Source organism: Carcharhinus amblyrhynchos, chromosome 18 (assembly GCF_965287045.1).
Source record: "Carcharhinus amblyrhynchos chromosome 18, sCarAmb.v2.hapA, whole genome shotgun sequence".
NCBI lineage: Eukaryota > Metazoa > Chordata > Chondrichthyes > Carcharhiniformes > Carcharhinidae > Carcharhinus > Carcharhinus amblyrhynchos.
The window spans coordinates 7900485-7972573 of record NC_137341.1 but is presented as its reverse complement, the minus strand read 5'-3'; the positions used below and the strand labels follow the sequence as shown (position 1 = coordinate 7972573).

Below are 72089 nucleotides of genomic sequence, written 5' to 3'. Positions count from 1 at the left end.
CAGGGTGGTGGAATTGTAATTACAGATGGGCAATTCGCGTAAGTGAAACAAATCTGACCCTTTATCCACGCTACAGCAACTGAGCATTGGAACATTGCACAGCTTTAGATATAGAATCCCTATGGTGCAGAAGAAGGCCATTTGGCCCATCGAGTCTGCACCGACCACAATCCCACCCAGGCCTTTTTCCCTTAACCCCACATATTTACTCCATTAATCCCTCTAATCTACGCATCCTGGGACACCCCGGGGCAATTTAGCACGACCAATGCACCTAACCTGCACATCTTTGGACTGTGGGAGGAAACTGGAGCACCCGGAGGAAACCCACACAGACGTGGGAGAACATGCAGACTCCGCACAGTGGCCCAAGCCGGGAATCGAACCCAGGTCCCTGGAGCTGCGAGACAGCAGTGGTCATTTGATATGGGCTGGGAATGAACATAAGACCTTCCTCATTGCAATGTCCCAGATAGTCACTGCATAAACTCACTGAGCTAATTAGCAACAATGCTTCATCTGCGAGTTCCTTCCTCAACCCATTATCCTTCAGTTGGGAATACATGGGACACTCATGCAGAGTACTACGAGCTATTGCCAAATTTTTGATTTGATTTGATTTGACATGTCAGCTATGACTCGCACCAACTTTTACAGATGCACCACAAAAAGCATTCTTTCTGGCTGTATCACAGCTTGGTATGACTCCTACTCTGCCTAAGACCGCAAAAAACTACAAAGGATTGTGACGAAGCCCAGCCCATCGCGCAAACCAGAAGGACATAAGAACTAGGAGGAGGAGTAGGTCATCTGGCCCCTCGAGCCTGCCCCGCCATTCGATAAGATCATGGCTGATCTTTTCACGGACTCAGCTCCACTTACTCACCAGCTCACCATAACCCTTAATTCCTTTACTGTTCAAAAATTTATCTATCCTTGCCTTAAAAACATTCAATGAGGCAGCCTCAACTGCTTTACTGGGCAGGGAATTCCACAGATTCACAACTCTTTGGGTGAAGAAGTTCCTCCTCAACTCAGTCCTAAACTTGCTTCCCCTTATTTTGAGGCTATGCCCCCGAGTTCTCGTTTCACCTGCCAGTGGGAAAAAACTTTCCTGCTTCTATCTTATCTATTCCCTCCATCATCTTATATGTTTCTATAAAATCTCCCCTCATTCTTCTGAATTCCAATGAGTATAGTCCCAGTCTACTCAATCTCTCCCCATGAGCCAACCCACTCAACTCTGGAATCAACCCAGTGAATCTCCTTTGTACCTGCTCCAGTGCCAGTATATCCTTTTTCAAGGAGACCAAAACTGTATGCAGTGCTCCAGGTGTGGCCTCACAGCACCTTATACAGCTGTAACTTATCCTCGCTGTTTTTAAACTCCATCTCTCCAGCAACGAAGGACAAAATTCCATTTGTCTTCTTAATTACCTGCTGCATCTGCAAACCAACTCCTTATGATTCTTGCACAAGGACGCCCAGGTCCCTCTGCACAGTAGCGTGCTGCAATTTCTTACCATTAAATAATAGTCCATTTTGATGTTATTCCTACCAAAATGAGTGACCTTACATTTACTAACATTGTACTCCATCTGCCAGACCCTCGCCCACTCACTCTATATCTCTTTGCAGACTTTCAGTGTCCTCTGCACACTTTACTCTGCCACTTATCTGAGTGTCATCCGCAAATTTTGACACACTACATTTGGTCCCCAACTCCAAATCATCGATATAAATTATAAACAACTGCTGTCTCAACACTGATCCCTGAGCCACACCGTTAGTCACTGATTGCCAACCAGGAAAACACTCATTTGCCCCCACTCTTTGCTCTCTGTTAGTTAACCAATCCTCTATCCATGGTAATATATTACCCATAACACTGTGCAGCTTTATCTTATGGAGCAGAATTTGGTATGGCATCTTGTCAAATGCTTTCTGGAAATCAGATACACCACATCCACAAGTTCCCCATTGTCCTCTGCGCACACAATATTCTCAAAGAATTCCACCAAATTTGTGAAACATGACCTACCCACATGAATCCATGCTGCGTTTTCCTAACAGGACAATTTATATCCAGATGTCTTGCTATTTCTTCCTTGATGACAGATTCAAGCATTTTCCCTACTACAGAAGTCAAGCTAATGAGCCTATAATTACCCGCCTTTATCTATCTCCTTCTTTAAATAGTGGTGTCACATTTGCTGTTTTCCAATCTGCAGGAACCACCCCAGAGTCCAGCGAATTTTGGTAAATTACTACTAGTTCATTTGCTATTTCTCCCGCCATCTTTTTTAGTACCCTGGGATGCATTCCATCAGGACCAGGAGACTTGTCTACCTTTCGCCCCATTAACTTGCCCAAATCTACCTCTTTCATGATGATAGTTTCTAGGTCCTCACCTGCCATAGCCTCCCTGTCATCAATTTTTGGCATGTTATTTGTGTCTTCCACTGTGAAGACCGACACAAAATACCTGTTCAATGTCTCATTTCCAGTTATTACGTCCCCCTTCTCACCCTCTAAAGGACCAATGTTTATTTTAGCCATCCTTTTTTGTTTTATATATTTGTAGAAACTAATGCCATCTGTTTAGAAATTCTGCGCTAGTTTACTCTCATAATCCATCTTACTTTTCTTCACAGCCTTTTTTGCTGCTTTTTGTTGACCTTTAAAGATTTCCCAATCCACAAGTTTCCCACGAATCCTTGCCACTTTGTATGCATTTTCTTTCAATTTGAAACCCTCCTTTATTTCCTTAGATATTCATGGCTGATTATCTCTATTTCGACCGTCGTTCCAGCCTCCCTTCCATTGACTCTGTCTACGCTTCCCGCTGTCTCGGAAAAGTAGCCGCATAATTAAGGATCCCGTTCACCCCGGACGTTCTCTCTTCCACTTTTTTTCTGTCAGGCAAACGATACAAAAGTCCTGAGGTCACATACCAACCGATTCAAAAACAGCATCTTCTCTGCTGCCATCAGACTTTTGAATGGATCTACCTTATATTAAGTTGATCCGTCTCTACCACCCTAGTTATGACTGTAACACGACATTCTGCACTCCCTCCTTTCCTTCTTTATGAATGGTATGCTTTGTCTGTATAGCACACAAGAAACAGAACCCTTCACTGTATCTAATACATGTGACAAGAACAAATTAAATCACATCATTCCAGGCTGCTGAGGACTTGAAGAATCGTGAATTGGTTCAGGAAATTCCGTACAGGCTGCGAATGTCGGAATGTTGCGAACACTGAGGGTTACGTTGGTCTCAGAGTCAGAGGGTCGGTTTGGGAAGGCATGAGATAGATTAGCAAGGGACCATTCCCCAATTTAGAAAGGTTTGGAGATATAGGTGATAGCTTTCTCTTGATTGATATCCTAAAATCTGCATTCTCCAAAAAAAAATCTCTTGTGAATTGCCTGAGTGTTTTCAGGAGGTGAGGGTACATTATATTAACTATATTGTAATTGTTTGTACAAACTTACACCCTTTCATATTCATTTTCATTTCATTTCATATTCAAAGAAGGCAGCATACTTGTTAACATGGAAAGTCACTCAATACGATTGGAAATCATTTAACGAATCCTTCTTAAATGTGTTCGAATTGCTCTCAATATTTTCTGCATCACAGAATGTCAGGCGAACAAGCCTGTAATTCTGCAGATCATCACTGCCGTCATCTGAAAGCTTTGAACAGGATAAATTTGCTTCCAAATTTGCTTCCAAATTTGCTGATCGCAAGCCCAGGGTTCACTGAGCTTTGTAACAGTCTCGGCACGATTCGCACACTCCTCCCGTAATTTCTGTAAGTGCCCTTGGACCCATTCCATCTGGACCTGTTGCCTTTATGAATATTCAGAATCGCTAGCTCCATGGTGATCATCTCAGTGCTAACCTTCAATTTCGTGGGGGGGATATGAATACATCTCCCGCTGCTCCAATTGTAGGGATCAGTCCATTTCTGCAACGAAAACTGTTATCAAATCATCTTTTCATCTTTCTGTCATCCTGCTTGATTCCCCATTATTATACTTTCCTGGTGATCATTTATTGCTGCACTCCATTTGTTAACTGCTGTTTCCCTCCTCGCTCCACCCAATTCCTGAGTCTATTTCTTCATTCTTACTTATCTTTTAACCCTAATCCATTCGGGACACGAACATGCTCCTCCATGAATGTAGCTATGCTTTACTCATTTATCCGCTACAGTTGTAGAAATATTACTTATCAGTGATGCAATACATTTGTCCGTTGCTATTTTGCCTCCTGTATTGGAACCCAGGAACCTGTTCCAGCTCCCCCAAGATTCGTTCTGCATCTGTTCAATTTTCTCTGATTATTTTTGAGTGCTTTTTCCTTTCAGATTTTGTTCTGTCTTCCTGCTCGATACCTTGTATACATTTGAAATACTAAATAAATATTTTCCCCACTTCCTAGTTAACCATTTCAGACCAGACTTTGTAATCGGCTCACTATATCAATTTGCTGTGTTCAGTGTGTACTCTCTTCATTTTATCTCGACTTCTCGCAAGATCTCTCTAAGCTAATTAGCCACTGCTTCTAAAGCACTCTCCATAGAATCCTGACAAGGCAGAAGGAGGCCATTCAGCCCATAGAGTCTGCACCGACCACAATCCCACCCAGGCCCTATTCCCATAACCCATTTACGCCAGCTAGCCCCCTTGACATTTAGGGACAATTTAACGTGGCCAATCCACCTAACTAGTACATCTTTGGACTGTGGGAGGAGACAGGAGCTCCCGGAGGAAACCCACGCAGACACGGTGAGAATGTGCAAACTCTACACAGACAGTGACCCAAGCTGGGAATCGAACACAGGTACCTGGTGCTGTGAGGCAGGCTGCAGTGCTAACCATTGTGTCACCATACCGCCCAAGGGTGGGATTGTCTTCTCCCCTATCCTCTGTGTGTCTATGCCATTTTGTGTGGCACGCCTGTACAAATGTGAGGGGGGAGCGGGTATTGCCTTTGGTGGGAGCAGAAGACCCCACCGGGGTAAGGGCCAGAAAATCCCACCAATATAACTGTAGTAATAAAACTGGTGGTCAAATATTTCCCATGCTTCCATGGGCTGGAATTCTCTGACCTTGCCCACAGATAGGATTCTCCAGCCCCGCTGCTGTGAATGGAGTTCTGGCTGAGCCCCAAATTTTCCAATCTCGCTGGCAGTAGTAATGGAGCTGGTTGGGACGGCACAGTGGCACAGTGCTTAGTACTGCTGCCTCACAGCACCAGGAACCCGAGTTCAATTCCTGGCTTGATTTCACTGTCTGTCTGTGTGGAGATTGCACGTTCTCCCCGTGTCTGCGTGGGTTTCCTCCGGGTGCTCCGGTTTCCTCCCACAGTCCAAAAGATGTGCCGGTTAGGTGGATTGGCCATGCTAAATTGCTCCTTCGTGTGAGGGGGACTAGCTAGGGTAAATGCACGGGGCTATGGGCATCGGGCCTGGGTAAGATTGTGGTCTGTACAGGCTCAATGGGCCAAATGGCCTCCTCCTGCACTGTAGGGATTCTATGAATTCTGGTCTATGTTTTTCATAATCTCAACACCATTGTATGACCTCAAAGTCCTCTCTGGATGGATGGCATCTCGCACAAACCCTTCTTTGAAAGATTCCCACACTTATTTGATAGTAATTCAGGATAAACTCCCAATAGTTTGGTCTCTCCCTTGTTATTATTCAGAAATTCCATTTTATCTTCTTTCTCCAAAGGCTTCCAACGATACACACTGTTGATTTTTTCAATGTATCACAGATTTTGTGTACTTGTAGAGTGGAATCTTGAGCCCACTCTTTCCATGTGTGGGAATAGCGGGGCGAGCTCTGAATATGGAGAGTTTGAAAAAAATGTGATCCTTGTCAATGAGATTGAATTTTCCAATTCTGAATGAAGTTCGCTGGTGACGTGGAACGCGCCGAGAAGCCAATTCGAATGCATTGGCACATCATTGGCGAGCACTCGCTTCGGATATTGAGGCTGTGCCAAGCATTCTGCAGATGTTGGTGAGGCGTCACACCAGCGCCATTCATAACAGATAGAAATGTGAACCTGGTGACCATCACCCCTGAGGGGGCTATCGGGCAGCCGTTTCTCCTTGGGCAGTCGAACGCTCAAAGAACAAAGAAAATTACAGCACAGGAACAGGCCCTTCGGCCCTCCAAGCCTGCACCGACCATGCTGCCCGTCTTAACTAAAACCCCTTACCCTTCCGGGGACCATATCCCTCTACTCCCATCCTATTCATGTATTTGTCAAGACGCTTCTTAAAATCAAGAGGCACCAGGGAGAACGCTGGAGATGCAGAGGAGTGCAGCTCAGAGCCAGGAGGGTGAGGGGAGTTGGTGGGTCACTCACAGGTCTTACCTTCCCTTCATATGGGGTTGTCCCTTGCTCCGAGGGGATATTTTACCTGCCAAGCAGGCATCGCTTCCCGGTTCCTCCGTGCCAGGTTAGATTTCAAACTGAAATCACTCCATTTTTCTCACCAGAACTGACAAATTCTGAATAAGGTCATTTCCACAGCCACAGTCCAAAAGTAAATGGTTGGCTGTAAAGCATTTTGGGTGTTGGGAGATAGTGAAAGGTGCTGTGTGAACGCAAGAGTTTCTGTTTTCTTTATGCAAATTTAAATAGTTCTACTTATGCAAAGTCGAGTCAACATGATAGATAACTTTCACAGCTTGAATTTACACCATCAGTGCTTTTCCCCTCATTCTCTTTACACTGCTGAGCATTTCCATCTCAGTAGGTGAGAAACTTCAGTCTCACCCGACTTTCAATTGGGAGCTTGAATGTGCGTTGGAATTCACAACTGCGAAACAGTTGTAAGGCTAAATATAAAAATGCAATCCGATTCCTGAAAGTGCCACCATCTAGGTCAAAGACGGACACGTCTGGGCACATTCACAGGAGCACAATGGCAGAATTATACATTTTCCAGCACTTGGGAGCTTCCGGTCCTGCCGATGGCAGCCCTGGTGCGTGCTGGAGTGTGCGGGGAATGCAAAACCGGAAGATCCCGCCATCGGCCAATAGTGGTACATGTCAGCCATTCTGGCGGGGTGGTGGGGGGGGCGGGGGTGGTTGGCGGGTGGTTGGTGGGGAGCTGGGGAGACGTGGGAAGGGTTGGATTCCATCAGCGTCTTCAGGAAAAGCCATGTAGGGAATAAAGACCGGAATTCTCACCCTGCTGTCAGAGAGGACGGAGAATTCGATGCTCAGCCAAATCTCCGTTCGTTGCAGCAGGATGGGAGAATCCCACTGGAGTGAACAGCCAGAGAATCCCGACTGTAGCCTTAAAATGACTCGCAGGTGGACAGAGTGGTGAAGAAGGCATTCGGCATGCTTGGTTTCATGGGTCAGAACATTGAATTGAGACGTCTTGTTGAAGTTGTACAAGACATTGGTAAGGCCACACTTGGAATACTGTGTACAATTCTGATCACCCTATTATAGAGAGGATATTATCAAATTAGAAAGAGTGCAGAAAAGATTTACAAGGCTGCTACCGAGACTTGATGGTTTGAGATACAAGAGGCTGGATAGACTGGGATTCTTTTCCCTGGAGCGTAGGAGGCTTAGGGGTGATCTTATAGAGTTCTATAAAATAACGAGGGGAACAGATCAGCGAGATAGTCAATATCTTTTCCCAAAGGTAGGGGAGTCTAAAACTAGAGGGCATAGGTTTAAGGTGAGAGGGGAGAGATACAAAAGTGCCCAGAGGGGCAATTTTTTTTCACGCAGAGAGTGGTGAGTGTCTGGAACAAGCTGCCAGAGGCAGTAGCAGAGGCAGGTACAGTTTCGTCTTTTGAAAAGTATTGAGACAGTTACATGGATAAGAGGGGAAAGAGGGATATGGGACAAATGTGTGCAATTGGGACTTGCTTAGTGGTAAAAACTGGGCAGCATGGACAAGTTGGGCCAAAGGGCCTGTTTCCATGCTGTAAACCTCGATGCCTCTAAATTTGTGAAAATATAAAGGTGCTGATGAAGGTCACGTTTCCTTGAACAGAGGATTGTCAGATCATTGTCACATCAAGTGACTATCAGCAGCCAGGTTACATTTAAGCAACTGTTCCTATTCTGTGAATGGGAAGGGAATTTGTTTCCCAGCCTTTGGCATGCCTTCTCTGTATGAATTTAGACAGCGTGTCCCACCTTTCAGATTAATTAAATTGCAGACTGTCGTTAAAGGCTATCCACAAAAGGCAACTGTCTTTTATTAATTATGAGACATGGGCGTCACTGGTCGGTCAGCATTTATTGCCCATCTCTAATTGTCCTTGAACTGAATGGTTCGCTGGGCCATTTCAGAGGGCAGTTGAGAGTCAACCACATTGCTGTGGCTCTGGAGGCACATGTAAGCCAGACCAAGTAAGGATGGCAGATTTCCTTCCCTAAGGGACATTAGTGAACCAGATGGGTGTTTCCGACAATGGTTTCATGGTCATCAGTAGATTCTTAATTCCAGATTTTTTTTATTGAATTCAAATTCCGCCATCTGCTGTGGTGGGATTCGAACCCCGGGTCCCCAGAACATGGGCTGAGTTTCTGGATTAATAGCCCAGTGATAATATCACGAGGCCATCGCTTCACCATATGTCAGGGTCATCTGTTAATTTTAACAAGAACCTTTTCGGATTAAGAGAGGTCTAATTAAGTCACCCACAATGACGAGGTTAGAATTGACTGACACTGGTGGAAAATAGAAATTCTTATTTCAAAGGTAAAAGGATGAATGTGAACCAGTCGCTCCTATTCTCACATACTCTGCTCAGCAAGAATGGCGAGGGTACAGGCCACAACCTTGCACGAACTTATACCGCACTGATTGAGGCTGAAATCAGGACTGAATACATTATTCACAATAACTGCTTCTGTAATGCTGAAATTGATCCTTAAGCACACCATTATCTCCACAGGATAAATTGGTGAAATGATACAGTTTTCCCCTTCCAGAATAATGAAAGGCCCTGGATAGAATGGACATGGGGGAGATGTTTCCATTAGTAGGAGAGGCCAGGAACCAAGAGCACAGCCACAGAATAAAGGAACGACCCTTTAGAACCAAGATGAAGAGGAATTTCTTCAGCCAGAGGGTGGTGAATCCATGGAATTCATTGCCACAGAGGACTGTGGAGGCTGGGTCATTTACTGTATGTAAGACAGGGATAGATGGGTTCTTGATTGGTAGGAGGATCAAAGATTATAGGGAAAATGTGGGAGAATGGGACTGAGAAAATCATCAGACATGATTGAATGGTGGAGCAGAATCGATGGGCTGAATGGTCTAATTCTGCTCCTATATCTTATAATCATAGAACAATACCCCCCACTCCCCACAAACATCCAGCAAACAATGCCCCATAAGCATGAGGGCATTCTCCCCCACGACACATATGGGGAAGCCCCTCAATGGAGCTCTCTAGAGGATCCGTCCCTCACTTGCCAAGTTGACACTACCAGGAGGTTGTACAGGAACACTGCCTGGGCATGTCCCTCTTCCCCCGGGGGGCTGTATCTATCTTTGTCCCCTTCACTGCTTCCCATTTTTCAATACCTGCTGTAAAGATCATTGAGGTGATGTCACGTCGGCCCGGGTTTGGGGGCGGGGGGAGCCTTTAATGACAGGTACATTTATTTAAATAAACTTAAATGGAGCTGGGAACCTTGTTACATCACTGGTGAGGGGCAGAGAAAATTGGAAAATGAGAATCTCGTTTTCTGAGCCTCTCAATATTTTGTACCAATGTTGTGTTCATAGTAATCATAGAATCCCTACAGTGCAGAAGGAGGCCATTTGGCCCATTGAGTCAGCACCAACCACAGTCCCACCCAGTCCCTATCTCCAAGTATTTACCCCACTAATCCCCCTAACACTCAGGGGCAATTTATCATGGCCAATCGACCTAACCCGCATATCATTGGGTCAAAGCTAAAGTGGGTTCAAAATCACCCATGTAGTCTCGTCATGATTACTTTTGGGGCAGTTTACTGCATTTCTTAAGTTACTTTCATAGTACCATCACTATTGAATGTCATTGCAAATAAAGTGCTTTCAGGCATCCAGTATTCATAAAAGGTGCTGTATAAATGTATGTGCTTATTTTTACATGGTTGGGCTGATAAATTTGCAACCAATAAGTTAGTAAAATAATGTGATAACTTCCTTTTATTGCATGACATTTTTTACAGGTTCATAAATCCCTGTCTCAACCTTTCTCATTCTTCTGAAAGAGATCACACTGTCCACTTTCATTCTCCAATTTTTTGTAAACTAAGTGGTTTATAAAGTGGGTGGATTACAATCAGTGCTAAATAAAAGCAATGCCCCTACTTTCTCAGGAGACTAAGGAAATTCGGTATGTCCGCTACGACTCTCACCAACTTTTAGAGATGCACCATAGAAAGCATCTTTTCTGGTTGTATCACAGCTTGGTATGGCTCCTGCTCTGTCCAAGACCACAAGGAACTACAAAGTGTTGTGAACGTAGCCCAGTCCATCAAGCAAACCAACCTCCCATCCATTGACTTTGTCTACACTTCCCGCTGCCTCAGAAAACCAAACAGCATAATCAAGGACCCCAGGCACCTTTCTTCCACCTTTTTCCATTGGGAAAAAGACACAAAAGTCTGAGATCATGTACCAACCAACTCAAGAATAGCTTCTTCCCTGCTGCCACTAAAGAACATAAGAACGTAAGAAATAGGAGCAGGAGTAGGCCATCCAGCCCTTCGAGCCTGCCCCGCCATTCAATAAGATCATGGCTGATCTGTCGCTGCTCAGTTCCACTTTCCCGCCCTCTCCCCATAACCCTCAATCCCCTCTCCTATCAAAAACCCATCAACCCGCGTCTTAAAAATATTTAGCGAGGCAGCCTCCACCACTTCAACGGGCAGAGAATTCCAGAGACTCACCACCCTTTGAGTGAAGAAGTTCCTCCTCAACTCCGTTCTAAACCGCCCCCCTTTTGGATGGACCTACCTTACACTAAGCTGTTCTTTCTCTACACCCTGTCTGTAACTGCAATACCATATTCTGCACCCTCTCCTTTCAGCACGGTGGCACAGTGGTTAGCATTGTTGCCTCACAGCTCCAGAGACCTGGGTTCGATTCCCGGCTTGGGTCACTGCCTGGAGCCTGCACATTCTCCCTGTGTCTGCTTGGGTTTCCTCCGGGTGCTCCTGTTTCCTCCCACAAGACGTGCTGGTTAGGTGCATTGGCCATGCTAAATTCTTCCTCCGTGTACGCGAACAGGCGCCGAAGTGTGGCGACTAGTGGACTTTCACAGTGAATTCATTGCAGTGTTAATGTCAGCCTATGTGTGACACTAATAAATAAACTTCCTTTTTCTCCTACGCACTCTATGAATGGTATGCTTATATGGCGCGCAAGGAACAATACTTTTCACTGTATCTCAATACTTGTGACAATAATAAATCAAATCGAAGTAAAATCAGTTGTTATAATGGGATGAATTTTACTTGTCCACCCACCATGGGAATCAGAACAGGCGAGGGGCGAACAATGGAAAGATCCATTGACCTCGGGAGGGATTTTCCGGTTTCGGGGGCGATTGCGGCTGGAAAATTCCCGCCCGACATTTAACAGGAACAAGTTGCATTAATGAACCTTGACAATGCAAGAATTCGATACCAATAACAATTTTAAAAATCAGCATGACAACTTTTGAATCTGCACCTTTAGAGTATATTCGAATTCTTCCAGAAATAAGGCACTCCATTGGAAATGCAACGGAAGTATCTCCTTCAGCGTTTTCAATGTTAATATCCAGCTATTCTCAACAGCTTTCTCATAATGTCAGTCTCAGTGTTAATCATAGCTGATCTGCTATTGTTCTCTTTCTAACACAATCATGTAATATTATGTTACACCCAAAAATGTTTTCTGGAAGAGAATGAGCTCACCATTTCTTTCTCAGTGACTGGAATGTCAAATCCTGATGTGTGCCTGAGTTAATACTTTACACAAAATTAATACATGATTCACAGTAATTATTAACTGTGTCCATTGAATGATATTTCGTGTTTTGTATCGCCTTTATGAACAATTTGCTGAAGGATTCAGACTTCTCCAAAAGCCCAGAATCATACATTCATTGTAGAAGGAGGCCATTCGGCCCATCGGGTCTTCACCAACTCTCCAACAGAGCATCTTACTCTGGCTTTATTTTTGTAACTCCACCTACTTACCCCGATAGCTCCCCTAACCCACACTCGGGGCAATTTAGCATGGCCAATCCACCTAGCCTGCACATCTTTGGACTGTGGGAGGAAACTGGAGCGCCCGGAAGAAACCCACACAGACATGGGGAGAATGTGCAAAAGCCAGAATGGAACCTGAGTCCCCAGCACTGTGAGCCACCGTGCTACCCTTTCCTAGTATCGGAAGTATTTTTCTTTGTAGTTTTTGTGCATTGTAAACTTCAGAAAGCATTTAAAACTGATAAGATTGAGTGGTTAACCTTTAGACATATTACCAGTGAGTTGGGGGCAGGATAGGGGAGGAGACTGAGGTGAGGGAGAGGGTGGACCAGTAAAGCAGGAAGGTTTTACATCTCTGTCAGTGGCTCTGTAGTCACGATGTGGAGATGCCGACTACTAGTGACTTTTGCTATCAAATAAACCTACTGGACTTTAACCTGGTGTTGTGAGACTTCTCAGTGGTTCTGTAGCACAGCATTTTTCTTGCAGTTTTGGCAAGTACTGATCAGAGATAGGCGTGATGACTGTTTACATGGCAGAATCTCAAATCCAGTATTTACAAGGCCTGTCGGAGATGGGATTGGGAGGAGTTGAGAGTTTGAAACAACAGAAGAGGAAGTTCATACACTTAGCTAGATGCCCCTTAAAGGCATCTAAACTATTCACTTCAACCACTCCCACACACTCACCATTCTCTGGATGAAGAAGTTCCTTTTAAATTCAGTATTGGATTATTTTTGTAACTATCTTATATTGATGGCCTCTTATAATGTTCTTTGTCTCTGTAGCCAGAATATCCAAACACTTAATAATATTAAAGAACTCCATTAGGTCACCCCTCAGCCTTCTTTTTTAAAGAGAGAAGAGGACGAGGATGGGATTTTCTGGTCTTACTGCAGAGAGCAGAGATTTGGCTGGGTGCTGAAATCTCTGCCTTCGCTTGCAGCAACAGCGGGGTGTGAACGGCCACTAAGATCGCGCCCCTAATCTGTCAGCTCCGTGTGAAATATATGCAATGTTTTTTGGGGATGATTCTTTTTGATCTTCTCTGCACCCTCTCCAGTGCCTCTCTGTCCCTTTTATAACTTGGAAAACAGAATGACACACACTATTCTAAATGTGGTCTAACCAAGGTTTGATGCAGGTTTTAACGGCACTTCGCAAGTCTCGATTCTGGGAAATCCAAGTCATATTAAAAAGTTTTGATGAGATAACAACAAACTTTGATGAGGGTAATATGCTGGATATGGACAAAAGGCAGTTTGATAAATTCATGTAATAGGCTTGCGAGCACAGTTGGGTGGCACAGTGATTAGCCCTGCTGCCTCACAGTGTCAAGAATTCAGGTTCAATTCCCAGCTTGGGTCACTGTCCATGTGGAGTTTGTACATTCTCCCCTTACCTGTGTGGATTTCACACATTCTTTCCTTATCTGTATGGGTTTCCTCTGTGTGCTCCGGTTTCCTCCCACAGTCTGAAAGATGTGCTGGTTCGGGTGCATTGGCCATGCTAAGTTCTCCCTCAGTGTACCCGAACAGGCGCCGGAGTGTGGTGACTCAGGGATTTTCACAGTAACTTCATTGCAGAGTTAATGTAAGCCTACTTGTAACACTAATAAATAAACTTAAACTTGAAGCCCAAAGCATGAAAAGGACAATGGTAGTGTGGATATAAAATTGACTGAGCGAAATGGCGAATAGTTACAAAAGGCTGTTTATCAAACTGGAGCTATATATAAAACAGACCACTGCACAGGTTGGTAGTAGGAACACAGTTTTTCTTGATATATATTCATGACCTCTAGTTAGGTGCGCAGGGCATAATTTCAAAATTTGCTGACAACACGAAACTTGAAGTATTGTGAACTGTAAGAGAAATAGTGATAGACTTCAAGAGTATACAGGGAAGCTGGTGGAATGAGTGGACAATTGGAAAATGGTAAATAATGCAGAGAAGTTTGAAGTGATAGGTTTTGGAAGGGGGAATGAGGAGAGGAAATACAAAATGATTCTGTCAGGCTCCAGGAATAATGAGACCTGGGAGCTGTACATACAAACATTGTTGAAGGTGGCAGGGCAGTTTGAGGATGTGGCTAAGAAGACTTAAATAGGCTTAATAAATCAGATGCATAGAAATTAAAAGCAAAGAGGGTAAACTTTTATAAAACACTGGTACAGCCTCAACTGGAATTTTGTCTGCAAGTCTCGATGTCGCACTTTATGAAGGATGTGAGTGTTTGAGAGAGAGTGTAGACAAGATTTACGAGAATGGTCCCAGCGATGGGTGACTTCCGTTAGGTGGATAGATTGGAGAGGCCTGGGGCTTGTCGCCTTACAGAGAGGTTGAAAAAAGATTTGGTAGATGTGTTCAAAGTCACCACCACCTCAACTTCCTAGTGTCCAGATAGTAGAAGCATTGACCCCGTCAGAACACAAACGCGGGACACGGCGGACAGAGTACTTTTCGTTGTCCAGTACTTCTCCGGAGCAGAGAAGCTACGACGTCTTCTCTGGAGTCTTCAACATGTCATTGATGAAGATGAACATCTCGCCAAGGCCATCCCTGCATCTTGCCTTCAAACAACCGCACAATCTCAATTAGACCGTTGTTCGCAGCAAACTACACAGCCTTCAGGGGAACAGTGACCACAACATCACACACAACCCTGCCACAGCAACCTCTGCAAGACATGCCTGATCACCGACACAGATACCATCATCTCACGTGAGAACACCATCCACCAGGTGCCTGGTACATAATCTTGCGACTTGGCCAACATTGTCTACTTGATACGCTGCAGAAAAGGCATGATACGTTGGGGAGACCATGCAGACGCCATGACAATGGATGAATGAACACCGCTCAGAAATAACCAGGCAGGAGTGTTCCCTTCCAGTCATGGAACATTTCAGCGGTCACAGGCATTCGGCCTCTGATCTTCGGGTAAGCGTTCTCCAAGGTGGTCTTCACAACACACGATAACGCAGAATCGCTGAGCAGAAACTGATAGCCAAGTTCCACACACATGAGGACGGCCTCAACCGGGATCTTGGGCTCATGTCACGCTACCTGTAACCCCCACAACTTGCCTGGGCTTACAAAATCTCACTAACTGTCCTGGTTGGAGGCACATCTCTTTAACTTGTGCTTAACCCTCTCCCCACTCACATTGTCTGCATCTGTGAAGACTTGATTTCCAACCATTATCTTGGAATTTGTGCCTACATTGCCCTGTTTGTGAACTGAACTCTTCACTCACTTGATGAAGGGGCAATGCTCCAAAATGTCATGCAACCAATTAACCTGTTGAGCTTTAATCTGGTGTTGTGGGGCTACTGAATGTGCCTACCCGAGTCCAACGCTGGCAACTCCACATCCAGAGAACCTAAACAGAGTAGATAGCGAGAAATGTTTCCATTGGCAGAAGGTCAAGAAGCAGAGGGCACTGATTTAAGATGATTGGGAAATGAACCAATGACCTACACGAGGAAAACCTTTTTCCACAGAGCATGGTCAAGATTTGAATTGCACTGTTTGAGGTTGTGGGTGGGGTGAGGGAGACAGATTCAATCATAGCTTTCAAAAGGGAATTAGGCAAACTCATGAAGAGGAGAAAGATCTTGGTTATGGGGAAAGTGCAGGGGAATGGAACTGGAGTTGACGTGGGCATGAGGGGCCACTCTGAGTCTATGCAGCTGTGGGTGGGAGATCCCAGATATGTCTGTGGCAGAGAGATCCAAAGGCAGTGGTGACTTTGAGAGTCAATAGTAATACCACCAGGTCGAAAAGGCAATCGGTCACTTTCTAGGAGGATGTCAATGTCTGCACTTGATGTAACAACCTTAACCCCCTAAAAGACCAACGTTTGGACATGTCATAGAATTATGGAATCATAGAATCTCTACAATGCAGATGGAGGCCATTTGGCCCATCAAGTCTGCACCAACTTTGACAGAGCATTTTACCCAGCCCCACTCTTCTCCTGTAACCCCATGCATTAACCATGGCTAATCTACCTAACCTACATATCTTTGGACACTAAGGGGCAAGTTAGCAGGGCCAATCTACCTAACCTACATATCTTTGGACCGTGTGAGGAAACCGGAGCACCCAGAGGAAACCCATCAAGGAAATTCAGCCTCTCTGTTTTACTTATTTGTGGGATTTGGGTGTCGCTGGCTGGGTCAGCATTTATTGCCTGTCCCTTATTGCCCTTGCACTGAGTGCTTCACTCAGCAATTCCAGAGGACAGTTAAGAGTTAACCACATCGGTGTGGGTCTGGAGTCACGTGTAGGCCAGGCTGGATAAGGACAACAGATTTACTGCTCCGTTCCTTCCAGATGGTAACGGTTATGGGTTTGGAAGGTGCCGCCTAAGGAATCTTGCTACAGTGCATCTTGTAGATGGTACACACTGCTCACCAGTTGTGGAGGGAGAGGATGTTTGTGGAAGGGATAGCAATCAAGCAAGCTCAGTAACACCTATGTTGAAATACTGTCCTCTGTAACTTTGTTTAAAGATTCTTAATTAGTAGCGAGGCAGCACTTAAAAATGCTAAGTGTACGAACAAACACTAAGCAACTTAATCAGGAAACATTTACACTGTACGATCTATAGATGAAACAAAAAGGTGTATCGCATATGTAATTACTCTCAGGGCTAAAAGCTGAATCTTTTAAAGAGAGTTTTAACAGGCTGTAATAGAGTGTATGATAGTTACTGGATCTAAGACATTATCTTCCACAGCAACTGCGTCAGCGTGAGAGCTGAAATCAATGAACCGAGAAGGGGAAACTAAATGAGCAAACTTGTTTACAGCAGCCTGTCCCACAACATTAATCCCTGGTAACTAACTCTGTATAGAAACCTGCTCTTTTTCCTCATTGTTTCTGTTAATTACACAGCAGACTGCGGCTATGAAGTATTATGAACTTTTGAGCTTCTATTTCATGTGCTAGCACGAGCCTGTGAAATTACCATTGCTCCAATCGATAACTGGTGCTAGAAAGTGGAGTTATATTGGGTGATTAAACTGAGATCGATTAAAGACTGCACAGACGAACAAAGGCATATGAATAATTGCAGAATAATTGGTGTTGGGTCCATTCATTCCCCTTTGAATGGACAAAAACAGCGCTGGCATGGAGATGAAATGAATTTCTTTTCAATAAAAGAAGTTAAAATTAAACTATTACAAAAGCGAAAAGAAGAGAGAAAAGCTGGGGGGGAGAGAGAGACTGGCTTCCTCTGCCAGTACTGCATTGATCAAAACAAAGCTTAGAAGCTGAAAACATAGAGCTGAATCTGCAATATGTGTATTTCGTTATCTTGTTATTGATATTGTTTGGCACATGCTGTCTCTGGCTTGGAGAAACAGGCTTTGCAGATGTGGTTTATGAAAAAGTTAGTTTAGCTTACGAAAAGCCTGTTTTGCTGGAATTGTACTTTTCAAAGATACAGCCAACTAACCTAGCATGTTTCTGAGTTTGAAAATGTAGTCAAGTTGAAGTGGAGTTAGTTCATTTTTTTAAGCTTAGCATTTAAATGTAATCACCGAGGCAGAAGTATCTTAACGTGAAACCTTTGTATAAGTGAAGCAATTTGCTTTGTCTCATCCATGAATGTGTAAAAAATGCATATGCATCTGTATCTCCCTCCCTCAGCTTAAACCTATACCCTCTAGTTTTAGACTCCCCAATGTTTGGGAAAAGATATTTACTATCTAGGTGCCCCTTATTATTTTATAGACCTCCATTAGATCACTCCTCAGCCTCCACACTCCAGAGAACAAAGTCCCAATCTATCCGGCCTTTTCTTATAACCTAAACTGTCAAATCCTGGTAGCATCGTAGTAAATATTTTCTGCACTGTTTCTAGTTTAATGATATCCTTTCTATAATAGGGTGGCCAGAACTGTACCCAGTATTCCAAGCGTGGCCTTACTAATGTCTTATACAACTTCAACAAGGCATCCCAACTCCTATATTCAATGTTCTAACCAATGAATTCAAGCATGCTGAGTGCCTTCTTCACCATTCTGTCTACCTGTGACTCTATTTTCAAGGAGCTATGAACTGTACCCCTAAATCTCTGTGTTCGAAAAGTTTTCCCAGTGCCCTGCCATTAACTGAGTAAGTCCTGCCCCGATTCAATCTACCAAAATACATCACCTCATGTTTATCTAAATTAAAAAATTTCCAGAATACATTACAAAAAGCTTGAAGGTAAAAGGGATTGTTACTTTACTTTTTTTGGAGTTTTTTTTTAAACTGGGAGTGTAAAACAGGAAGTAGGCCCCAGTGACCCTTGGGAAAGTTTTTTTTTCCTTTAAAAGGAGATTACCTTAGAGGGTTTGACCTCATTGTTTCCAGAGGAGAAATTAGAATGGAGACTCATTATAAAAAGCCAAAATGTACAAGGGATTTTTACCTTACTTTTTTTGGAGTTTTTTTTTTAAAACTGGGAGTATAAAACAAGAAGTAGACCCCAGTGACCCCTGGGAAGTTTTTTTCCCCCAGTAAATTTGAACAGAGAATGTGAGTGGAGAGAGGGTTAAGCATAGTTTAAAGAGATGTGTATTGTCTCCAGTCGGGGACAGTTAGTGAGATTTTGTAAAACTCGCTCACGTTGTCTGTACTGTTAAGACTTGATTACCTGTAAAGACTCATATTCCAACCATTATTTTGGAAATTGAGTTTGTGACTTTATATACCCTGTTTGTGAACAGAACTTCTACTCACCTGATGAAGGAGTAGTGAGCACTCTGAAAGCTGGTGGCTTTTGCTACCAAATAAACCTGTTGGACTTTAACCTGGTGTTGTGAGACTTCTTACTGTGTTTACTCCTGTCCAACGCCAGCATCTCCACATTCTGCCTTCAAGCCAATTTTCTATCCAATTGGCTACCTCATCTGGATCCTGTGAGATCTAACTAATGTAATAACCTACCATGCAGTACCTGGTCAAAGGCCTTGCCAAAGTCCATATAGATAATGATCCCCTATAACTCACAATTTATATTTTGGTTGTGAAAAATTGAGGGCATTTCAAATGTCTGAGATGTTAGGGATCTCACTGAGGCTTTTGAAAATGAGAACAATTCAATTGTTCACCTGAGATGATGAACAAAGATGGAAACTTTCTCCAGTGATCATCCTTCCATATGTAGCTTGGTGTGAAAAGCATTGTAAATGAGATTAAGTTGATTGGCTATGCTAAGTTGCCCCTTTGTTACCCCTAGCTAGGGTAAGTAAATGCATGGAGTTGTGGGGATAGGGCCTGGGTGGCATTGTGGTCAGTGCAGACGCAATGGGCTGAATGGCCTCCTTGTGCACTGTAGAATTATACAATTCTATGATTCTATAATTATGAGTTAGTGCACTGTCCAGAAACTGGTCTCAAATTCAGCACAGACTGACTCACATGTCTGAAAGTTGTACACCAGTTCCAAGTAGATTAAAAACTCATTAAAAAAAAAGTTTTCTATTTGCTATTAGTATAGTGCCGGTGAGATTCTAAATGTTCTTTTCATGGAAAAATAAAAAAAAACATAAAACAGATTGCTGTGCAGTATATTGAAACCATCTTGTAATAATTCCTTACTGCATATAAACCATGCTATACATAGCATTCTTACAGTGCAAAAGGATGTCATTGAGTCTGCACCAACTTTCTCAGGGCCTCTCCCCCACCTGATCCCATTAACCCCACACATTTATCATGGCTAAGCCATCTAATTGACACAACTTGGGACACCAAGGGCCAATTTAGCGTGGCCAATCCACCTAACCTGCACATCTTTGGATATAACCTTGGATTGCTTGACCCTAATAACAGTTGTGGTCACTATTATTCAAATTCCAGTGAACATAAATTTTATCTGTTCCCACAAGATATAATAGTTTGATTCAATCTCTATTTTTATGCCTAATTCTAGTTTTAAAATTTGTGCAGTATGAAATTTCATCCTATATAAGGTAAAGGTAAAGCCTGCATATCTCCAAACGATCGTAGAATGCTGTTTGCTTTGAGGGGGAGAGCCTCAGGTGTACTGCAAGGTTGGGACGATGTGAATAACCTCAGCCGAGACGGGAATCGAACCTGTGCTGCTGACATCGCCCTGCATCACAAACCAACCATCCAGCCAACTAAGCTCATCCATTATAGAGACAGTCAGTTGAGTGTCTCTGCTGTCAGTGGGAGATGTCAGATCCGTGTGAAGGTCTTAATGTGATTTGAAAAGGGGTCAACACATTGTCAATGTATTCATGTACTCATTTTTCTCAGCACTGCTCTCTACAACATACTAGTTTTGTCTTTCAGTGTGTGTTTGTTACATGTGCTAAAAATGAGAAATATGGCTTGTAATAGGATAGGAAAATGCTTAATATATTCACGGGGCATGTTTGAAGGGGTGCTTCAGGAATCCTTGAAACTATGCTTTCTGCTGTATACATATTAATGCCTTGGATGGAGGGATAGAGAGTTGTGAATCCTATTCTGCGGACGGTAAAAGATTAGTTATAGTCAATGGGAGGAAGCTACAAAGAGACATCAGCAGATAAAGTAAGTGAACAGCAATGGCGGGTGGAGTTTAGTGTGGCTAGGTCTTGTCATTGGCTTTGGGTACAAACACTTAAACCCAGAGTACTCAATTTCCAAACTTTAATAACTTGTGAACAAGTGACAACACAGCGCAGCGCCCAGCATTGCAGGGTGTTCTGCTGATACAAACAATTTTTGTATCAATAACAGAGTTGAGGAGGAACTTTTTCACTCAAAGGGTGGTGAATCTCTGGAATTCTCTGCTCAGTGAAGTGGTGGAGGCTGCCTCGCTGAATATATTTAAGTCACGGGTGGATAGATTTCTGATAGACAGGGGAATTAAGGGGAGAAAACGGGAAAGTGGAACTGATCCACTGCAGATCAGCCATGATCTTATTGAATGGCGGGGCAGGCTCGAAGGGCTAGATGGCCTACTCCTGCTCCTATTTCTTATTTAATAATTATAATTACAGCAAATGAGAAACAAGCAACATTTTAATCCTTTGTTTGCGTACATATCCACCAATCATCGCATATCCCTTTGCCCTTTCTTACCCAATAGAAAACTGCCTCCTGCTAATCTTTCTTTAGCATAATATGCCCCCATATCTTGCTATTTGATATTTTGTTATTTGTGGTCAGGGCTGAAAGCAGTATTTATGGAACTAACACAAGGTTTAGATTCAGTCGCTTATTCTGAGTAAGTGAGCGTGGATTCAGTGAAAGCCTCGTGTGCTGATAAACATTTTCCTTTACTTGACAGCTTTTTTTTTGACAATTAAAGGACCTCAAGTTTCACAATTGTTGTAACCTAATTTCCACAGTGTGTTCTGTTGTGAATTCGGAGATAAACAAACTGGGTCTTTTTCCCAAAGGTGAGATTAGGAGCTGTGGCGAAGGAGTGACATGTGCAAAAACCAGTGAGCGCTGGTGTCCGGGTACAGAATGCAATCACAGGGGAATGATGGCTTTAGTTGAGACACGTTGGGATCCAAATGCTTCAGGTTTACAAAGCCTTAGTCTGACCCATTTGGAGTCTGCAGTTTGGGTATACAGAACCCTCAGGAATGAGAGGAGAGGAGAGTGCAGATTCTTTGCAATAGTGGGACTTCAAGAGCACAGTGGTCAGCAGGGCTGCCTCACAGAGCAAGGGACCTGAGTTCGATTCCAGCCTTGCCTGAATGCCTGTGTGGACTTTGTATGTTCTTCCCCTATCTGTGTGGATTCCTTCTGGGTGCTCTGGTTTCCTCCCACACTCCAAAGATGCTAGGGGGATTAGCCATGGTAAATTGTCCCTTAGTGTCCCAAGGTGTGCAGGTTAGGGGGTTTAGGAGGCCAAATACAAAGGGTTACAGGGATAGGGCCTGGGTAAGATGCTCCGTCAGAGATTTGGTGCAGATTAGATGGGCTGAATGGCCTCTCTCTGCACTGCAGGGATTCTTCAGGTTGGATCAACACGATTTGTAATTCTCTTGTTTTTATAGCTGAGTGGTGATCAAATCACGATATTTAAAAAGATTGAAGGCAGATACAAAGAAACGATTTCTGCTGGTGTGTAGGGGGTGGAAAATGTGATACAGGACAATGGGATGTAATCTTCAAATTAGATCTGGATTCAGTAGGAGTGAAATCAGTAGGTGTAGTATCTGCATTTTCTCAGCAATAGGTTTATGGATGCTAAGTGAACAGAACTGTTCTAGACTGGCATCAATAGGCCTTTGCTAGGTGAAGGTATCAAAGGATAGGGGTCAAAGGTTGGTCAGTTGTGTCAATCAGCTGTGATCTGATTAAGATGGAACGAGGGGCTGAATGGCCTATTCCAGCTCCTTTGTCCCTATCATCCCCTCAGTGCATTATTATAACAGAGAAATCCCACCATCCAAAATGCCCAAAGATTGGCAACTGTAATTTCTGTGCAGCAACAATGCAGATTTAGCATCCTATATAAGATCTGGATTAACATCTATCCCTCAGAACCCTGCTGCAATTACATGATGAAAATGTTCCCAACCAGCCATGAACTGATGCTTGAAGGTCGTGGCCAGTGAATCCTGTTCTGAAACATGCTTGGATTTTGGATTATGATGCTGACGAGGATATTCAAACGTGGGTAATTTTTTTCAAACACACGTTTTGACCCATTGGGGAGAAGCTTTGGATAACATTCCTGAGTCCTGTCTCAAAATTGAGATACACAATATTCCTGGCTATATATTTTTTAATTTCACATTTTGCATTGTTATTGATAACACAAGGGCAGATTGAAATGAAACATTAGTCGCACAAATAATGAATGACTGCTTTTTCAAGAATCTTTCCACCTTAATGTGTTGCTGAGATGATCTTGGCAGAGGTTGAAGAATGTGCCCATTGCCACTGGAGGTGTTGGATGGGTCGCTTATTCTTGGGCCTACTGGGGCCTTTGAGTGGTCAATTAATGACCACTTATTGACCTCATAGCAGCATGGCCAGGATTTCACCCCTGGCAGGGAAATGCACATGCCTCACCGGAAGACTGGCGGCTTTAACTGTGTGGGCTGGTATCGGGCAAATGGGGGAGAGTTCCTCCTTTTCGAGTTTTGTAATAACTTCAATCAGGCCATTGAGGTTGGCCTATTGGACTATGATTAGGGAATCAATTGATGGGCATATCAGGGGGTCTTTTCCTTTGTATTTAACTGGGAGTGTCAGTTCCTCTGGCACTCCTGGCGGTAGACTGTAGACTGATAGCACTGTGTACTGATGTCGGAATTGTAAATAAAGGGATTTTGGTGATGGGACTTCTGCCTCTGAAGACTTATTATAAAGTTCCCTTGGTCCATCGGAGGCACCCCCAGTCTCAAGGTCATACTTCCCTCTGTACTCTGTCTCCCTGCCACCCCCTGCCACCCCCCCCCCACCCCTGCCCGCAGACCAGGCCCCTCATCCCCCCCTGCCTCACCATGTCTTGCCAGCTTTACCATGGCGAAATCCCATTCACCCTCCCTCCTGTATCTCAGAGTTGTGATGGTCTCCATTGGGGAATGTGTGCAATCCCAGCAGTGACTATCTCTCCTACCTGGTGCCACCGGGATTACAAATGGATTGACTGGTAGTTCTCTAAGGGGAGACCTCATACTAAAACAGGGCAGAGTCTTAAAATATTCAGTCTTGTCTTAGCGTCTCGAGTCTTTGTTCTCCCCATATCTGCGTGGGTTTCCTATGGGTGCTCCAGTTTCCTCCCACAGTCCAAAGATGTGCTGGTTAGGTGCATTAACCATGTTAAATTGCCCCTTAGTGTCATGAGGACCGGCAGGTTGAATATATGGGGTTATGGGGATAGGGCCTGGGTGGGACTGTTGTCAGTGCAGTCTCGATGGGCCGAATGACCTCCTCCTGCACTGTAGGGATTCTATGATTCTAGCATAATTAGCGATGTTCCTGGTGTTACCATTCTGCAGTGCAGCGAACAGGATCATGAGCTAACTCACCACTGATGTTCTAACTGGGGTAAGGGGTGAGGGTCCATAAAACCCAACTTCTTGTTGTAACCTTGGTCAAAAAATGAATGAAAGACCTAAATTCCAGAGGTGGGGTGAGAATGAACGGATGTTATGATGGTCATGGGAGGGATTGTCCATAGATCTCCCTATGGGCCCTGTGGAGTATGAATTCTCCTATTGGGTGAGTGTAACTCTGGGCTTTGACTTGTGTACCACAGGTGCAGTGCTTTTTCACTGTGTGAATAAAGGGCGTTGGTGATGGCAGAGTGGCCTTGGTGAGGTTCTTACACTGCCCTTTACGTCAACATAACATTTCAGCCAGAGAGGCAGCAAGAAGCCCGAACAAAACTGAAACCAATGGGAATTGGGGGAAAACAGAGCCAAAGTCAGCACCAAGGAAGATGGCTGAGGCCGTTGGAAGCCAATCATCTCAGTTCAAGGACATCACTGCAGGAGTAATGTAGAGTACTGCCCTTGGCCCAGTATTGGCAGCTGACTTATCAATGGCTTTCCCTCCATCATAAGATTAGTAATTTTACTATACAGACAAAGGCCTTTCACTGAGCGTGCCTGTGCTGGCCATCAAACACCTCACTATTCGAACCCCATTTTCCAGCACTTTGTAGCCTTGTCTGCTATGGTGTTTCAAGTGTTCATCTAAATGCCTCTTCAATGTTGTGATGATTTCCACCTCTTCCAGGCGGTGAGTCCCACATTCCCACCACTCTCTGGGTGAAAATGATTGTCCTCAAATCCCTCTAAATCTCCTGCTCCTTTCCTTCAATCAATGTCCCCCAGTTATTGATCTCTCCACTAAGGGGAAAGATATCTATCTATCTGTCTATCTATCTCATAATTTTGTACACCTCCAATCAGGTGCATCCTCAATCTTCTCTGCTCTAAGCAAAACAACCCCAGGCTAACCTCTCGGTTTGGAAACACTCCAGCCCAGGCAACATCCTGGTGAATCTCCTCTGCTCTCTCTCTACTGCAATCACATCCTTCCCATAATGGGGTGACCAGAACAGCAGACAATATTCCAGCTATGGCCTAACGAGTGTTTTATACAGGATAAAAGCAAATTATTGCGGATGCTGGAATCTGAAACCAAAAGAGAAAATGCTGGAAAATCTCAGCAGGTCTGGCAGCATTTGTAAGGAGGGAAATGAGATGACATTTCGAATCCAGATGACCCTTTGTCAAAGCTAAAAGGTATAGAAAGTGGAAAGTATTTATACTGTAAGGTAAGGGAATGAAAGATGAGTCATAGCCACAAAAACAAGGGGAAAGGCTGCTAATGGCAGCCCACAGAGAGAAGAGAAGGTGTGGATGACAGACAAGCTGAAATCAGAGGGTAAACTGTGACAGATGAGGATGTTTGGGAAGGAGGGGAGATGGTTGGGACAGAGGTAAAATTAAGAAAAAGGGGCTCCCTGCTTTTATATCCTATGCCTCGGCTAATAAAGGCAAGTATCCCATCTGCCTTTTTAACCACCTTATCTATCACAGTATTCAGTTCCATACAGCTCCTCAGATGGTGAAGCAGTGCGTGCCTGCACGCAGTGAGACCTGGACAATATGCAGGTTGGGTTGAAAAAGGAACAGTCATGTCAGGCAATGGCCATCGCCGACAAGAGAGAATCTAACCATCTCCCCAGAACCTTCACTGACATTAAGGCTCACCACCACCTTCTTCAGGGGAATGGGAGATGGGCATTCGAGTCTGATACAAGTCAAGAGGTAAAGGAATGCTCTCCACTTGCTTGGATGAGGGCACGTGCAACAGACAGGAAATTTGCCAAAAACCTTCGCCTTGGCCCAGGGCGGGGATTCTCCAGTGCCACTGCAGTGAATGGAGTTTTGGCTGAGTGCCACATTCTCTATTCGCACTTGCAGTGGGATGAGATCGGAGAATCCTGTCCGCAGTCTGCTCAATCCAGCACTTAATTCATTCACTCCCTCTGCCCTGGCACACCATGGTATCAGTCTGTACCATCTATAAAATACACGGCAGTAACTGGCCAAGCCTTCCCCAGCACCACTTTACAAACCTATAGCCTCGGTCACTTAGATGGACAAGGGATGGGAACAAGTTCCCCTCCAAGTCGCCGGATGGGGTTTTCCAGTCACGCCCGACCCAGGACTGGAAATTCCTGTCCGAGTTCAACGGACCTTTTAAGTGGTCTGTCAAAATTCTCCCACCCACCTGCAATGATTTCTTCAGTGAGTGGGTCCTTAAAAATTTACCCCTGGGTGCCACGGTGGCACAGGGTTTAACACTGCTGCCTCACATCACCAGGAACCCGGGTTCCATTCCGGCTTCGGGTGATTGTCTGCGTGGTGTTCGCACATTCTTCCTGTGTCTGCGTGGGTTTCCCTCAGATGCTCCGGTTTCCTCCCACAGTCCAAAGATGAATGGGTTAGGTTGATTGACCATGCTAAATTGTCCCTTGGTGTCAGGGGGATGAGCAGGGTAAATACATTGGGTTACGGGGATAGGGCTTGGATGGGATTGTGGTCGGTGTGGGCTTGATGGACCGAATGGCCTCCTTCAGCACTGTAGGGATCCTAAGACGATTCTATAATCATCAATCCTTCAGTGTCACACAATCTTAACACTCCTTACTGAGCAATAGGAGTACCTTCCTCACATTGACTCCACAAGGCTCCAGGAAGAAGATCCCATTCAATACCTTCTTTTGGACAACTGGGGCTGGACAAGAAATACTGTCTTTGCTAGCGATGCCCATGTAGCAAGAATGAATGAAGTCTCTAGACAGGTTAGAATTCAATTCAAAATGTTCCTTTATATTCTTGAGACGCATTTTAATTTATACCACACACACAAAGCACTGTTGATAATTGAACTTAAGATCTAACGAACAAAAATCTCCAATTCCTTATATGGGAAGGAAATTGATGTTCTTTCAATAATGTGCAACAATCAATCCGAAATGGAATTCATAAACTGGTTAGTTATTGCAATAAGTATCTTTTATAATTATTGTTTCTTTGCTCTCATCAGGAGCAAGTTTTCTCTTAAAGCCCGTTTATTTAATGAATATTTCAGTTATGCCATGAGAAACGGATTGCAAATTTAAGTGTAAGAATTCTGTCAACAATGCATGAGCCACAGGAGGTTTTTGACCTTTCGGAATACATGAACATCCGTGATCGATCTTGCTAAGATACACATTTCCATTCAGACTGACACTTCATAAGTAGGTTTTCTTTTTAGGAACTCTGTACAGCCTGACATACAAATTTCCACAGCTCTTTAGTTTGACGTGTGGACATCTGGTGTCTTGTCTTTTCAGGACGTTTAGGTAAAGGCCCTTTTGGTGAATTCGACAGAGCAAATGTTGACATCATCCAGCACCTGCAGCTTGTTGATGGAGTTGAGTTCCTCCAAGCGATGCTTGAACTGACAGACCGCAGTTCCGTCAAGCAAAACGTGGAAATATTCTTCATCGGAATAGATATCAACCTATCATACAAGCAGAATTAAACAGATGAACCATAGAAGCTGAGGGAAGAACGTCATAGAGTTACACAGCACAGAAAAGGCCCTTCAGCCCATTGACTCTGAAATTAAGGTCGCGCTAATCCCATTTTCTTACGCTTGTCCCATTTCCTTGAATGTTCTAATATTTCAAGTACTCATTCAAGTATTTTTTGGAAGGATTGTAAGGTTTCCAGCCTCTACTACCTTCCCAGGCAGTGCATTCCTGATTCCCACCACCTCCGAGTGAAATTTTGTTTCCTCAAATCCTCTCTGAATCTCTTGCCTCTTACTCTAAAATGATGCGCCCTCATGCTTGACCGTTGATTAAGTCCGAAGTGTGAAGTTTCTCAAGTTCATTTGACGGACAAAAGGCCGGATTTTAACCCAGCTGGCTCTGGGTGAATGTGACTCATTAAAATGGCAGCCTGGGGGAATTGTGCTCACTTCCCAGCATGCTCACGCCCTCCATCATTTTTACCAAGCTCAAAATATGCAAAAGAGACATCTGTCGATGTTGAGTGCGTGCGGGCCCACTTTACATTCGACCAGTATAGCCACACGATATCGTTAATGCTATGGCTCAATGTTAACTCAGAATTTATCTAGAACTGACTGGAATTATAATGTGTTGATTGAGGCCAAAGTAAATATCCTCATTTAGCTTTCCTGAGGATTCTTGAGACTGTATTGCAATGCTCCCTCAGGGTCTGCATGAAGTCCTTGATCCATTCAGGCACTCAGTGCCTGCATCGGCCTTGGGCCGGGACAAAGAACTGCCAAATGCGAACAAGCTCTGGGACTTAAAATAGTTTGGGACGCGTGTTTAACTCTCCACGTGTATCTCTTGACTGCTCAGAGTTTGGATTAGACCTGAAGCAGGCAGGTATGAACCAGTTGGGCCAAATGGCCTGTTTCAGTAGTTCCATATTGTGATGGTACTGTGCCTTTAAGAATTGTATTCATATCATGTTTCCTGTGATGGGATATATTTAAAATTCAGCTCTGGTTTACAAGGTGCCAAATTATCTGCACCAGGCAGTTTACAAGCTGAGGATGCAAGGGAATGATTGACTTTTGTTAGGGATGTGTTTGCTTTAATCTGAGTTATTGCATTTTTGTTTATTTGTTTTTTTTCTCCTAGAGTTTCAGAGAAGGGTTTAATTAGGTTGATTGAGAGATTCATGTGCTAATGGGAGGAATTTAGCTTACATTCAGAGTTTCTGCCTGCTTCTGAAAGAAGCAAGAGGCATCTTTCTGTTTCTCCCTGTCTCTGGAGGCTGCTGTTTGGGACTGTCTCTGTCTTTCTCTATTTCTAGAGGTGTTCAAAAGGTTCTCGGACTGTTAACAAGTACACACATGTAAAGACCGTGTGGTTTGCTAACTGTTTTTGAAGAGAGGTTTTAAGTCTATAAGAGGAATATTCTCCTTGAATTGGAATTGATAGGGATATGTTAGTAGCTAAGAATTGTATCTTGTCATGTTTAAGTATTTTAATTGGTAAAAATTAAACTATTTCATTCCTTATAGTTAAACTGTATTAATAAATAAAATTTGTTTTGCTAAAAGCTTCCTTGTGTGTCAATAGAATCTCACACAGTGAAACACCTTATCCTAACATTTAATGACAAAATAGCAAATAGTTGGGGTTTAGTCTAACTTTATGACATACCTTGGGGTTTCTGATCTTGTACCTTAACAAAATATGCAATGATTGAGAACATATGAATGCTGGAAACCTGAACAATATCAGAACACTTCACGTTCATTATTAATCCATCAACCCCATGAATAGCACCCCATCCCCATCTGGCATCTTCATTGACATTCGTTAATCCTATCTAGCGACTATTCTGGTTAACCATGCTAATTCTGACAAAGAATTGCACTCTGAAACTCTCACTTCCAGATGCTAATGGACCTGATCTGCATTTCCAACAATTTCTGTTTGTGGGGAACGGTAACATGTTTCATTGTGACGAGATTGCGTTGTCACGGTAACATGAGGAATTTTGCAGTGTATTCAACTCAGTTCCTACTTGGCCTTTTAACTGTATAAAATTTGGCCGTGCTTTAAAGAAAAATGTGCCCTGTAATTTCAATGGTCATTGAGGGTCTTATTTCTGTAACTGTTGGATCATCCACGTTATTGCTCATGGGTCGATCTGTAGCATTGGTTGCGATATTCAACTGCTTACCTACCCTGTTTGTTTAAGCCAAGAGATTTCAATAACTATATATCCAGGTCATCTAATCTATATATTATCTGCTGAAGGAGGTCTTGTGGCGCAAGGTCTCTGCTTCTGAGCCAAGGGCTTTGAGTTCAATGCCCACTCCAAGACTTGATGGCTGACGAGGTCAAACAAATGGCAATTGGGACTAATTCCGTTTGGGAACACCTCTAGCATGGTCAAGTTGGTCCGAAGGGCCCTGTTTCTGTGCCAAATATCGAAATGACTCTATGGCTCTACGACTCTCTAAACAGCCTGAATACCAATTTGTAAATACTGCTAACACACGCCAATGGCAGGTGGTAAGAGTGGGGTAAGTGTGCAGGTTAGGTGGATTGGCCATGCTAAATTGCCCCTTACTGTCCCAAGATGTGTAGGTTAGGGGGATGAGAGGGATAAATACTTGGGGTTGCAGGGAACAGGTTTGGGTGGAATTGCCCCTTCGTGTCAAAGGGATTATGTGGGATTATAAGGGTAGGGCCTGGCTGGGATTGTTGTCTCGATGGGCCAAATAGTCTCCTTCTGCATTGTAGGGACTCTATGATTCCTGGTCAGCCTTATGATAAAGAAATAATAATAAATGTTTATTTATTTGTCACAAGTAAGGCTTTCGTTCATACTGCAGTGAAGTTACTGTGAAATTCCCCTAGTTGCCACAGTCCAGCACCTGTTCGGGTCAATGCACCCTAACCAGCACGTCTTTCATACTGCGGGAGGAAACCGGAGCACCCGGAGGAAACCCATGCAGACACGGGGACTACATGCAAACTCCGCGCAGACAGAGACCCAAGCCAGGAATCGAACCCAGCTCCCCGGCACTGTGAGGCAGCAGTGCCAACCACTGTGTCACCATACCACCACAGCACCATGGGTCAGAGCTGACCCCGGGCAGAGAACTGAAGAAAGAAAAGCTGAATTGCTGAGGTTGCTGATTGGGCCATTGTACATGCTTTAAAATTGAAGGCTCCTTGTCAATGATTATCTTTCTTTATCTTTATTAATGGTTTGAAATCTGTTGCATTCAAAGTAAGATATTGGCAGTGTGATTGATATACGCTAGACGCAAGACAGTAATCCATGTAGATGGCTGATGCAGGCATTAATTATCACTTTATTGTCGTCCTAAAGCATCGAAAGGCCTTTGTGAGCTTTGGCTTGTCTCAGTTGTGAGTACTCCTGTTGCTGAGTCAGAGGGCCGTGTGTCAAACCCACCTCCACAGCTTGTCAAAGCTGACATTTCTGTGCAGCGTGCAGAGGGCTCAGTACAGCTGCAGGCACTCTGGGTGGGATTTTGACTGACTGTTGTTTAAAATTGGTATTGAGGCCTCTGAGGTTAGGCCTGGCAGGAGCCTCGAAGTGGCCTCCCAACGGCAGGCCGGGGGTTTATGGGGTGCCAAGGAAAACTCCTTTCACAGCCTCCAAATACTGTCGAAGATTCCCATGTGAAGATGTATCCCTCCCACCCTCACCGCCACAACCATGACCTGGCAGCTGTGGTCACACTTTCGTTTAACCATTTCAGAGGCTGCCTCCATCTTGGTTTCCAGCCCAACTGGTGGCGCCACCACAACCTCGCGCCATCCGGTTGGCCCTCCTCTGCGAACTGTACCCGCCATCCCTCATCGCATCAAATTTCTAGAGGCTGGCTGCCTCTGGGAAGATCAGACAGGGGGGCGGACTTTGGAGACCATTGGGATTGGAATCCACATCTGCGCCTGGTGCCCAAGGATATTCTAAGAGGAAAATATTCCACCCATTGATGCAAGGTTAAACATTCGGGATGAGATAAGCATGAGAGAACATCCCTGCACAGATAGTTGTGAGGTTTTGATACAGCAGTGGTCAAAGCAAAGACCTATAGCCTAGGCCCTCAATCTATAGCACAAATTTCATTAAAAAAGCTCATTCCAGACACCTACCACTCTCTATATAAAAAACCTCCCCCCACCATATCTCCTTTGCCCTCTCTCACCTTAAGTGCATTTAGCATCATAGAATCCCTACAGTCAGAAAGAGGCCCTTTGGCCCATCGAGTCTTCATTGAGCACAATCCCACCCAGGCCCTACTCCCATATCCCTATACATTTACCCACTAATCCCTCTAACCTATGCATCTCAGGACACTAAGGGGCATGGCCAATCGACCTAACCCCCACACCATTTGACACCTTTTGGGGAAATTTTCTCATCCCGCCAGCCCCGGGAATCACGGGGGGCTGGGGGGAGCGGGGGCCGGGGGTGGCGGACTGTGCAAAGTTCCGTTGACCTTGGGTGGGATTTTCTGATTTTGGGCGAGCACAGCTGGAAAATCCCAATCTATGTCAGTCATGCCTTGTTAATGTTTTGGACGTGGGTTTTTTTATTCAGAAGCTGTGATCATTGACCTGCCCAGGACCCAAGAGGTTTAATTCTGCGGGATCACCTCACCCCCTGAGAATTATTGCATTTTGGGAAAATTAGGCCAACGTACAACTGCTTCCACAGTTGCCTGGCAAACCCAGAAATGTAAAGTTGGAGAGATAATTTCCCGAATGCTGGATTCGTAGTTGTTCTTTCATTTCTCCCCCGCCTCTCCCATCACTGTAATGAGTCTGATACATTCCTCCAATAGGTTACAGTCCCATCTCATTCCTTCTACTGTTTTTGTCTCATCTTCCTCGTGAGAGTACTTCACCTTCCCGTGGATGAGGAGAAGGAACAGTAGAATCATAGAATCCTTACAGTGCAGAAGGAGGCCATTCGGCCCATTGAGTCTGCACTGATCACAATCCCACCCAGGCCCTATCCCCATAACCCCATGCATTTACACTAGCTAGTCCCCCTGACACTAAGGGTCAATCCACCTAACCCACACATCTTTGGACTGTGAGAGGAAACTGGAGCACTCGGAGGAAACCCATGCAGACACGGGGAGAGCATGCAGACTCCACGCAGACAGTGACCCAAGCCGGGAGTTGAAACTGGGTCCCTGGCGCTGTGAGGCAGCAGTGCTAACCACTGTGCCACCTTTTGTGCCATCATGCAACAAAGTTATCACTGCTGTTGATTATCTGTTGGCATCAAAATGAACCAGGAGTCATAGAATCATAGAATCCCTACAGCGTAGAAGAGGCCATTTGGCCCATCGAGTCTGCATTGACTCTCTGACAGAGTAACTTAGCCAGGTCTTTTCCCTCACCCTTTCCCAGGAACCCAACACATTTACCATAACTAATCCCCCTAACCTACGCACCTTCAGTCTTGGTGCCCACTATTTCCGCCCATTATTAATCAGGTTTGTAGACCTCCTCTGAAGAAATAATCACAGCCCTGTCATAAGGTGTTGCTACCACCCTCCCCTGCGTTCGCCCCCCCCACCCCCGTCACAGCCAGTAGCTGAACTATGACCCTCATATACTCTAGCTAAGAGGAACCCCCTCTAAACATGTTCTGAGTTCAAGAGAGGCGCTACTAAAATGCAAACCTTTCTTTTGCTCCCTCTGATGTAAGTTGGTGTAACTTTCTAATGCAGTATTTGCCATTCTTGGAAATTAAGGCCAACATTAAAGAATACATTTGTATGAGAAGGAAAGGAGAGTTCGAGACTAAGACAGGAAAGACAGCAGGCCATGGAAATTACAACTACAGGTTGCATTACTTGGCCCGATTGGTGTGAATGCTATGACTTAAGAATAATTCTTTGACGACCTCAGTGGATCCAACACAGATTGAGGATCAATGCTGAGACTGATTAGATCTGTGATAGCGCAGTTGTTGTACAGAAGTGGGATGTGGCCATACTGACTGAGGTTAGTGCACCATTTCGATCAACCCGAGAGAGCAACTGAGGATTGGGGGATGGAATCCAGCAAGAGGACGCAGTGGTGTAGTGGCACTTTCATTAGACTAGTAATCCAGAGACTCGGAGTAATTCTCTGGAGATCTGGGTTCGCATCATGCCAAGGCAGATGATGAAATTCGAATTCAATAATAATCTGGAATTAAAAATCTAACGATGAGCGTGAAATGATTGTCGCAAAGACCCATCAGGTTCACTAACGTCCTTTAGGGAAGGAAATCTGCCCAGTCTGGCCTTTATGTGTGACTCCAGAACCACAACAATGTGGTTGACTCTTAAATGCCCTCAAGGGATGGGCAATAAATACTGGCCCAGCCAGTGATGCCCACATCCCATGAATAAATTAAAATAACTGGAGAGAGCCAAACAGGATCATTCTCGGACTTTATAAGAATGTTTTGCCTTAGGCTTGGATAATATAGGCGCCTTCCTTTGAGCAAGACACTGCAAATGTTTCACTGAAAAGAATGTTGTGGCAATTTGCAGAACGTATCATTAGATGGTTACCTGGAATGGTTCCTCTACCTCAAATGGACATGATGTGACCCGTTCCTCTTTACCCCACTTGTTAGCCAGGTAGGAATTACACACAAGCTGGGGCTCGGTAAAGCGTGGGTTAAAATGGAATGCTATTTCTTCACTTCTGTCGCAGACAAAATTGATTTCAAACCTACCAGGAGAGAAAACACAGTTAGATTGTATTTGATTCTGTACTTCAATTTCCATTTGATAGTCTTGGTTAATCCTTCATTAAGGGCCAATTCCTTGTTTCTCTTTGCCAATTCTCATTTTGCGCCTGCTCTCGCTGGTGCATGTTTCCATGGTGACTGATCATTATTATTCATGTGCCAGGCTTGGCTGCCAATATTGATGAGCTGTTCAACTCTGGGGGCATCGTCCGCAAACCTGATCTAATATCCGATGACAGAATGATTGGGAAAACAATCATGGCCCATACAATTCGGCACGGTGGCACAGTGGTTAGCACTGCTGCTTCACAGTTCCAAGGATTTGCGTTCGATTCCCGGCTTGGGTCACTGACTGTGTGGAGTTTGCACATTCTCCTCATGTCTGCGTGGGTTTCCTCCGGGTGCGCCGGTTTCCTCACACACTCCAAAGGTGTGCAGGTTAGGTGGACTGGCCGTGCTAAATTAACCTTAGTGCCAGGGGATTAGCAGTGTAAATGTGTGGGGTTACGAGAATAAGACATAGGTGGGATTGTGGTTGGTGCAGGCTTGATGGGCCGAACGGTCTTCTCCTACACTGTAGGGATTCTATGAACTCAGGGGCATTGAACAAGTCATTACCTTCTCAGTAATGCCTCACACCTCAGGAATTATGGGTTGAAATTGGCATCGGCGTAGCAGGAGTGGCTCTCAGTCACTCACTGGGTAACTGGATCACGCCATCCAATAAGAAAAACATCTAAAACTGAAAGCATCATTGACAAAGTGGACAATGCTCCAATTTGTAAACTGTATGTTTCAGTTGGTTGCATTACGATAGTGCTTTACCACACACGTACACCAATTCACAGCTTATGTACCAGCTTGTGTGGCATCAAGGAGCCCAGAGCAAAACTGGAGTCAATGGGTATTGGGAGCAAACCTCCGCTGGTTGGAGTCATACCTGGCACAAAAGAAGATGGCTGTGGTGGTTGGAGGTCAATCATCTCAGCTCCAGGACATCTCTACAGGAGTCCCTCAGGGTAGTGTCCTAGGCCCAACCATCTTCACTGCTTCATCAATAACCTTCCTTCCATCATAAGGTCAGAAGTGGGGATGTTCATCGATGGTTGCACAAACACTCAGCACCATTCACTACTCCTCAAATACTGAAGCAGTCCATGTTTAAATGCAACAAGACCTGGGCAATATTCAGGCTTGGGCTGACAACTGGCAAGTAACGTTTTGCCACAAGTGCAAGGCAATCCCCATCTCCAACAGGAGAGAATCGAACCATTGCTGTTTGACATTCAATGGCATTGCCATTGCTTAATCCCCCACTGTCACCATCCTTGGGGTTACCATTGACCTGAAACTGAGCTGGGCCAACCACATAAACACAATGGCTACCAGTCAGAGGCTAGGAATACTACAGCAAGCAACTCATCTCCTGACTGTGCAAAGCCTACCCACCATCTATGAGGCACAAATCAGGAGTGTTATGGAATGCTCTCCACTTGCCTGGATGGGTGCAGCTCCAACAGCACTCAGGGAGCTCAGCACCATCCAGAATACAACAACCTGCTTGACTGAACCCCATCTACCAGCTTCGCCATCCACTACCTCCACCACTGACACACAGCAGTGTGTACCAGCTACAAGATACAGTATAGAACTCACAAAGGCTCCTTCAACAGCAGCTCCCACAATCTCTCTCACTTTGAAGGACAAGGGCAGCAGACACATGGCAACACCCCTCCAAGTCACACACCATGCTGACTTGGAAATATATCGTCATTCCTTCAATGTTGCTAGGTCAAAATCCTGGAAATCCTCCCACTTACGGAACTATGGGTGCACCTACATCACATGCTCTGCAGTGGCTCCAAGAGGCAGCTCACCCTCACCTTCTCAATGGCAATTATGGTTTGGCATTAGAAATGCCTAGTTCGTGTTGCCCATGTTCTGTGAAAGAATTAAAAAGAACAACAGCGGTGTTGGCATCCTACAAACAAAGAGGATACATTAAAAAATCTATGGGTCAGTGTGATGTAACTTCAGGCCACATTTCTGCATTTGAGCTGGACCTATCACACAGTACAGAGAGAGTGTTGCGCTATCAACGGTGGCATCCCTTGGATGAGATGTTAAACTGTGATCCTGTCTAGCAACCCTCTGGAAGCATATTGAACATTATGCAGTGTTATTTGGAGAAGACGTGGAAGTTATCCCAGAACTCCAGACAAAATTCCTACTTGCTAAAACAAAAATCACAAATGTTGGAAATACTCAGCTGGATCTGGCAGGACCTGAAGGGAGAGAAACAGAGTTAATGATCCAGTTCTGTGACCTTACATCAGGGCGGTCTTTCTCCACTTTACATTTGATTGAACTTTTTTGAGTGAGTGTCTCAACCCACACTTATCCCTTAGGGGGTCATGAGATTGTGACCCTTTCTCGCACTCAAAATCATTCCTGGTCAGGAGAATTTACCCGTGTGCCCAAGAGTCTGGAGTAAGTTATTCCAGGGAGTTGTGTTGATAAATTTATGGAATAGATTTTGAACATGCCTTGGCCTCATGGATCCCCTTGCCCATTGTAGAGCGAGCTTAGTGTTTATTTCCTGAGAAATGTTTCAGCAAATCCAATGGGACAGCCACGTGTTATTTCTGTTGTTTTTTTTTGAGAAGTTTTGATCTCTTCTCGGTTCCTTTCCGCTCCTTCAGGATATTTTGTTGGAGTTTTGCTCCACACATGCCGAGTCCCCTTTATATTTTACTCAGGTTAATGTTGTATCCATGTGAACTACGTCTGCGAGTGTTAACTTGGGGGAATCACTCCCCACCTCCCTAACCCCATGAGTCCACACGTTCAGATTGTAAAAAATCCACTTGATCCATCTAACCCTACACATTTGAGAAACGAAGGGACAATTTAGCATGGCCAATTTACCTAACGTACCCATCTTCGAACACTAACGGACAATTTATCATGGCCAATCCACCTAACCTGCAGATCTCCGGATACTAATGGACAATTTATCATGGCCAATCCACCTAACCTGCACATCTTTGGACACTAATGGACAATTTATCATGGCCAATCCACCTAACCTGCACATCTTTGGACACTAACGGACAATTTAGCATGGCCAATCCACCTAACCTGCACATCTTTGGATACCTACGGACAATTTAGCATGGCCAATCCACCTAACCTACATATTTTTGGACTCAAAGGATTAATTCAGCACGGTCAACCCACCTAAGCTGCATATTTTTGTACTGTGGGATGAGAAACCCAAGTACCCGGAGGAAACCCATGCAGAAATGGGGAAAATGTGCAAAAGCCACGCAGTCACACAAGGCCGAAATTAAACACAGCCCCCTGGCACTACGAGTGCTAACCACTGTGCCACCATGGAGGTGGTCATGTTCCTGTACATTTGCTGCTCTTGATCTTTTAGGTGGTATTTGTCACGGGTTTGGATGGTGCTGTTGAAAAAGACTTGATCAGTTGCTGCAAGGCATCTTATAGAAGCTACACACTGCTACCAGTGGGCACCAATGGTGGAGGGAGTGAACGTTGGAAAGTTGGTGGATAGGATAACAATAAAACAGGCTCAAAGTCCTGGATGGTATTCTGCTTGGGTGTTGTTGGAGCTGCACCCATCCAGGCAAAGTGGAGAGAATTCCATCACACTCCCGACTTGTGCCTTGCAGATGGTGGACACACTTTGGGGGGTCAGGTGGTGAGTTACTCATCATAGAATTCCTATCCTCTGACCTGTAGTCACTGTGTTTATAATGGCTAGACCAGTTCTGATTGCCAGCTGGAATTAAATGTATTTCTGGAGGTTTTATCTCATGACTTGTCTCCTGCTCCAGCCACTGTTCACCGACACGTCCACCCTTGCGACGTGGTGCCTTCCGACACCAATTTGAAAGCAAAATATTTACTACCCAATTGGATGATACTTGGCTGTCAGTCAAACAGCCATTTTTTTCCCTCATTTTTAGTATTTTCATGTCTGCTGAGGGGGAACACGTAAAGATTATGACAAAAATTAATATATTTTTTAATATCTTGATTTTTTTTTCTCTAGTGTCTCACACAACACTGATCTGGAGATTAATCTTTAAACCCTGGAAGCTCCAGGCCAATCCTGGAGGGGTGGCAACCCCAGATCCAGTTTCGTTTCTGATAACCTCCCCCCGCCCCAGGATGTTGAAAGTGGGCGAGTCAAGCAATGGTAATACCATTGAATATCAAGGGGAGATGTTAGGAATCTCTCTTGTTGGAGATAGTCAGTCATTGCCTGGCACTTGTGTGGCATGAATTCTTCCCGAAACTCTCAAGCAGAGAGCCATCGGATGCTCGGCACTTACATAAGAACATAAGAACATAAGAAATAGGAGCAGGAGTAGGCCATCTGGCCCTTTGAGCCTGCCCCGCCATTCAATAAGATCATGGCTGATCTGAAGTGGATCAGTTCCACATTCCCGCCCTCTCCCCATAACCCTTAATCCCCTCTCTTATCAAAAACCCATCAACCCGCTTCTTAAAAATATTTAGCGAGGCAGCCTCCACCACTTCAACGGGCAGAGAATTCCAGAGATTCACCACCCTTTGAGTGAAGAAGTTCCTCCTCAACTCCGTTCTAAACCGCCCCCCCTTTATCTTGAGGCTGTGCCCCCTAGTCCTACTGTCCTTTCTGAGCGGGAAGAGTCTCTCCACCTCTATCCTATCCATCCCATTCAACATCTTATACGTCTCAATGAGATCTCCTCCTCATTGACTGGAGCGCCCCGTATCGGACTTTTGGGGAGGGTTTTTGCTTCGCGCTGATTTTGGATGGGTGAAGCAATAGTAAAGGGGGAAGTGCCGGTCAGGTTGGGCGTGCAGCCCATTAAGTCAATTTAAACGCAAGCAATTTTGCATTTCGGGTGCTGTCCCGATCATGGACATTTTTGGGCCTCGGTAAAAGAGGAACAGGCGTGGAGGCGGGTGTGGATCGCGTGGATCACCTCATGCCGAACATTAGCAAGTTTTCACACCCGAAAATGGGTGCAACTTGATGATAAAATTGTGCCCCACATATTGACCATAGATTACACAACCAAACACAGGTCAATTGAACAACTGAGCACCACATTGTTCTTGCTATGATCAGCTAGTTTGCTAAATACATATATTGATCCAAGAACTGCTACTCTTTTTTAGGATATTCCTGGGCCATTTGGTAGTCCAGAACTTTGGTATTGCTACAGAAAAAAAGCAGGTATCCTGTCAAATCTCTTTCTCTTGTACTCACAAGAATACCAAATCTTTGTTGGCTCTGATTCCACATGGCAATGCCTTGAGCAATTGGAGACATCCTGCTTGGTTTGATTTTAAGCGAAAGCTTTACAGTTAGAGTGATAGAGTCATTGAGGTTTACAGCATGGAAACAGGCCCTTCGGCCCAACTTGTTCATGCTGCCTTTTCTTTTTTAAAACCACTAAGCTAGTCCCAATTGCCCATATTTAACCCACATCCCTCCTATACCCACTGTACCCATGTAACTATCTAAATGCTTTTTAAAAGACAAAATTGTACCCACCTCTACTACTACCTCTGGCAGCTTGTTCCAGGCACTCACCACCCTCTATGTGAAAAAATTGCCCTTTGGACACTTTTGTATCTCTCTCCTCTCACCTTAAACCTATGCCCTCTAGTTTTAGACTCCCCTACCTTTGGGAAAAGATATTGACTATCAAGCTGATCTGTGCCCCTCGTTATTTTATAGACCCCTATAAGATCACCCCTCAGCCTCCCACGCTCCAGAGAAAGAAGCCCCAGTCTATCCAGCCTCTCCTTATAACTAAATAATTCAAGTCTTGGTAGCATTCTAGTAAATCTTCTCTGCACTCTTTCTAGTTTAATAATATCCTTTCGATAATAGGGTGACCAGAATTGCACACAGCATTCCAAGCGTGGCCTCACCAATGTCTTGTACAACTTCAACAAAACATTCTAACTCCTGTATTCAATATTCTGACCGATGAAATCAAGTATGTCAAATGCCTTCTTCACCACTCTGTCCATCTGTGACTCCACTTTCAAGGGGTTATGAACATGTACCCCGAGATCTCTTTGTTCTGTAACCTCCCCAATGCCCTATCATTAACTGAGTAAGTCCTGCCCTGGTTCAACCTACCAAAATGCATCACCTCTCATTTGTCTAAATTAAACTCCATTTGCCATTCGTCAGCCCACTGGCCCAATTGATCAAGCTTCCAGTGCAATTGGAGATAATTTTCTTCACTGTACTCTATGCCACCAATCTTGCTGCAAACTTATTAACCATGTCTCCTATATTCATGCTTCTGTCAAGAAGCCAATTTTGTATCCATTTAGATGCCTCATCCTGGATCCCCTGAGATTTAACATTATGCAACAACCTACTATGTGGTACCCTTGTCAAAGGCCTTGCTGAAGTCCATGTAGACAAGATCATCTGCACTGCCCTTATCTACTTACTTGGTTACCCCTTCAAAAAACTCAATCAAATTTGTGAGACATAATTTTCCACTCTATTGACTGCACTAATCAGGACAGGATCGCAAGAATACCAAATCCCACTGAGAACAACAATTTATACCGCATGAAAAGAGGGTGCTCATTGGTTGGCAAGTGGACTTTGATTGTTAGAGGCATTGTCATGGAGAATGTACCAGGGAACAGTTAACTGCAAAGCTTTTTGCTTAAATTCCAACCAGACAGGTTGACTCTGATTGCTCGATGCATTGCCATGGGGAATCCAATCCAATCCTGATCTTCTTTGCTCCTTTCCATCGCCCACCTCCCACCGTCAACCTTTGTGCCTCTCCCTCAGTCTGGTACTGAAGGCCTAACAGACTGACAGCCAGTCTATCGGTGCAGGAAACAGGACGAAAAGGGAAATCAAATCTTACTGTTACACACCCAGCAGCAACTGAGGAAAACTCATCTTGCTGGATTCTCTAATCTCACCACCCACCCCGCTCCCTCCCCATCTCATCCAGCCCAATGCTCAGGCCAAAGACCTTTCGTCAAGTGCTGGAAAATGGGATTAGAATAGTTAGATGGTTTGTCTTTGACCAGCACAGGCATGATGTACTGAAGGAGCTTTGTCTGTGCTATATACCTCCACGAATCTAGGACTGGAATCTTACCACTTTCGGTGGTGGGATTTTCCCTGCAGTAAAGGGATATTTGTCTGGTCGCCAAATTCTCCAAGGTGGGAGTGTGGTGTGAAGGACCAGTGATATCATGTACTGTGGCCCCTTTGGGGATAAGGGCTAAACCTTTCAGAACTGTGAGAAGAAATGTCTTCACCCAGTGTGGAATTCACTACCACAGCAAGTAGTTGAGGCCAAAACTGATTCCAAGAAGAAATTAGATACAGCTTTCGGGGTTAAAGGGATCAAGGGATATAGGGAGAAAGGGGGAATCAGGATACTGAATTCGATGACCAGTCATGATCAAAATAAAGGGCCGAATGGCCTACTCCTACTTCTAGTTTCTATGTTTCTATACCATGACTGCTCAATGGTACGTTTAGTAACATGTCATCCTATTATGCAATGAAATGTTCACATTAAAACACACTTCAAATTCCTGTCCAGATTATCATTGTGGTCAAAAATATGCGCAGGATAAGAGTGTTCAGAAAATCAATTATCCGTAACATTTAAGTATGGGGCACTCAGTCTCTCAGTGGTGGATTTATTTCACTGCCTGGTGCCGTGTCTTCCACTGCAGATACTTCCGTTCGAATGAAAGGTCATCGATCTGAAACCTTAACTCTCAGTCTTTCTCCGCAGGCACCACCTGACCTGCTGAGTGTTTCCAGCAATTTCTGTGCGAGTTTTTTTTAAATACCTCAGCATTGAAGCGTGGGCTTGGGCAATCACAGCCCACGGTCTTAGATAATGTCTCTTTTGGACAACATTGCAGATAGCTGGAAAAAAAAAGCCTGAATCACGGCTCTTTCTCCAAATCTCACTGGGTGTTGAAGAATAGCTTCAGCACGTGATCTCAACATGTGACTGTATTTTTTAACTGGACTGCAATTCATGCGTTTTAGGTGCAACCCTTGTCTCTACATTCACACTTTTGCAGCGATACATTTCCATTCGCAAAGTCCCCTGTCATGGCAAATTTAATGAACTTGCCAAAATGTAAAGATTGTTGACTTTGAGCTCATGCTGCAGTGTCAATTTTTATTATTTAGCAACGCTGCGTAACAGTCTTAATGAAGTGAGAACAGTCGGATGGAAAGGCCAAAGGGAGAAAGCTAACAACAGACAGAGGAAAGAAGGAGAATGAGATCAGACAGAGAGGAAGAGATGAGTTTGAAAGGGAGACAATGAGATAGATGCTGGTTTGGTAACATGGCATGAGCAAGAACTGCAGTGTTCACTTCAGTGACAGGTCCACCAATGCACTATGAAAGTGTTGGTGCCAAAAGTCTCCTTTAATACAAAGCACCATGTTAACAGATCCTTTACATCAACTCGAGGCAGCTCCTATGAATGTCTGTAAAAGAACTTGCATTCATTTTAGCGCCTTCCATGTTCCAAGGTGCTGGCAATGCTTAAATTCAGCACCCAGCCTGATTAGGAGATATTCGGACAAGGTGCAGATAGAGGTCTCCTTAAAGGAAGGGAGAGTAAGAGAGATAGAGATGGAGGAGAGGTTGAGGGAGGGAATTCCAAAGCTAAGAGCCTGCAGAAGGCATAGTTACCAATGATGGTGAGATAAAACTGGAGATGTGCAAGTGGGCAGAATTGGAGAAATTCGGAGCTCTTGGAGAATTTAAGAGCTTGCAGAGATCGTAGAATCATAGACCAGAATTTTACAACCTTGCCCACCCAAGGCTCGTGAGATCCTGCCCGAGGCCAAAAGAAAATGTTGTTCTGCGAGTCTCGCCCACCCCAATTCTGGGGCAGGCAAGGCGGTAAAATTCCGGTTAGAATCCGTACTGTACAGAAGAAGATCATTTGGCCCATCAAGTTTGCACTGACTCTCCAACAGAGCAAGTTACATAGGCCCTGTCCCGTAGCCCCATGTATTTACCCTGCTAACCGACACTTCTCGGGACACTAAGGGGTAATTTAGCCTGGCTCACACATCTCAGGTAAGAAGGGGTGATGCCACGGAACAGTTTTAAAACAGGGATGGGACTTTTAAAAAGGAGGCATTGCTGGACAAAGCCTCTGTAGGAGAGCAAACTCAGGGGTGAATGAGACATGATGCGAGCACGCTGATGGACAAGAATGGTTTGGGTGAGCTCAGTTTTTGGGAAGCCAGCCAGGAGAGCATTGGAATGGTCAACACTGCAGATAACAGAGGCGAGGGTGAGGGTTTCTGCAGCTAAAGAGCTGAGGTGGGAGAGGTGGAGATAAGCGGCTTTTCTGATGGACTGGATATAGGTGGGAGGTCCAGATCAGAGCCACGGACAGCCAAGACTGCAATACGCTGTATCAGCCTTTTACAGTGGTTAAGGATGGCGATGGAGTCGGTGGTCAGAGTCTATAACATGGGCTAAAGACAGGAAGGTGGATTCCAACTTAAAGCAGTGAATGGGCTTGGGAATGGGTGTGGCATTTAAAGCCCGCATGTTAACAGTGGGCAGAATTTAAAGGATGGTGTGTAATCGGCACTCACCATCTTGAGATGGCGAACATGCAGCCAGCGACCCTCAACCTCCCACTTCCATTTAACACTCACTTGGGCATTGATCGGCAGTCGGTGGGTTTTGGGTCCATGCTTGGAAGGAGGTCTCGTCCGTGAGAACTATCGCCCAATCAAATTGGTCAACAACTCAGGCTGGGTACAGCGCTGCCTGGGACTAAGTTCGAAGACCGTTGGAAAGTTAAGTTGGGAGAAGGGGTGGAGGGGCGGTGGGGTGGGGGGACGGGGGTGGCTGGTGATGACGAGGGTGGCGGAGCTGGGAGAATGGCAAATGCAATGTTGGGAAGGGTGCGGGAGGTAGGATAGGACTGGAGTGGGGGGAGCATGTCCTGGAGCATCAACATCTTTTGGCGGAGTGGGAGAGGATGGTGTGCCTCAACTCTGAGGAGGCCTTCTAAAGGCATCTCACCCAAAGAGCCTAAAGGCCACTTTCCCCTTTACCCACAACCAGTTCTGCCAATCTAAAAATTGAGGCTGGGTGGGGATGAGGTCCTGAAGTGGCTATAAAATGGTGAAGCGGTAGATTTTCCATTGCCTTAGGTCCAACCTGCCCAAGCATGAAACTGTGTCTGAGCTTGGCTGGGGGAATCTTATCCATTTAGTTATATGCTACCTCCCCCCCACCCCTCCACCTAGCCCCCAGTCTCAGAATTCACTTGGGGGTGAGGGGAGGGTCCGTTTAAGATTCTGCCCAGTTTTTGAGTATGCTGGCTCTAACTCATTGGTTGCCATACTGAACTGCAGCTCACCATGCTGTGCGAAATGGTGCTTTCAATTTCAGTGATATTATCAGTGGGTTTAACTGTGGATACACACATTCCTCGCAACTTGCCAGTGAAGACCAGGTAAGCCGGTTTGGGATGTCCCAGTGTGTACAGAACACTTATGGAACTTAACCTAGCTGTTGGGTTAGAGAAATTCAGGAGGCTTGTTCATCTCAGAGCAAAGGAGAACGAGAGTAGATTTGACCAAGGTGTGGAAGGACTTAACACATTTGGAAAAGGGAGACAAAGTTAAGCTACTCCCACTGTCTGATGGTGCATGAACGAGAAGACCCAGGGTTAAGGGTTTTGGACAAGAGATAAATGGGGAATGAAAGGAAGATATTTCACAAAGCCTGCAACCCAATGCCTGTGAGAGTTAGGGTTATGACCAATGATCTCAAAAGGAAGTTGGGCAAAATAAACTTGCAGGGCCATGGGGATTGAGTTGGGGAGTAGGACCAACTGGTTACTCAACAGGGAGCCAACACAGAATCCCTACAGTGCAGAAGGAGGCCATTTGGCCCCATTGAGTCTGCACCAACTCCCTGAAAGAACACCTTACCCAGGCCCACCACTCCCCATTGCTCTATACCCATTTTTAGGCAAAAAATGGTTTGGCACAGACAAGAAGGGCCAAAAGGCCTGTTTCTGAGCTGTAAATTTTCTACGGTTCTACCTGGAATCCCCCGTATTTACAATGGTCAAGTCCACGAGCATACACATTTGTGGATACCTAAGGATCAATTTCGCACGGCCAATCCACCTAACCTGCACATGTTTTGGACTGTGGGAGAGAACAGGAGCACCCAGAGGGAACCCACGCAGACATGGGGTGAATGTACAAACACTACACAAAGCCAGAATCGAGCTCAGGTCCCTGGCACTATAAGACACAATACTAATAGCCTCCTTCTGTGCTGTACTGATTCAGTGATTAGGCACAGTTTGAAGGAAGTCGTACCCACAGCATGGGGTTCAGAGACAGAGGATCGGATTCCTTGACATGTTCCAATTTTAGTGTCGCAGGTCCTCAAATCAGTGCTTGGCAGATATTTGTCATCTGTTGTCCAATGCCAGTTGCCCACTCACCTGGCGGCCACACCTGCCTGTCAGAATCATCACTGCTTTCAGTGACCGGGTCACGAGCTCGTCCCAGGGTGCAATGAGAGCCTGTAGCGGCCTCTGACAGTCAGCTGTTCACAAATGCTTCACACACGAGAGCTCATTTAGCGTGGGGGGAGCAATAATGCCAACTTTGCATTAGTGATGCCAGTCAGGGTGAACTGGGCTTTCAGGCCTGGCTTCTTACAGTTGCAGGGCACCTCCGACTGCTCACATGTGGCAAACAAGATGCCTGGGTTCGCTTGGGTGTGTAGGTCAATGGCTTCCACACTATCAATGTGTGGTGCCTGTGCCACCACGGCAGATACTACCACCGGTGTGCACCAGATTCCCGGGAAAATGCATTGATGCTTTACATCCTGAAACATCCCACCCGGACCTATCCCGGAAGCTAACTTCCCAGAGGAACAGGGAAATTCACTTCAAAGTCCAGTGAGGGATCCAAGTATGCAGGCTAGGAATGATACAATGAATGCCATATTACAGCCAGGCGTGTCTTTGAACAAACCCAAGGCCAGCTGAAGATGTCCTTCAGGTACCCACACTGATTTGGAAAGGCCCTTCAAGAGGCACCAGCCAGTTATTTAACAAATTCATCCCTAATACTGGGCATCGTTGACTGGACCAGCATTTATTGACCATCCCGAATTGCCTTTGAGCTGAATGGCTTGCTGGGGGTGTCCAGGAGTGGTTGTGGTTTGCTGTGCTCTGCATTACGGGGTTTATTCCTGCAGGGGAAATAAGGCACAGAGTGTCTTCACACCATTCTGATGAAAGGAAAAGCGGGCGGAACATGATGTGACCAGGGCACCACCAGTGGCAAACGGTACTGCTGCCTCACAGCACCAGTTCCCGGGTTCAATCCCTGGCATGGGTGACTGTCTGTGCGGAGTCTGTATGTTCTCCCTCATGGAGCCCATGAGGGTTCTGCCAAAGACTGCTCTCCCTGCCCCCCTTGCGTGGGGCAAATTCAGCCAGAGGACAAGAGGCAGCGTGTGTGTTACTGACTGAGATGGAAACCCGCCTGTCCTGGACTTAGAATTATTTTTGGTAAGATTGAACCCTCAGTCTCCGTGGCCCAATGATGGCACCACAGGTGGTAGAGGTTAAACCCGCAGTCCAAACGGCTCTTGCCAGCCTTGGCCCAGTTCGCCTCTCTTCCTGAGAATGCCTCCCCTCTCCCGGTGAGGTTGCCGGCCTTCCAATGTCATGGGTTCCTCTGACTGGTCCAGCAGTCCCGTGTACTCACTCGTGTCCTTGATTGGCCAATTAGGAGGTCACCTTGCGGAAGATTAATCCGGAGCGTGTACGGCAGACTCATGGCGGGGTCGGATTGGGAATAGACAATTTCCAGAAGATTCCACCCACAGAATGCAAGCCATGAGTAAGAGCGTTCTTGCACTCTTTGGCTTGTCATGTCTAATGCTCCCTTGCAGGTGGCCACTCTTCCTGTGGGTGAGTATAACATTGCAAAGGCCAGGATATCACGCTGTGCATGTTTGAGACAGACTCCTGCAATCCATTTGTACGTTGCAGATGTAACACTTACCAACAGTGTGGCAATAGGGGGGCATCCATCACAGCCCGCAAACTTATACCAAACAATGAGTTCTGTTCCTGGTGAGAAAATGGCGAGTTTCTCTCCAGAGAAACTGATGTTCTTTTCTCTCCAGATCTTACCATACTCAGCCAAAGTTAAATCAAGGCAGTGTGTTTCAAACCATCATAAGGAAGATCTGATCAAGACTCCATAAAACTTCACCCCAACAGCCCACCCCCAGCTCACCATGGAGGTGTCAGGGGCCTCCTCCCCCCCTCCCACAACATGCACCCCTCCCTATTGGAGCTGGCACTCAACTCTGATACCTCACCCGAATCCCCCCACAATCGGAGCCATTAATCATTCTGATTGCTCCCCCCACAATCATTGCCCTTTCAGATTTTTTTTTAAGTTTTAAATTTCCTTCCCCCTATGCTCATTAGCCATTCCAACCCGCCCCCCTCCTCCACCATCGAACACTGGCCGCTTCCACCTCCTCCCCCCACAGTCAGAGACAGTATCCACTTTCCTAACACTGCCCCGCCCCCCCCCACCCCACCAAACACACATTGCCGGCTCTGGCCAGCCACCACATATGAATGAATCCTCCTCCTTTCTCATGAGGCTCCCACTGGGGTCTGCCCTCTGGACCAGGATGGCATTGACAGGTTGGCTTGGGCATGGTGCCAACTTGGCAGTGCCAACATGTGCCAAGGGTCAGTGGCAGAGGGCACAGCCAGGCCACTGCCTGACTATGTCCCTCTCCCCTGCGGATATACTCAGCTTTGCACTCCCAGGTGGATCCCCAATACAGGTTCATGTCTCTATTAGTTCCAATTTAAGCAATACACTCCATAGACATGAACTCCTCTTCAGAATCAGCTTGCAAAAAACATCGTGCCAACGTGAAATCACATTGGTGTAGTTTGAAAATATGGCAGAGGTCAATATTTGGTGAGGGGCATGTTAATAATATTCAAATTTATTGAAATATGTTATGACAATACTCTGCAGTTTAGAAATGTATTTGTGTCATATTCCTTGTTCAGGAGATGTTGAGATTCAACTCTGTTTAATGGTGCTGACTTATCTGCAACTGTCAACACTCATGCTAAGAATCCAGAAGAATAAATACTGCTAATTATTGGGGAGTTTGGTGTAATCTGAGTTAATGCAGACTTATCTTTTTTTTGAGTTGTCCCCTGGGGTTTCAGAATAGGGTTTGATTATTGGTATGACTGTGTCATATGCTAATGGGAGGAGCTAGGCTTACAGAGGGAAAAAAAAATCAGACAGTTTCACTTTGAATTTGATCAGAGCAGCAGCTCTTTTTTGAGGTTAGCAACAGGCAAAAGGTATTTTCTCCCTCTTTCTCTCTCTTTGGGGTTCTGCTGTGTGAAAACTGGTGTTTCTCTGGAGGCTGCTGTCTAAGGGTCAGAAGTCTCTCTGTATTTCTATCCAGAGATTTTAAAAGGTTTGAAGACTAGCAACTCATATATGCCTATGTGTTTTTGCAAACTGATTCTGAAGAGGATTTTATGTCTACGGGGATATTGATTTAATTGGAACTAATAGAGATATCTAGCAGCTAAGAGCTGTCATGTTTAAGTGTTTCAATTGCTAAAGTTACGTGAGTTCTTTTTGTTATAGTTAAGCGATGTTGTTAAATAAAATAGCTTTAATGAAAGCTTCACAGTGGCATCGACAGAATCATAGTTAGAGCGAAACACATCATGCTTACATTAATGGTAAAATCGAAAGAGGCTGGGATCCAGGCTAACTTCATAATTTATCTTGGAGTTTCTACTCTCATCCCTAACACTATCAAAATCAGGTTCATGCCTGTTATGGGTGTGAACTTGATGATAACACCAGCGAGGTGTGAGAAAAATCCGAAATCACAATCTCACGAGCAACATCTATGATTTCTGGGTCTTGAGACCCTGCTGGCATTCGCACGCATGATGGGAGTGGGCCCAAAATCAACCCCCAGTGCCTGTGCCTGATGGAGAAGAGTCTCGAGCATTGTGTGGCCCCCGACATAAACTCTCCACAGTTGCTCCCGTTTCCATGGTTTGTTCTTGCTCGGTTCTGATGTGTGAGTCACCCAGTCAAAACCCAACCATCCACCTTGTTAGTCCCAGTTAGTAGGAGTACCTGAGTTACTGCGTGATGGTGTACCCTCAGGAGGACTCCACTCTTTTTCCATACCCCTCCTGCATCGGCAGGGTGGCACAATGGTTAGCACTGCTGCCTTACAGCACCAGGGACCGGGTTCAATTCCCGGCTTGGGTCACTGTCTGTGTGGAGTTTGCACTTTCTTCTTCTGTCTACGTGTGTTTCCTCCGGGTGCTCCGGTTTCCTCCACAGTCCAAATCTGTGCAGGTTAGGTTGATTGGCCATGCTAAATTAACCCTAGCAGGGCAAGTATATAGAGTTACGGGGATAGGGCCTGGCTGGGATTGCGGTGCAGACTCAATGGGCTGAATGGCCTCCTTCTGCACTGTGGGGCTTCTATGAATCTCTATCCCACTTTAATCCCCTGTGGGAAATTAAAGACATGAGTTAGAATGGTCAAGGTAAGAATGCTTTAAGGAATTATTATGGAGAAGATCATATTAGGCTCACAGCTGACATCATGAGTGTACATCATGTGGCTGTGGGATATTTAATTCCGTCACTGAATAGTTGGAAGATCTCCATCTTCAAGGATTCCCATGATATCCAGTGCCCCCTGCTCTCCGGCTGATGGTTGCAGAGACATCCTCAGTTCTCTGCTTCTCCCTTGTGTCAATGGGTGAAGAAAAGGATGAGAGAACAGATAGGGAGCGATAGAGGGAAGACGAAGCGATGAGTAGCTCAAATGTGGGGTCCCATTTTGAGCTTGGAGGAGTATGTAATTTAATTTTCCCCTCACCCTAAATCTATATACACCCTCACCCTAAATCTATATACACACACACACACACACACACACACACACACACACACACACACACACACACACACACACACACACACACACACACACACACACACACACACAACTTCCAGAGTAGGTTACTGAGGGAGATCAGGAGTGTAAACCCCAGTTTGTCTGCAGAAATGTTTTAAGTTTCTTCCACTGCGAATGGAAGAGACCGACTCTGTAATGATATGGATTGGTTGCGATGATATCGTAAACATTGTGGGGCTTAGCCATTGAATCAACGGTGATAGTGGGAGGAGGCACACTCGTTTTAATTACCTTTTGGCTTCTGCGGTTGGTTCACCCTTCAGAGTCACATTCCAACCAGGACATAGGCCCTCAGGACACAAAGCTTCAAACTGCCCACAAACAGAAACAGCATTTTATTAAAGCAATCCATTCCTCTTTATGTAAGCAAGTCTACACATTTTGTTTCCTCCCTGGCTAATTTGTTTGCCCTGCAGTGGGAAGGATTAGATGAGAATGTCAATATCTTTGGGATTATTTAAGGTAGGGCTCTAGAATTGGCTTCTAAAGAACTAAATTCCCAAAATGCAAGCCTTACCCCCTCCAATCACACTGCTTTCACGTAATTCCCCCACGGGCTTGAGATCTGGGACGAGCTGGGCTGATTGTCAGAGTCAATCTGTTCTGGTTCATGTTGACACTGTAGTTAAGAAAGCCCACCAATGCCTCCACTTTCTCAGGAGACTAAGGAAATTTGGCATGTCTGCTTCAACTCTCACCCACTCTTACATTTGCACAATAGAAAAGGTTTTTTTCTGGTTATATCACAGCCTGGTATGGGTCCTGCTCTGTCCAAGACCGCAAGAAACCACAAAGGGTTGTGAACATAGCCCAGTCCATCACGCAAACCAGCCTCCCATCCATTGATTCTGTCTACACTTCCCACTGTTTGGAAAAGTAGCCAGCGTAATTAAAGACCCCATACACCCCAGACATGCTCTCTTCCACCGTCTTCCATCTGGAAAATTATACAGATGTCTGAGGTCACGTGCCAACCAACTCAAGAACATTTTCTTCCCTACTGCCATCAGACATTTGAAGGGACCTACCTCGCACCAAACTACCTCGCAGGGGGCACTGGATATTCTCTACCACCCTCACCATGATTAGAAAGAAAGAAATCATAGAAACCCGACAGGGTAGGGAGAGGCCATTCGGCCCCTTGAGTCTGCACCGACCACAATCCCACCCAGGCCCTGCCCCATATCCCTCTATATTTTACCCACTAATCTCTCTAACCTACACAGGACTCTAAAGGGCAATTTTAGCATGGTCAATCAACCTAATCCACACATGTTTGGACTGTGGGAGGAAACCCAGGCAGATACGAGGGGAATATTCAAACTCCACACAGACAGTGACCCGAGCCGGGAATTGAACCCAGGTCCCTGGCGCTGTGAAGCAGCAGCGCTAACCACTGTGCTACCGTGCCGCTCCAATTCTGCACTCTCTCCTTTCCTTCTCTCTGTACGGTATGCTTTGTCTGTACAGTGTGCAAGAAACAATACTTTTCACTGTATACTAATACATGTGACAATAATAAATCAAATCAAATCAAAGTTAACTGTTCCATTGCATGAACTATTTTGCTGTTCCCTATTTCCCCACATGCATCATCTTTGTGACAGCTAACAAAATTGTTAATGTTCGGAGCTCACAATTGTTATTGCGAATGGTTGGTTCTGTCAGTCACTGTAGCAATATCCTTTCTATGGCCATTATACAAAGCTAAAAGTGAAAATTATAAATGAGAACTTTCTGAGTAACAAATCAGCTGAGAGGAAAGTGAATATTTATCTGGTTATGGAAACAGCGGTGAACATTAATGAAGGCTGGATTGTCAGCTATGCTTTATGTCCGATTAATCATGTAAGATTGTTGGTCAAATTTTGTTGCTTTTGTTCCATGTCGAGCCAGTCTTTTGCAAGATATTAGGAGAGAAGAGCGAAAGGTTGGTCAAACAGGTAGAGTGAAATAGGAAGAAGAAATTGGGAGAGTGAGAGTGTTAGGGAAGGGGTTTCAGCGCATAGACAGCTGAAGGCTTCCAATGATGGAATAATTCAAAGCAGGGCTGTGCAACTTGGCAGAATTGGAGGAGCACAGAGATTCGGGAGGCACAGTGGTTAGCGCTGCTGCCTCAAAGTGCCAGGGACTTGGGTTCAATTCTGACTTTGGGTGACTGCCTGTGTGGAGTTTGCACATTCTCCCCATGTCTGCGTGGGTTTCCTCTGGGTGCTCCAGTTTCCTGCCAAGTTAGATTGATTGGCCATGCTAAATTACCCCTCAGTGTCGGGGCAATAGCAGGTTAAATATACGGGATTGTGGGGATTCAGCCTGGGTGGGATTGTTGTCAGTACAGACTGGATGGGTTGAATGACCTTTTTTTTTGCACGATAGGGATTCTATGATTTCTACTTCAAAGATGTGCAGAGGCAGGAAGGATTTGATCAGAAGGATTAGAATTTGAAAACCAAGGCTTTGTTGGAATGGGGCGGCCAGTGCGGTTGTGTGAACACAGGGATGATGAGTGAACAAGATGCTGCGAGTGAAGATGGAGAGTTATGTTGGGTGGAAGATGGGAGAATCAGTCTGGAGAGCATTGGAGAGTCTCCAGGTAATCAAAGCACAGGCGAGGGTTCCAGCAGCAGATAAGCTAAGGGAAGGGTAGAATGGGGCAATGTTATGGAGGAGGAAGTAAACACTTTTAATAATGTGGGCAGATACATGTCTCAATGGCACAGTGGTCAGCACTGCTGTCTCAAAGCAGCAGGAATCCAGGTTCAGTTCTCGGCTTGGATCTGCGTGGAGTCTGCACATTCTCCATGTGTCTGCGTGGGTTTCCTCCGGGTGATCCGGTTTCCTCCCGCAATCAAAATACGTGCTGGTTAGGTGCATTGGCCGTGCTAAATTCTCCGTCAATGTACCCAAACAGGCCCTAGAGTGCAGCAACTTGGGAATTTTCACAGTTACTTCATTGCAGTGTTAATGTAAGCTGACTTGTGACACTAATAAATAAACTGAAACCTTGAACTCAATTGGGGTGAATTATAACACCAAGTTTGCAAATGATTTGGTTTCATGTAGGAGTGGGAACAGAAGACACCATTATTCTCGATATTTAATCAAAGGAAATTTCTGCTCATTTTTAAAACTTATTTATTAGTATCACAAGTAAGCTGACATTAACACTGCAATGAAGTAACTGTGAAAATCCCCTAGCCAGCATACTCTTGTGCCTATTCGGGTTCACCGAGGGAAAATTTAGCACAGCCAATGTACCGAACCAGCACGTCATTCAGACCGTGGGAGGAAACCAGAGCACCCAGAAGAAACCCACACAGACATGGGGAGAATGTGCAGATTCCACACAGACAGTGACCCAAGCCAGGAACTGAAGCCTACATTTTAGCGCAGTCTAAGTTTTCTTGCTGACCCAGGTGAACCAGATCAAATCCATCACACGTTTGACAGGCAGGAATTCAGCCATGAGGCTACGGCCTGGGATGCAGGTACATGAGAGGTTTGATCAGTCAGCAGTGGAGAAAAGCCTGGGGCAAGAAAGACCCAAGGGAGCTCTTTCAAACCCACAAGAAAATTTGATTTTCACAGTAACTTCATTGCAGTGTTAATGTAAGCCTACTTGTGACACTAATAAATATACTTTACTTCAGAAGTTAATGCAGCAAACATTGATTCCAGTATAATCTCTGTCTGTGCACTAACTAGAACAAGAGGTCACAGGTATAGGTTGAGAGGTGTGGTGGATTTAACACTGAGGTGAAGAGCAATTACTTCTCACAGAGGGTGGTGAATTTGTGGAACTTGCTGCCCCATAGCGCGGTGGAGTCTGAATCATTAAACAGTTTCAAGAAGGCGATAGATATATTTCTAATTTTAAAATGGGATAAAGGAATATGGGGGACAAGTGGGGAAGTGGATTAGAGACCAGGAAGAGATCTGATTGAATGACAGAGCAGGCTCCAAGTGTTCAATTGCCTACTTCTGCTTCTAAATCCTACATCCCTCACAGCATCGATAGTCCCTTTTCCATCCTAATTTCCAAGTTTGTCTCTTTTGGCTAAAAACTTGACGTTGCACAATTGTAACATGTGGAAGATTACAACCCGGGAGCTGGGAAGACAACTAATGTTTTGAATAGTGTGTAATAACATTCTGTAAATAAGAACATAAGAAGTAGGAGCAGGAGTAGGCCATCTAGCCCTTCGAGCCTGCCCCGCCATTCAATAAGATCATGGCCGATCTGAAAGTGGATCAGTTCCACTTTCTCCCCATAACCCTTAATTCCTTTGTCTATCAAAAACCTATCTACCCGTGACTTAAATATATTTAGCGAGGCAGCCTCCACCGCTTCAACGGGCAGAGAATTCCAGAGATTCACCACCCTTTTGAGTGAAGAAGTTCCTCCTCAACTCTGATCTAAACTGCCCCCCCTCCTTATCTTGAGGCTGTGCCCTCTAGTCCTGCTATCCTTTCTAAGTGGGAAGAATCTGTCTACCTCTACCCTATCCATCCCCTTCATTATCTTATACGTTTCCATAAGATCCCCCCTCGGCCTTCTAAACTCCAACGAGTACAGACCTAGTCTAACCCCCTCATCTCCAGTATCAGCCCAGCGAACTTTCTCTACACTCCCTCCAAGGCCAACATATCCTTCTGCAAGTGCGGCAACCAAAACCACACACAGTACTCCAGCTGCGGCCTCACCAGTGCCCTGTACAGTTGCAGCAACAACAAATTCTTATACGATCACCTTGCAACAGAGGTGAGTAATAAAACACAATCAGATGAATAAAGATTAAAGAATATAGTGCCTTGACAGTTCAACAGCTTAAAAGATAGCTGTAATGTGTTCAATTGTTCCGTTTAGCTCTGTAAATTTGCACATTAGGAGAAGCAAAAATACACCTGATGGCGCTGAATATATTAAATTCTGATTTGACACAGGCTAAATATTTTCAACTCTGCCTTGGCTGAGATGTGTGCGAGTAAAGGCTGTAAGCACAGATTTGAATTATAAGTGGAAGTGCTCAGGGTCAATGCCTAAGCTAATATTTGAGAATATTCATACCCCGAGTCCGTTCCAACTCCACTGATGTGAAACCAGTGATGCTGCCTCGAACCTTACACAGCAGCCTGAGGGAAGCTGTGCTTTTCATTCCCAATCGAGCAGACAGAGATGTGGACTCCTGCACAGGAGAAAGACTGACTTAGCTTCTGCCTCACAGTAATGGGAGCCTGGATATCCAGATATTTCTTACATCCCGGAAGCCAAGTGGGATTATCCACAATGTGGTGTTTCAGCAGTTGTTGTTCAAAACTGCTTCAGGGATAAGAATTAAAACAAAAACAGAGATTACCGGGTTTTTTTTTCACTCATTCACTGGATGTGGGCATTGCTGACTAGACCAGCATTTATCACCCATCCCTATTTGCCCCTTGAGAAGGTGCCTTTTTGAACCACTGCCATGTGGTGTCGGTATATCCACAGTGCTGTTGAGAGGGAACTCCAGGATTTTGACCCAGCCTATCTAACCCAGTGTATTTTGTTAGTTTACCTGTCAGATGTGTGTGTTACCTATGTGTATAATTGTGTGTGTGCATGTTTGCACACCTTCGTGTGTATGTGTAAATGTGTGTATGTCAGTATGTGTGTAAATGTGTGCATATCCATGTGTATGTGTGCACATGTACGTGTATGTATATGAGCATGCATCTGTGTATGTATATGTGAATGTGCCTGTGTATGTCTGTGTATATGTATATGTGTGCATCTATGCATGTGTATGTATGCACATGCATGTGTGTGCATGTGTCTATGTGCATATTTGTGTATGTGTGTGAATATGTCTATGTGCAAATGCACAGTTTTAAGTGCGTGTATGTGCGTGTGTATATATATGTGTGTGTGCATGTCTTTGGGTGCATGTGTGTGTGTGTATGTCTGTATGTTTGTGTGTGAGCGTGTGTTTGTGAATGTGTGAGTTTGTGTGTGTGTGTGAGTGTGTGTGTGCGTGAATATGTGTGCATGTGTGCGAGAGAGAGAGAGTGTGTGTGATAATTGAATATAGACAGGCTGTGATGTCCATTTGATTGAATGATCCACCAGAACAGACTGTGATTGCTCACGTGTAAAGGTTAGAGACTTGGGAAGCTGCCTCAGGTGGAACCTTACCCCACCATGGAGTCAGTGTCACTGTCGAGGAGGGGAGATAATGGGAAAGAATAATATAGGTATGAATTTGCAATGCTGTCACTGATTTTAGCAAACTAAAAACGGCAGAAGTTGTCAAAAAATGTAATTAAAAAGAATTTCAATTAGTCAGACCCAGTGGATTTAGCAGCTTCTGATAGAGGGAAATTGAATTCCTTGAGAAACAGAATGGGCTGCACTCAATCAGAAATAACTCATTTGTGACAGTAAACGGCCCATATTGTTTTCCCCAAACAACAAGCACGTAGAATCCAAACATGCCTGCCAAAATTTCAAGATGATTAAGGATGCCCTTATATAATAATGATAAACACACCCGCACACGCACTCTCCCACATCCACACGCCTTTCCCACTGTACAAAGCTCTCTGCATTATGATGATTCCATTCTCACTAAGATGTCTAAACCAGGAATTGATCAAACTCATATATCCCACTTCAAGCTGTAACGAAATCTCTCTTGGACATTTGTAACCAGCCTAACTTGAGCATGATCTGAAATTATAAACCTCAGGTTGAAGGATAGCTGAGCTGAAAGATGGGTCACGGTCACGGTTCCTTCAATGTGCAGCAGAGTTTTATCAACTTCAGAACTGGATGTGGTTGAGACCAGTATTAACAGTTGGCTGGAGCTCTAATGTGTGTTCATGGTAACAGTTCAATGATTGAACTGTTGTAAGTAACAGTCTGCTGTAACTCATTGATGGCACACACACTCACTTCTGCGCCAAAATGCACAGAGTAAGCCCCACTCCACAGACTTGAATACAAAGACTGACCCAGCCACTGCAGCAGCGAGGGAGTGCTACTTTGCTGGGAGTGCTGTCTTTCAGATAAGATGTTAAACTGTCCAGTCTTCCCTCTTAGCTGTGGAGAAGAGTAAAGGTGGCTCAGTGGTTAGCACTGCTGCCTCACGGCGCCAGGGACCTGGGTTCGAGTCTGCCCTTGAGTGACTGTCTGTCTGTGTGGACTTTACACATTCTCCCCGTGTCTGCGTGGGTTTGCTACAGGTGCTCCCATTTCGTCCCAGCGTCCAAAGAAGTGTAGGCATTGGCCATGCTAAATTCCCTCTTAGTGTCCAAAGATGAGTGGGTTAAATGGATTATCTACGCTAAATTGCCTTTGAGTGTCCAAAGATGTGCAGGTTAGATGAATTAGCCATGGTAAATGTGAAAAATTATGGGGATTGGACAGGGGGAGTGGGGGTCACTTGGGTAGATGTTTTTTCGATGGGGTGAGTGGCCTCCTTCTGCACTGGAGGAATTCTACTCTCCAGTTCTGACAGCAGGCCAATTTTTACATCTCAATAAATGTCACCAAAATCGGATAATCTGATCATTTTGTGAGGTGCAAATTGATTGCCTTTCCTTCATGGCAATGTGGCTACATTTTAAAGAAATATTTCACTGGCTTCAAAATACTCTGGCCCTGAGGTCAAAGCTGCGATATAAACACGAGTTACTATCTTGCTATCGAAGGCACAAATCTGGGTTTTGAAACACGTCCGCGCACATCTGGAAATTTCCAAGCCTCACCATTCATTGGGCAGAATTTTACAACATCATCGCCGGGAGGTGGAGCCATCAAAATGCAGCCAGCCCTGTTAAACTCCATTCACTCTGAGAAGATTCGTAAAGAAACAGGGGCCATAAAATTCCACCCGTGGAATTAATCAGAGAATCCCTACAGTGCAGACGGAGGCCATTCAGCCCATTGAGTCTGCACCAACCACAATCCCACCCAGGCCCAATCCCCGTAACCCCATGCATTTACCCTAGGTAGTCCTCCTGACACGAAGGGGCAACTTAGCATGGCCAATCCACCTAACCCACACATCTTTGGACTGTGGGAGGAAATCGGAGCACCCGGAGGAAACCCGATGGAAGAAATCTACTAAACTCTTAGGTATTTAGTTCCAAATCTTAAAAACTCGCTGTGTAAAAAAAAAAGGTTTTCCTCACATCACCTTTGGTTTCTTTACCAATCGTCTTAAATCATTGCCCTCTGGTTCTCCACCCTTCAGTCAATGGGAACAGTTTCTCCCAATCCACTCTGTCCTGATCCCTCAAGGTTTCGAACACTCTATCAAACCTCCTCTCAACTCGTTCTTCTCCAAGGAGAACGCACCCAGCTTCTCCCATCTATTTACGGAACGGAAGTCTCTCATCCCCAGAAGCTTTCTTGCAAATCTTTTCCTCTTAAAAAAAAAAGTCCCATCTTTCCTAAAGTGTGGTGCCCAGAACCGGACACTGTAGCCGGAACCTTACCAGCGTTCATGCCAACTGGATTGTCCCATTGCGCCGCAGTGAAGGGAGATTTGGCTGGCCGCAAACTTCTTCGCTGCAGTGGGGGTGTGGCATGAGTGGTAAGATGGCATCCAATACTCCAATTCAGGCTTCATAACAGTTCACCATCACTTTCTTATTCTATGCTCTATGTGTATTTATAAAGGATGCAGTAGGCCTTATTCATTCATTCATTCATTCATCAACTTGTCCTGCCTCTGTCAATGACTTGTGCACACATACTCCAGACCCGTCTGCTCCTGCACCCCCTTTAGAATCATTCTCCCTCCCACATCAAAGCATTGAAAATTCCCTTGCCACCCATTCCACGCGCCTGTCTGTAACCTCTTGGAATTCCAATATTATCCTCCTCACAGTTCACAGTACTGCATCTGCTCCAGGGTTCAGACCGAGTTGTATTATCACATTTCGGAAGAACATTCCCGATGGCAAAATAAGATACATCCAAAGTTGCGTTGTGATGCAGCAACAATTTATACCACCCCAGAGCATTCAGGATGGGCTCCGGATCGAAAACACTGACCTGTGGTGTCATATGACCATCAGAAATAGGCCACTTGGCCCCTCAAACCCACTCCACCATTCAACAAGATCATTTTGAATTCCACATTTCCTTCCAGCCTGCTAACCTTTGATTCCCTTGCCTAAGAAAAATCTATCCACCTCCTCCTTACGAATATTCAGTGACCCTCCACTTCCACTGCCTTCTGAGACAGGGAGATCCAAAGTTGCCCATCCGGCTGAGAGAGAAAGAATCCTCCTCAGTTCTGTCCTAAAGGGGCAACCCTTAATTTGAAAATGGTGGCCCCCAGTTCTGGACTCACCCACAAGAGGAAACATCCTTTGCACATCCACTTTGTCAAGACCATTCAGGATCTTCAATCACACCGTGCCTCTCTCTCCTACACTCCAATGGGAACAAATCCAGTCTGTTTGAGCTTTCCTCAAAAGACAACCCACTCATTCAATATCAATCTAGTAAACCTCCTCTGAACTGTCTCCAATGCATTTACATCCTTCCTTAAATAAAGTGACTAAAACCGGACACAGTTGTCGGAATTTTACCACCCCGCCCGCTCGTAAAATCCCACCCCATGCCCATTCTGTGAGGCAGTAAAATTCTGGCCAGTGTTTGAAATGTGGTCTCACCAATGCCCTTTATAACTGAAGCATGATGTGGAGATGCCGGCGTTGGACTGGGGTAAACACAGTAAGAAGTCTCACAATGCTAGGTTAAAATCCAACCGGTTTATTTGGCAGCAACAGCCACTAGCTTTTGGAGCACTGCTCCTTCATCAGGTGAGTGGGAGTTCTGTTCACAAACAGGGCATATAAAGACACAAACTCAGTTTACAAAATAATGGTTGGAGTGCAAGTCTTTACAGGTGTAAATCCTCATGCATGTAGAACTTGGCTGTCAGTCTCTGCTCAGTGACTCTGTGCTGCCATGTGTCGTGAAGGCCACCTTGGAGAACACTTACCTGGAGATCAGAGGCCAAATGCCTGTGACCGCTGAAGTGTTCTCCAACAGGAAGAGAACACTGTTACCTGGTGATTGTCAAGCGGTGTTCATTCATCCGTTGTCGCAGCTTCTGCATGTTCTCCCCAATGTCCCTTGCCTTGGGACATCTTTAGCTGAGCAGAAACTGATAGCCAAGTTCTGCTTATGTGACGACAGCCTCAACCGGGATCTTGGGTTCGTGTCACACTATCTGTAACCCCCACGACTCGCCTGGGCTTGCAAAATCTCACTAACTGTCCTGTCTGGAGACAATACACATCTCTTTAACCTGTGCTTAACCCTCTGTCAACTCACATTGTCTGTACCTTGAAGATTTGATTACCTGTAAAGACTCACATTCCAAGCATTATTTTCTAAATTGAGTTTGTGACTTTATATGCCCTGTTTGTGAACAGAACTCCCACTCACCTGATGAAGGAACAGCGCTCTGAAAGCTAGTGGCTTTTGCTACCAAATAAACCTGTTAAACTTTAACTTGGTGTTGTGAGACTTCTTACATAGCATCCTTATTTTTATGTTCAAATCCTCTCATAATGAAGGATAATATACCATTAACCTCCTTGATTGCGTGCTGCACTGGCATAATAATGTTTTGTTACTCACGTGTAAGAACACCTAGATCCCTCTGCACCTCAGCATTTTGCAGTTATTCTCTGTTTAAGTAACACTCTGCTTTTTCATTCTTTCTGCCAATGAACTAATTCACATTTATACCGCATCTGCCAGATTTTTGCCCAACCTACAGTTATCCATCTACAACCTCCTCATGTCCTCTTTACAATATACTTCCCTACCCACCTTGTCACCCTGAATTCTGGTGGAATTCTCCTTAATACCCTGAGGCTGTGCACATCCATGTACATTATTACTTAACTCTGTGATTTGCATGTTAATATTTCATACAACCACAGCCTGAGCATTATTACCAAAAGACAGAACGCTGGAAAATCTAAGCAGGTCTGGCAGCATCTGTGAGGAGAGAAAAGAGAGCTGGCATTTCCAGATCTCCCTTTGTCAAAAGCTTTATGATTACTCGACTATTACTTCTGTTGCAATTTAAAAGTTGAAAGCTCTCACTAAAAAAGCCAACAATTGATGAACTGTTCAAATCTGAGAAACATTCCTATTTTCAGACACCTATTTAATTCCCTCCTGTCATTCTGGTTTATTTTTCTTTCCATTTATTCTCAGACATTTCTGGGATTGAAGTAATAAATTTTACTCCCTTGATCTTGGCGAGATTTTGACTTAATCAAAGCACAGTATCAGGAAGATCAATAAGTTTTATTGTGAAATACATCTCACATTGTCCACCTAACAGTACACTGACAAACACAATGGGACACTATTCAATCAACAAGTTGTGGAGCTGGAGATGTGAGAAACTTCATACTCACCCTTAAAGCCATTGTGTCTGCTATGGTCCAGCTGTGTACTGAGGACACTGGGCTCACATCAGTTCCAGCTGAGAAGCAGATATAAAGAAGGATTGGGACCACGTGGGACTGGATTACTGACCGAGACAAAGCAGAAGGGGAGGGGGTGGGGATATGTGCCAAACACAGAGAAGCTCCGTTTAGCCTGTGGCTGTGAATCCAACATCACAACCTTCTCGTGAAAGCAGAGGGGATAACTGCGCTGAAGACCACCACTTCAACCTCTCTCCTCTATAGAATCCCGACAATGCAGAAGGAGGCCATTCAGCCCATCGAGACTGCACTGACTACAATCCCACCCAGGCTCTAACCCCTCATATTTGCCCGGCTAGTCTCCCTGACACTAAGGGACAATTTACCACGGCCAATCAACCTAATCCGCAGAACTTTAGCCCATCAAGTTTGCACTGACTACAATCCCACCCAGGCCCTATCCCCATAACCCCATGCATTTACCTTGCTAATCTCCCTGGCGCTAAGGGGCAATTTATCACAACCAATCTGCACAACTTTGGAGTGTGGGAGGAAATTGGAGCACACGGAAGAAACCCACGCAGACACGGGGAGAATGTGCAAACTCAACATAGACAGTGAACGAGGCTGGAATTGAACCATAGAATCATGGAATCCCTACAGTGCAGTAGGAAGCCATTTGGCCCATCGAGTCGGCACTGACAACAATCCCTCCCCGCCAAGCCCTAACCTCTCATATTTGCCCACTAATTTCCCTGACACTAAGGGCAATTTACCACAGCCAATCAACCTAACCCGCACATCTTTGGACTGTAGGAAGAAACCGGAGCATCCGGAGGAAACCCATGCAGACACGAGGACAGCACGTGGACTCTGCACAGACAGTGACCCAAGGCCAGAATTGAACCTGGGTCCTTGGCATTGTGAAGAGGTTGTGTTAACCATTGTGCCACCCTCACGTTTCCCTGAGTGTTCCATGGGTCTTTGAAAAATGTGCAAAAAGTAAACTTAAACTCATGAGTGGCCTGGTGCCGTCTAGGTATTTCAGCACAAAGTCTGCAAACTGAAAAAGTGAAATAAGTAACTCCATTCAAAATTCACACGGTGGAACAGTTGCCTTGGGAACCTGAGCTCAACTCACAATCTTTTCTTTGATGTTCTTGATGGCACTTTATATATTTCTCAAACACTCCGACAGAACCAGTTGGTCCATGATGTGTATTGTGAGTTGTAAAATTATGCAAAGCCACCTGTGCGACAGCAGAACGTCAATCTGTATTTTCCAGCTTTGAGTGCTGAGAGAATCTTCTGCATAAAGTTCGGCAGAAAATGCTCATTTGCATTATGCACACAAAGGGCACATTACACAAACCTACTACCAAAAGGATATTATTAAACCATAAAGAGCTTAGAAAAGATGCTTCCAGGGCCTGATGGTTTCGGTTAGAAGGAGAGGCTGGATAGATTGGGACTCTTTTCCCTTGGAACGTAAGAGGCTGCAGGGTGATCAAATAGAGATCTATAAAATAATGAGGGGGTATAGATCTGACAGATTGGGGAAAAAAAAATTGACTAAGGTAGGGGAGTCTAAAACTAGAGGGCATGGGTTTAAGGTGAGGGGGGGGAGAGATACAAAAGGATCCAGAGAGGCAATTTTTTCACACAGAAGGTAGTGAGTGTCTGGAACGAGCTGCCAGAGGTAGTAGTAGAGGCAGGTACAATTTTGTCTTTTAAAAAGCATTTAGACAATTACATGGATAAGATGGATATGGAGGGATATGGGCCATTTGGGATTAGCTTGGTGGTTAAAAAAAAAGGTGGCATGGACAAGTTGGGCCGAAGGGCCTGTTTCCATGCTGTAAACCTCTATGAGTCTACGTCAATTGAGTAGATGACTCAATTGCCGCTCACCTATCATCTCTCTATCTTCTGGTTCTAGCTTTGGATCTCACATCTGTTTAGACCTCTGCTCCCCTTGTTACTTTCAGGAATGTGGTGGAAATTGTCTCTTGTATTGGAGCAACTGGTCATTTGGAACGTAAGAAAACTATTGCATTCAGTGAAACCTGCCCGTACCATGACTTCACATCAAACTGAGGGGTGATACCAAATGTTCCCCATCAAACTCAAGTCAGTCGGGCAGTTTCAGGAGGGACTGGGAACTTGTTATCAGACAGAAACAACAGTTCAGACCAGTATTCTTATTTCCCTGTTTTACTGGGGTTCCATTTTAAAGTATACAAGACCAGCTCGAATCAGTATTCCTGTTTCCATTCCTTCTGGATAGTTCTTTTCCCTTTCTAGGTAGGGAGGCATGGTGGCATGGCGGTTAGCATTGCTGCCTCACAGCGCCCAGGGACCCAGGTTCAATCCCCGTCATGGATGATTGTACGGAGTCTGCATGTTCTCCCCATCTTCCGGTCCTGCTGGCAGTGCACCCCTGCTGTGGGTTCCCCAACAGTGTGGAGTGCAGTCAGTGGGAAATCCCATTGACCAGATGATCCCATGGCCAGAGAACAGTGCGTCGCCTCCTGTCCTGAGAACCATGCTGCAGGGAGACCAGAGATTTCCACCCCGCGGACAATGGCTTCCTCCTCAGTGAATCTGGGGACCACACTCACTGGTCTTACCGCTCTCGCTGCCAGTTGAAGCCCTCCAGTGGGTAATTAAGGGCTCCAATCCCTTGGTATTTGCCCAGTAGCTGGCAGGGAACTCGCCATGTGGGAAGTCCAAATAACAAACCTGATTTGGGTTCCAGTTCCATCTGGGAGTCACCTTGGTGCAAACCCCTTCCCCCAGACCCCACCCCCATGTATCTCCTCTCAACACCATTCCGCAGCCAGGGTTGGTGGCCATGGGCCTCGGATGGTTGCGTTACCGATAGCAGCCACTCTCCTACTCAGTGGCGCTGCTGAGCGTTGAAGATCTGATAGAATCAGAGGCCAGAAGGGAATCGGAGCTGGAGAGGGGCAGAGAATGGGAAGGTCCGTTGGCCTCGGGCAGGATTTTTCCGGTTTTGGGGAAAGTGAGGTCGGAAACTTCCGCTCACAGAATCTCTACAATGTATAAGAGGCCTTTCGACCCTTCGAGCCTCCACCGACCTCATTCCCACCTTATCCCCGTAACCCCATGCATTTACCCTGCTAACCTCTCTGTCACTAAGAGGCAATTTTGCGTGGTCAATCCACATCTTTGTAGTGAGCCTCTAGAGTCATAGAATCCTACAGTGCAGAAGGAGGCCATTCAGTCCATCGAGTCTGCATCGACCACAATCCCACCCAGGCCCTATTGACATAACCCATGCATTTACACTAACTCATCCCGCTGACAATAAAGGGCAATTTATCATGGCCAATCAACCTAACAGCACATCTTTGGACTGTGGGAGGAAACTGGAGCAACTGGGGGAAACCCATGCAGACACAGGTGCAAGATCCACATTAACAGTGACCCAAGGCCAGGATTGAACCTGGATCTCTGGTACAATGAGGCAGCAGTGCTAACCAGTGTGCCACTATGCCTCCTGGGTGAGTGAAGGCTCTTGCAAAGTGGGGTCCTGGAACCTGAGGATGGCCAGGACATGCGTGCAGATGCACACACACACACCCCCACATGTATATACACAGACATGCGCAGACACATACACCTATGCGCACACACATGCGTAACACACACATGCATACACACATGCATATGCACACACATATGCACACACACATACACATACACACAGACACACATTTATGCACATACACATACACACATATTGGCTGCTGCATTTCCTACATTGCAGCAACGTCAACACTTCCAAAGCACTTCATTGGCTGTTTAAAAAGTGCTTGGAGACATTCTAAGGTCATGAAAAGTGCAAGATAAATGCAAGTTCTTTCTTTTTTTTCTCCCCAGCCGATGATGGCCATTGTGTTTGGCAAGCCTGCAACCTTCCTGACCTGTGCCCACACGTGAGCACACATTCTGCAGCATTCACTGGACTAGTGATCAGGAGCACTATCCGGGGGCCACCGAGGTCAACAGTGATACCTACCACTGTCAACCCCGTTTAAGTTCAGTTAACTCAGCATGGACGGGGGAATGAAATCTGAGGCCCTGTAGTTTGCACAGCTCAGCTTGGCATTGGATAGTGCAATGCCTATTGAACCGTGAAAGGAGCTTGTCATCTTTTTAAACTAATGTCTTCCTGTAAGCATTACCCGTGATTGATTGTCCTGTGACGCTTTCGCTTAAAGCACAGTCTAGGTGTGGGTCCTGTAATAACACGGTGCCTGAATTTAATCAAAGCTACAATCGTGCTGCGTCAGCTTTTCAGGCCTGTCACAATGTTGTTGAACTTGTCCCTCGGAGATATTTTATTGTCCTAACGTCCGTTCACATTTTCCACTCTCGTAGACTGGGCTTTGCTGAGCGCCACACACGACTGCCTCACCATAATGCCATTGCTTGGGTGTCACATTCTGACAGAGGCTTAACATTTTTAACAGTTGACGACCGGCAAAATTCCTCGGCTCAATCAGATTTTCTGCTGATCGTTTCCATTCTTCCAAAACGTGTTGCCAAAAAAAAACGGTGCAGTATCAAACGGGCACTGATATCCTCGACGGTCTCCGCATGTAACTAGCAACCCAGCGCGGTCAAACTCAATCGCAGCATTAGTATCTGCTCAAAGAGTCTCTGTGAAATACTAGGTGGCAGCAGGGCCACATGCATTGAAGTTGTGCGGTTGACATTGCTGTTGGGATAAGATGGAGGAATGAACGCCCGTGTTGTATCTGCCGCTGACCTTGTCATACTGAGACACTTCCAGCACAGAGGGAGGTTATTCAGTGTCTGTGTTGCGTGATTGAAAGACTTATCCAATTAGTCCCACTTTCCTTTTATCCTATAGCCATCCCACACCCACACAGTTGTGTTTGGATTCCCCTTGCCATTCGATCTGCTATCCCCCTCACCAGGATTAGCAAACAGACATACCTACCCCTGTCACTAGTCCGGCTGTCCCCCCACCCCACTGGAAGCCGAATCAATCAGTCAGGTTGATTTCTGTGTGGGCGACATGTCAGTTCCAGAAAGACACCCCCTTAGAGACAGCATGTAGAATCACCCAGAGTTCCAGCTATCCCATGTGCTACAAGGACAGCTCCTGTCCACACCTCCAACACACAGACATTCACACATACAAGCGTGCATGCGTGCACACACACACATGCGCGCGCACACACATGTGCACACACACACACGCGCACACACAGTCATTCGCTCACATACACAACACATGTACACAAACACATATATGCACACACATAACACACGCATGCATACACACACACACTCACTCACCCACAGTCTCACACACATCCACACAAACATGGAAACATATGCGCGCACACACACACGCACGCGTACACAAACACATATGCACACATATACACACACAGGATAGGGGATTGGTTGTCAAATAGGAGGCAGAGAGTGGGGGTCAATGGGTGCTATTCGGATTGGCGGTTGGTGGCTAGTGGAGTGCCCCAGGGGTCGGTGCTGGGGCCTCAGCTATTTACCATTTATATAGATGATCTGGAGGAGGGAACCGAGTGTAGGGTGTCGAAATTTGCTGATGACACCAAGATTGGTGGAAGGGCAAATTGCACGGAGGGTGTGGAGAGTCTGCAGAAGGATCTAGATAGGCTGGGCGAATGGGCCAGGAACTGGCAAATGGAATTTAATGTTGGCAAGTGTGAGGTGGTCCACTTTGGTAGGAATAATGGTAGGAAGGACTATTACTTACGTGGCGAAAATCTGCAGCAGGCGACGGTGCAGAGGGACCTCGGGGTCCTTGTGCATGAGTCGCAAAAACCCAGCCTGCAGGTGCAGCAGGTGGTCAGGAAGGCAAATGGGATGCTGGCCTTCGAGGTTTACTAGGCTGATACTGGAGTTGAGGGGGTTGAGCTCTGAGGAGAGGGTGAATAAACTAGGCTTGTACTCGTTAGAGTTTAGAAGAATGAGGGGAGATCTCATTGAGACGTATAAGATGATGAATGGGATGGATAGGATAGAGGTGGAGAGACTCTTCCCGCTCAGAAAGGACAGTAGGACTAGGGGGCACAGCCTCAAGATAAAGGGGGGGCGGTTTAGAAAGGAGTTGAGGAGGAACTTCTTCACTCAAAGGGTGGTGAATCTCTGGAATCCTCTGCCCGTTGAAGTGGTGGAGGCTGCCTCGCTAAATATTTTTAAGACGCGGGTTGATGGGTTTTTGATAAGCGAGGGGATTAAGGGTTATGGGGAGAGGGCGGGAATGTGGAACTGAGCCATGACAGGTCAGCCGTGATCTTATTGAATGGCGGGGCAGGCTCGAGGGGCTAGATGGCCTACTCCTGCTCCTATTTCTTATGTTCTTATGTGCATGCACACACACACACACACACACACACACACACACACACACACACACACACACACACACACACACACACACACACCCCCATGATTCCCGACTTTTGTCCTGCAATTTGGATGTTAAAAAATCTGCTACTGGGTTGATTTAATTGCTTTTGAATTTTGCTGCAAATGCGCCTCTGCTTTGAAATTTCGAAATGGCACCAAGAGTTCCTGTGAGGAAATGTGACCCTCCGCAGGAAGGCTTCTCATGCAGGGCGGGACTGTTTCCTACTCTCACTCTCTCTCCCCGACCTTCCCAAGATAGAGAATGTTTTGCTGCAATGCAGTATCTGTCACCCCAGCTGGGAACAAGGCAGTCCATCCATTGAAAGCATACAAGGTTGAATGCCAGTTAAAGCTGGGATTTGATTTCATGACGTTTCTGGCGATGAACGTGGCACAACTCCCAACTTTAGGCCTTTTTGTTTCGGATAAATGATGACAAATGTCCATTTTACTGACACTTTAGCCTTAAAGTAACTTCGAAGAGGACAGTGTTTGAGTAGTTTCAATGCTTTTAATTTGAGGAAACCTGCCTGCCAAAGTTATAGAGAATAAGAACAAAGAACAGTACAGCACAGGAAACAGGTAAATCTTAAATGATGCCAGCGTGTCTGCCTCCACCACCCTACTTGGCAGCGCATTCCAGACCCCCACCACCCCCTGCGTAAAAAAACGTCCCTCTGATATCGGAGTTATACCTCGCCCCTCTCACCTTGAGCCCGTGACCCCTCGTCAACGTCACCTCCGACCTGGGAAAAAGCTTCCCACTATTCACCCTATCTATACCCTTCATAATTTTGTACACTTTAAGTAAGTTCAGTGCTGAAGTGAATCGCTGCTAGAGACGCCACTCCTTGGAGAAAATCTTTTGATAGTAAAAGCACAAAACTCCTCTGCGAATGCCTGAAAAACGAGAGTAAATGATGTCTAAACCGATTTTTCGCTGAGGTTTTGCTGACACTGAAGGAGATGTCCCGGAGATATTCACTCCAGCTAAAAGTGTCACCGTGATAACTTTTTTTAAGAGCGTGAATTCTAAAAGGCTTCAAGAAAAGCATCGTGAGAAAGAGAACGACTTGAGATATTCTCGAATTCTAGTGAGTGGTTGAAGTGGGGAGCCTGGACTTAGTGGATGATGCATGGATCTAACAGCAGAGTCGCGAGAGACCAAGTCCCTTGGCCTGAGTTGTCCTTAAAAATTCAGTATGCGTCTCTACCCACAGTTGATATCCTCTTTTGTGAAGATTAGTCAAGTCGTGGTGGGGTTTGTCAGCACCATATGTTATTGTGTTAGCATTTTTGGCAAATGTTTTGTGTTAATGGTTTGCAGAACATCTGATGCATAAATTCCGGAAAAGACCCAGAAGATTGGAAAAATCCCAATGTAACACCCTTTGATTCAAAAAGGGAGGGAGATTAAAAAAGGACAGGTAACTGTAGGCCAGTTAGCTTGATACTTTTCATCGGGAAAAAGTTAGAGTACATTGTAAAGGAGTCGCATTTAAAAATACATAATATAACTCAGCATAGCTTCATGAGATGGAAATCATGCCTGACTGATTTATTAGAATTCTTTGAGCAGGATAAACATAGGCAAACCAGTAAATGTAATGTATTTGGACTCCCAAAAAGTGTTTGGTATGTTGCCACACATAAGATAAGATGCCGGCATTGGACTGGGGTGGGCACAATAGGAAGTCTCACAACACCAGGTTGAAGTCCAACAGGTTTATTTGGCATCATGAGCTTTCTGCCCCTTTTGTCAGGTGACTCACCTGATGAAGGAGAAGGAGCCATACCAAGCTGTGATGAGCCATTCCAAGCTGTGATGAGCCATTCCAAGCTGTGATGAGCCATTCCAAGCTGTGATGAGCCATTCCAAGCTGTGATAAATCGGGAGAGGATGCTTTCTTTGGTGCATCTGTAAAAATTGGTGAGAATTGTAGCGGACATAATGAATTTCCTTACCCTTCTGAGAAAGTAGAGGCATTGATGGGCTTTGTTAACTATGGCGTGGATCTATATTAGCACAATTGGAGGATTGGATAACTAACAGAAGACAGAGAGTTGGGATAAGAGGGGCATTTTCAGCATGGCAACCTGTGGCTAATGGAGTGCCACAGGGATCAGTCCTGGGCCCAAAATTATTTACAATATATATCAATAAGTTGGACAAGGAAAATGAATATACAATTCCCAAGCTTGCAGATGACAAACGTAGACAGGAAGGCAAGTGGTGAAGATGACATGAAGAGGAATGTAGACAGGTTAAGTGTGTGGGCAAAGTGTTGGGCAGATGGAATACAATGTAGGAAAATGTGAAGTTAATGAAAATATGTCAGACTCCTATTTATTGACTAAGTTCAGCCTTCAACACCATTATTCTTACAAAACCTATCTCCAAACATCAAAGCCGAGGGTTCAGCTCCTCCCTCTGTGACTGGATGCTGAACTTCCTAACTCATATCCGCACTCAGTAAGGATAGGCAACAACACCCCCTCCACGATCATCCTCAACACTGGTACCTCACAAGGCTGTGTCCTCAGCCCCCTACTATACCCCTTACACACCAGGACGGTGTGAGTACATTCTCCTCCAACTTGATTTTCAGGTTTGCTGACTAAACCACCGTAGTGGGTTGGATCTCAAACAATGATGAGACAGAGTACAGGAACGAGATAGAGAATCTGGTGAACTGGTGTGGAAACAATAATCTCTCCCTCAATGTCAACAAAATGAAGAAGATTGTTACCGACTCCAGGAGGCATAGTGGAGAACATGCCCCTGTCTACGTTAGTGGGGATGAGGTGGAACTGGTTGAGAGCTTCAAGTTTCTCAGTGTCCAGATCACCAATAACCTGTCCTGGTTCCTCACACCGATGCTACAGCTAAGAAAGCCCACCAAAGCCTCTACTTTCACAGGAGGCTAAGGAAATTTGGCACGTCCGCTACGGCTCTCACCAACTTTCACAGGTGCACCATAGAAAGCATTCTTTCTGGTTGTGTCACAGCTTGGTATGGCCTCTGCTCTGACCGCAAAAAACTATAAAGAGTTGCGAACGAAGCCCAATCCATCACGCAAACCAGCCTCCCATCCATTGTCTCTGTCTACACATCCCATTGCCTCAGAAAAGCAACCAGCGTAATTAAGGATCCTATGCACCACTCTCTTCCACCTTCTTCTGTCAAGAAAAAGATACAAAAATCTGAGGACACGTACTAACCGACTCAAGAACAGCTTCTTCCCTGCTGCCATCAGACTCTTGAATGGAAGTATCTTGTCTTAAGTTGATCTTTCTCTCTGAATGATGTGCTTTGTCTGTAAAACCCACTAGAAACAGCACTTTTCGCTGTATATGAATGCATGCGACAATAATAAATCAAATCACACCAAATCAAGGACCACACCGAGGATACTGTTAATAGTTTTAGGAAAAATACTGGGGGTGATTCTCCCCAGAAAATTCTAAATATCAAATTTGCGTAAAAACATGAGTA

The 72089-nt window shown here is 45.2% G+C and overlaps 1 protein-coding gene across 1 annotated transcript; it reads right to left on the bottom strand.

Moving 5' to 3' along the window:
• Positions 1–27405: 27405 nt before the first annotated feature.
• Positions 27406–62192, bottom strand: grifin (galectin-related inter-fiber protein). Its single transcript, XM_080206068.1, has 4 exons — positions 62126–62192; positions 50921–51000; positions 34370–34532; positions 27406–27778 (listed from the first exon to the last, which is right to left on the bottom strand). The coding sequence occupies exons 1-4, from the start codon at positions 62135–62137 to the stop codon at positions 27614–27616; spliced, it is 420 nt and encodes a 139-aa protein (XP_080062194.1). The 5' UTR covers positions 62138–62192; the 3' UTR covers positions 27406–27613.
• Positions 62193–72089: the final 9897 nt, after the last annotated feature.

Excerpts from the sequence above, each read along its gene's own strand:
- grifin (XM_080206068.1), bottom strand. Across the intron at positions 34,533-50,920 it reads CCAACCGCAGAAGCCAAAAG|GTTTGAAATCAATTTTGTCT; the intron begins GTAATTAAAACG and ends CTCTCCTGGTAG. Across the intron at positions 27,779-34,369 it reads AGGTAGAGGAACCATTCCAG|GTTGATATCTATTCCGATGA; the intron begins GTAACCATCTAA and ends CTTGTATGATAG.